This window comes from Heloderma suspectum, chromosome 10 (assembly GCF_057233095.1).
Source record: "Heloderma suspectum isolate Gila_16-S chromosome 10, 16-S_ref, whole genome shotgun sequence".
Lineage (NCBI taxonomy): Eukaryota > Metazoa > Chordata > Lepidosauria > Squamata > Helodermatidae > Heloderma > Heloderma suspectum.
Genome location: NC_139467.1, coordinates 39,439,020 through 39,499,967, shown reverse-complemented (window position 1 = coordinate 39,499,967; position 60,948 = coordinate 39,439,020). Strand labels below are relative to the sequence as shown.

At 46.2% G+C, this 60,948-nt stretch overlaps 1 protein-coding gene across 1 annotated transcript; it reads left to right on the top strand.

The window, feature by feature from the left end:
- The first annotated feature begins 1,391 nt into the window (after nucleotides 1-1,391).
- On the top strand, nucleotides 1,392-29,136 carry C10H1orf94 (chromosome 10 C1orf94 homolog). The gene is made up of 6 exons (XM_084814420.1): nucleotides 1,392-1,654; nucleotides 13,207-13,886; nucleotides 17,328-17,488; nucleotides 18,984-19,058; nucleotides 26,589-26,773; nucleotides 29,061-29,136. Exons 1-6 carry the CDS (start codon nucleotides 1,392-1,394, stop codon nucleotides 29,134-29,136), a joined length of 1,440 nt encoding a protein of 479 aa, XP_084670546.1.
- Nucleotides 29,137-60,948: the final 31,812 nt, after the last annotated feature.

Below are 60,948 nucleotides of genomic sequence, written 5' to 3'. Positions count from 1 at the left end.
CCTGTAGGGCTGGTGGCAGTCCCTGGTCTGGGGTGTCCTGGGCTTCTGGGGCCTCTAGCTCCTCCTCTGAGGAGGACTCCTCCAGTCGGGACAGGACAGGTTGGCAACTTGTGGCCCAGCCAGACATTTTGCCCTACAGCTCCCATCATCCCTCACCATTGGCTATGCTGGCCAGGGCTGATGGAAATGGTAGCTCAAAACATCTGGAAGCCCACATGTTGCCACCCCTGCTCTATGCAATCTTTTCTTCTCGCTCAAACCATTGTGATGGTTTTTTGCCCCCTCCCCAATCACCGTCCCCCAATTCGGGGGGAGGTGTCAGATGCACTGCGCCTTTCCCCCAATTCCCTGAAATGCCTTGGTTCAATGAACCAGGCAACCACTTTGTCTTATAATAGCTTGGTTCACTCTGATTTCTGAAGGTGGGGGTGATAATAAGCCGACTGTCACCTGCCTGTCTGGAGATCAGACAACCTTCTCTTAGAGTAGGTGTGGGCTGGGCAACTTTGCTGGGGCCAGGGGCCAATTAAGGTGCACGAGGAGCACGTACCATGTTAGAAAGCAAAATTATGCTCCTAGGGTAGGAAATTCAGTGATCACTATGGTGGGAAGGTTAGTGGTTACAAGTGTCAGTAGAAAAGTTGGCAACTTTATCTCTAAAGTCACAAGCTGCATATATGTGGTGCCACCTCTCTCTCTTCCTTCAAATCCCTTCCCTTCTGTGAATTTTTTTTGTTTAATGCACAGCCTACTACGTGTCTCTAAACCCCAATATTTGTAAATGCATCTGTGCAAATTCATCCTTTAGATTTCTCTTTTTCTCCCCTTTCCTTCCCTGTATTGGTTCAAATTTAGATTGCAAGCTCCTTAGGGCACAAACGTTCCCCTCTCCGACCCTCTCTCTCTCTTTAAATCTATGTCACATGTATAATAAATGTATTATGAAGAAGATTAAGCAACAATAAGAGATGGACTATTTCTCTGATTGGATGCTGGACAACTAGTTATATCTTAAATAGAAAAAAATAAACCACCAAAAAAGAGAGGGACAATACCTTTGACGGCAGCAACCTCCCAGGTGATGTGCTTCAGATGTACCAGTTGGAGGAAGTTCAGGAAGTTGTTTGGTCTCCCTTCTGCTGCTGCTGGATCTTTGGGATGGACTTCAACTCCATCCAGTTGTTATCCTTCATATCAGTTGCCATGCCACAAGGGTTCTATGGTTACTTGGCTACCGGGGTTTGTTGCCATCCATTCCATTCTGTGCCACCTTAAAAACAAAACAAACACCGCACACTCACAAACACACACACCAAGGAAAGGTGTGTGGACATATCTTCTATTTTATTTTAATTTTAATTCCCCTCCCATTCTTTAGTAAGCAAGGTACAATGCTGACAAGTAGGAGCAGTCTTCAGTGTTCAGCAGTCAGTCCCAAAGGCCCCTTTCCCCTGGGCCCTTTCCCAAGACACATCTGGATCCACCACAACACTCCCCAGGACAGTCTGGATAAAGCTTGCCATGAGATCTGGAAAAGGGTTCAAGGCCTCCCTGAGGAACTCCAACCAAGGTCCTCATCACCACTTTTCCAACTTAGCTGTCACCCAGTCACATCTTCAGAGGCCCTCAGAGAAGACAGCAGCTCTCAAAAGGAGTGAGTGGTGTTTTTTCCTCCATTCCTTACATTTCCCTACAAAAAGAGAGTGAGTCTCTTTCCAAACTGATGGCCCCATAGAAGGTGTATGTAGCTGGTTGGACTTGGACTCTCGGATGAGATCAGTGATTGATCTGAAATAAAGGAGGAGTGTTTAATCCTTTTGTTTTAAAGTATAATGCTTTAAACAGCCTAGGCTGTACATGCTCCAAAGATGCTCAAGCTCATTCTGTGCGCCCCTGCCCCACTGCGGCTGTTGTGGGCAGCTGAGGACAGCCTCTTCAGATTTTGCTCAGGCGTTAGCTTTGTGCCTGGACTTGTAAGCATTCAATCAGTGAACCTAATTTGAATCCCTGAGATAGGTAAAGTAAATAATAAAGTGGAAAGGAACTCTGAGCACCTGCAGAGTTCCTATTATTATTATTATTATTATTATTATTATTATTATTATTATTATTATTGAACTTTAGGCTGCCTTTAAGGAAACTTTAGGCTGCCTTTAAGGAAACAACCCTCTCATGGCAGCTTACACATTTTAAAAACAAGTACAATAATAAAGTGACAATAATCAATCAAATTAATACATGCCAGTAATAATGTTAAACTTACAGCCCAGAAAAGACTAAGATAATTGCAGCCAAAAAACAATCAACATAAAACCCAACTCAAGAAAAAGCCAAAGAAAACAAATGGGTCTCTGTAACCATAGGGCACCCTGGGACCAGAGAGCAGTAATACATCTTGGTCAAAAGGAAGGCTCCCACCCATCTCTCATGTACTTTTTTAGAGATTTAAGTACTCCTTGCACTGCATCTGCCAGCATCAAACAAGCAAGGGCACGTGGAGAAGTATGGTTAGGGGCTGCTCCCCAAGTTTACAACTGTGTTCTTCCAAAGGTCCAAAATAGTCAAACCCCACGGGGCTTCCAAAAGTGGCGTGGGTGTGGGAGACGATATGGATTGTTTTCAACTTTGGGCTTAAATCTCCTTTGGAGCTCAATCTGACTGTGAGAGGGCTCCATTAACACATTCATGGAGAGGGAGCAGAATAAATGAGATATATTTTTCGGTATAAATATTATCTCCCTTTGACATGAACCTTCATCTTGTGATTTTGGAAGCAACCCTACAGTCCTGGAGTAGCTTCTTCTTTAAAATTTTAAAAATCAAGGTATTTATAGGGGGAAATGAAAAGAGGCATTCAGATGGAGAGAAAAGCTCCAAAGGTGATGGCTGGAAACAGCTGTTCTTCAGAAATGCCAGATCAGGCAGGGAGACACAGTGGTGCTGTGGGGCAGACTGTGGGATGCAGGTATGGGGCTCCATGGTCCTCCTGGGTGGGGGCTAGGGATGTATGGAGTTTGTTAAATCGATTGCATCTGTATTTTGTGGATTGCCAGGCGTCTTTCGTTCTGTTGTCCACTCATGGATGGAATCAGATTTGTTTGTTTGTTTTGGGGCTGTACGAGAATTTTGTTCCCATTTGCCAATGCACACTTGCACAAATCCCCCCCCCTCCAGTAATAATCAACAGCCCACCCCGGTCTGCAAGTCCATGGAATCCACGTGATTGGAAAAAGCCAGTCTGCTGTGGATCCCACAGGTTGGATTCATAGAAATCTGAACTCATCTGAATCTGTGGCAGGTTTCTCCAACCTCCCTACCCACAAGCCACACACCCAATGGACAGTGATGGCAGTGGGCCGGCGGAGGAAAGGCATCGCAAGCTGCCTGGAAAGGGAAGTGCTTTGGCGACAGCTGGCCAGCCCAGGCGGCGGCCATGCCCCATTTTAAATTAAAATAATTTCTCAAGCTGAACCAATCAGACACTGCCTTTAGGGGTGCATTAATTTTATTTTATTTATTGCATTTATATCCCGCCTTTTTTCCTCTTGCAAGGAACCCAAGGCAGCTTACATTATCCTCCTCCTCTCCATTTTATCCTCACAACAACAACCATGTGAGGTAGGTTGGGCTGAGAGTGTGTGACTGGCCCAAAGTCACCCAGTGAGTTTCCATGGCCAAGTGGGGACTAGAACCTGGATCTCCCAGCTCCCAGTCTGTCACTCTCACCACTACACTGCATGGCCATTAAGGGCATCAGAGTGGTGAGAAGCCTGCCCCCTTGCTGTTCCAGTGCCCTCATTGGCCTGGTCTGGTTGGTTCAGCTCTCAGACTTGAGGAAATACTTTGCTACCAGGCCATGTTTAAGGTTTTAGTACTAGTGTACAAAGCCCTATACTACCTGGGATGAGGATACCTGAGAGAACACCTTCTCCCTTACAAACCTGCCTAGTCACTGAGGTCATCAGAGGGTATGTTCCTGGTAGTTCAACATGAACCCATGGCCCAGCTGGAGTCCACCAGGAAAAGAGCCTTCAGAGTGGTGGCCCCCTTCCTGTGGAACTACCTGCCTTTGGAGGCATTCCTTTTGGCACCTCCTGAAGACATGGTTATTTCGAGGCCAAATTTAATAACTGTGGGTTATTAAATTTGGCCTTATTGGAATTTGTCTTTTAAAAATGGTTTAACTGTTTTAACCTGGTGTTTTATTATTATTATATCTTGCTGTTCAGTGCTCCAAAATCTTTATGTGGGGCAGTATAAAAATATTTCAAATAAATAAATAACTTTAAATTAAAATGGCACATGGCTTCAGACTCACCCCCCCCCCCATTTCTTTACCATGCACACTGGCAGGCAGAAGCCCAGCCAGAGAAGAGGGGCAAGAGAAGGAGAGTGCCACCACCAGCAGCCAACCAGGTGAACATGGTGCCTCTGGGAAGACATTTTCATAGAATCATAGGGTTGGGAGGGCCCTACAAGACCATTGAGTCCAACCCCCTTCTCAGTGCAGGAAGCCTGATTCCCAGGCGGTCTCCCATCCAAGTACTAACCAGGGCTGACCCTGCTTAGCTTCCTAGATCAGACGAGATCTTGAGAACAATTCTTAGTGGAAAGGAGGAATATAAATGAAAATTAAGCAATACACAAAAGCACAATTGGTAGGGAGGTGTCAAGAGGGAGGATGGCAAAGAGAAAGAGAGAAGGAGCAGTTCCCATTTGGATGGCATTTTCGAGGATGCGCCTGAAGTAGGAAGATTATGCTAAATGTAAACATAGCAATTAATGTGTTGGTTCGTTTGTTTGAACAGTGGGAATCAATCAGGGCTGTATGAGGTTTCTCTGCCCAGATGGATGTGGAGTGGTGGATGCATCCAGTGTAACAAGATGGCTCTCTGCCCACCCCAAGGCACATGGGGATGTCTCCAAAAATAGCGGGGAAAGAATATTTCTGTAGCTGGAAGACAGGGGCAGCGTAACCACAACAGCAACGACAGCAAATGTGGCTTGTTTGTTTTGTGTGGGGTCTTTGAGCAAAGGCAAGACACTGGTTTCTGCCAACATTTTAACGATGACATAATATAAAGGGAGGGAGGGAGAAGATGTACCAGTTACCCCGATGCTGCTTGCATGGCAGCTGATGGGGCGGGGGAATCCTAGAAGCAGGTCCAGTATCAGCGTTTGTTTGGCACCATTGAGTATGAGCAGTTGTCAGTCCAGGTACCCAGGAGAGCATAGCACCAACCCTGCTGCCGAGAGAATAAGCTGGATACAGCTGCCCAGGCCCTCTTGGCACCGGGCAAAGGAAAACCAGCAGCTGGCCAACGCTAGAGGCTGGCGCTTGCTAATTTAACTCCTCTGAACCCCCCTGGGCCCAATGTAGAATTGATCCAGGCACCAGGTCACCAGCCTTTTAGGGCCGGTGGGCACATTTGGGATTTTGAGAGAATGTCACGCACTCTCTCGCAAAATGGCTGCCGGGGGGGCTTGCCCATTCACAAAATGGCCACCATGATAGGCATGGCTGGTCACGAGAAATTCACTTGCTCCTAGGATCTGAGCTCCAGAGAAGAAAAACAGTCTTTTGAACCCCAATAATGATAGGGCTGGAGGGCAGCACTTTGTTTTGCCACATGCCAGCCCCCCCCCCCATGATTTTTTTAAAAAAAATCTTAAGAAATAAAATAAAAATCAGAAGAAGGGAACCTGGTGAGAGCCAAGATTGGTGTCTGTGGGCGCACTGATGACCATTAGGACCATGTTGGAGATCTCAGCTCCTGAGCAATGCTACATCATGGCTTCAGAGACGGGGGGGCGGGATTAAAATGGCAGGTTCCAGCAGCATTGCTTGCCATTTAGACAAGCTTTTCTGCTGCTGTGCCTGCCACTACTATCAAATTTAGGAGGGCCACCCAGGGAGGCCTCTAAAGGCCTGCCAAAACTGGCACCAGCCCTGCCCAGAAGCAGCAGCATTGCCCAGAAAAAACAGTCCCATCTTGGAGACAATATTAACTGGGCTGCCATGCAGTTGCGAGAAGAAGGTTGCAGCCAGTTAAGAAGACAGAGCCATGTCTTTTTCCAAGGGTGCCTCCAATTTAAATCCAGGAAAACTGTGCCCTTGGTAGCAAAAGTTTGGGAATGTTTGGGATTGTTTTTCAGTCCCAGTGAGAAGGGGATAAGGAGTGGGGCTTAAAGAGATTCCTGATGTTAAATTATGGTATCTCTCAGCTTTAGTGTAATGAAAAAGAATGTTGACACAGAAGCGAGCAACAGAATTTTCCTAATTCTCATCCCTTTGCGGTTGCAAAAAACCCCAAGCAATAGAAAATACCCTAGACTGAGGAAGCAAATCTTTGTTGTTTGTTCAAAAGATTCCAGAGCCCTTTCAAATTGGACTTGGAGCAACTTATTTGCATAAGTCAATATGTTAAAATAATTAAAGGCCGTCGGATCAAGTGAAAGGGCATGAGGTATAATCTTGGCCCCAAATGCTACAGCAGATGACAAATTGAACAGACACCTTCCATCCTTGGCAGGCAAGAATGCGCTGAGATCTAAAGTATGTGCATGCGGGGGTGGATGCGGCGGGAGGGGGGGACAAACAAAACCATGCCCTTTAGGGGGATGGTAATGAATCGAAGGTGTCTACAATGGATGCTTCTGCTTCTAAGGTCAGAAGAATGTAAAATGACAAGATCAAAATCCTCTTCGTTTTATGCAATGAGATTTAATCTCATGCCTCAGTGGAGGCTAGCCAGAATTTCCTCCCCCTGCCCCCCGGCACAAGTTTTGGATTATGTCGTGTCCTGTTTTCTCTCCCTCACCAATAACAGTCCCGAAATGATGTGAAATTTCTAAAGTTTTTGCAGTTTCAAAAACAACCCATCAGTCTTGCCTTAGTCACAGTAGGAGGGAACCAAACTAGGCTTGTAGATTGTCTCTCCCTCCCTTCAGAGTTTCTCAGGGCAAAACATCACGTTGCAGGAAATGTGGGGCTTCTGCTAAAAATAGTAGCCCCAAGTTGAGTTGATTTACTTGTTTAGGATATTTGTAGCCCACTTTTCAATTTCAAATAAAACTCCCAAAGTGAGTAACTGTCAGTGTCAATAATAACATTAAACAAAAAATGTACAAAACAAAATTGGGAAAGCAGCAGTTTAAACTGTTACAAAATAGGGATTTCAGGGTTTCTCCCACTTCCAGATTTTTTACATCTCAAATTCTTTCTGTCCTGTTTATGAAAAAAATGTGAATTTTTCCTAGGTTCCTATCACATAATGAAAGGAATGGAATTCTTACCCATTTGTTCTGGCCAAATCTAATAAGTAAAGTTATACTTAGCATAGAGGGGACTGTGTTGCACCTGTTGAAGATGAGGAGGAGCCTATCAGAATCAAGAGATGGCATCCCTAATTCATCACCATGAATGTGGCTGAATGTGCAGGGATTCAAATCCAGACTTTTGAGAGCGAAGCACCCAAAGCCGTCTGCCTAGATGGCTGAATAGCTTAGTTTTGCTTTGTCCCACATTCTGTTGTTGTTGTTGCTGTTGTTTTAATTTCAAGTTCTTTCCCTTCTATTTATGAAGGAATGTGTGAATTTTGGTAAGTTCTTAGATTGTAAAAACCCTTGGACCAAACAAATTCTCACCCATCCCTAGTTGAAAATCTTTAGGAACATAGGATGTCCCCACATACTGGGTCAGACTATTTGTCCCTCCAGCACCCATTATGATCTATGCAAACTGGCAGCAGCTCTCGTGGGACTCAGGGAGGGAGGGGTCTCCCTCATCACCTTCTACCTGATCTTTCTAAGTAGAAATGCCAGGTGTTCTGGGTACATCATTTCTGACTCTGTCATAACTCTAAGTCAGACTAGGCTCGGGTGACTTCATCTGCAAGATAATAATAAAAATAATAGTGATGGGACCAGGCAGGTCTCCCTGGGGAGAGAGTTCCAAAGACAAGGTGCTACCATTAAAAAGGCCTTCAACATGATGGACCCTGCTTCCCCTCCAAATGCATGGGGAACAGTTGGAGAAGGGCATCTGATGAAGATCTTAAGACTTGGGAAAGTTCTCCTTCTGCTGCTGCTCTGGAACAGGTCATACCATTTACAACATGCCCTCTTGACATGTTGCAGGGAAAGGGAAGAGTTGTGTGCCATTATAATTACTATTAACAATCACAATTCTAGCCTGCATTTCCTCCATGAAGGTCAAGTGGAGTTTCTGTACTTTACCATCACACCAACCCTTTGGGGGCTGTTAGGACAAGAGACTTGAGACATGACTTAGGCCATCCAGTAAGGCTGAGCAGCATATGGATCCCAAATATTTCCATCTCAAGTTCAAAATCCTATCCGCTGTACAACACACTGTGGTGAAACACCCCTGACTAGGCCAGGACTAACCATTACAGAAAACACAAGGTTACCACCCAAACTGGCAACCCCATGTCTCTTCCTTCCCTTTTCCCAACTAACATCTAGTATAGAAGACCTGAAACATGTTGGGCTGGTCAGTACATTTGGAATTTTGACAGATTGTGGTTTGTGCACTCACAAAATGTCTGCTGTAGGGGAGGCTTGCCCATTCATAAAATGGCTGCCATGGTGGGCATGAAGCCAGACTGGTGAGACCAAAGGAAAAGGAACTTGCCCAAGAACCTAAGGACAAGGCGGAGATGGGCTCTGAAACACAGAACCCAAATAAAAATGGTGCTGGAGGGCAGCTCTTTGCTTCGCAACATGGCAGTTTCTCAGTTAATTTTTTAAAAATAAAAAAATCTTAAGAAATAAAATAAAACGCAGCCAGGAGGTTTAATATAATAATAATAATAATAATAATAATAATAATAATAGCAAACAGAAAACAAAACAAAAAGTGGGGCACAAAAGAGAGAAAAGAAAAAGAATCATGAAACATATCCATGTATAACAATAATTTACATCATAACATAAAAAGAAAAGGAGGGGAAAAGAAAGATTTCACGGTTCCATTTTCAAATATATGCATTAATATAAGCAGTCCATATATCTAAATAAGCATCCGGATGAGATTGACAGCTGTAGGAGATACATTCAAATGTAGCAAGAGCAGTAAGGTTTTCAGTCTATTGAATGATGATAGCTCATTGAATGATAGCTCCACTTCATCGGTTGCTGCTTGCAGGGGCTGAGACTTTTGTAACAGGGCGACATCCCACGGAATCTTTTATCGTTCTAGCCTCAGTTTCCCTTGAAATGATTCAGGTTTTCCCCAAGCAGAAACCGCCACATTCTGTTTGAACGTCTGTCAGGGAAGCTAGCTTCGCACACTCCCGCCCCTGCTGAAAAAACGTCGCATCCCAGATTCCCTGCAGAGAAGGGACTAACGGTGATTCCGTTTTTAAGTTTGTTATGTAGCGACGGCCTCGTGGAGCAGTGTTCTTTGCTGCAATGCTGATCATGTGGGATGAAGCAAGCAGCTTTTGAAACTGCTTGGAGCAAAGCTGGTGACGATCAACTCTATGAGAAGTTCTGAATCCCAGGGAAAGCCACGAGACTGCTGGAGTCAGCACGGTGCTGGGATTATGGAGGACCAATGTGGGAAGGCCTGTAGTGAAATCCAGAAACCCTATCCCTGGATCGCCCCTAGGTTTAGCCCACTTCACACCCTGCACAGCCCCTTCCCAGAACAGTAGCCGGCCAGCCCCCCCCCCCCGCCGTGCTCCCTGTAATTCAATGACTGAGCATGGGTGGATCTGACTAGAGAGCCTGAGTTTACGGGGCAATACAGAGCAGGGCCATCCAGGGATATTTTCCTGCCTGCGGCAATGGACAAGATGGTACTATCCTATTCCATGTTCAGAAGCCAACTGGATTGGCAGTTCAGTCTTATGTCAGGAGAGCATCCTCTACCATGCCTGAAGGCAGCAGGCTAGCTCAGGGGGCACAGGACAGACTGTGTGAAATACATGGTTCTTGTCTTCCAAGAGAAGAGAATGGCTGGAGGGGGGGGGGGCTCAGGAGGAACAGCCAGGGTGCTGCTCCTGCTGCCCCTTCCCAGCATCTGCTGTCTGAGGCAGTTGCCTCCTTCTGCCTAATGTTAGGGCCAGCCCTGAGGCAGAGTTGGAGACCAGACTGTCCTCCTCAGCTGGGCAGATGGCTACGGAGGGCCATGGGGAAGAGTCTGAGGTGGGTAGGGGGCAGGCATGGGGCCTTGAATTAAAGCAAGAGGAGGCACATTGGGCATCTCCTGGAGTCTTCTAAAACAGCAGCTAAGGGGCCCATCAGAAAACGTTCACAGAGAGCCAGTGTGGTGGGGTGGCTGGAGTGTTGGACCGGAAGTCGGGAGATCCGAGCTCTAGTCCCCACTCAGCCATGGAAGCTCACTGGGTGACTTTGGGCCTGTCACAGACTCTCAGCCCAACCCTCCTCACAGGGTTGTTGTTGTGAAGATAAAATGGAGGAGGGGGAGGATTATGTAACCCACCTTGAGTTCCTTAAGGAGGAAAAAAGGTGTGATAGAAATGTAATCAATCAATCAATCAATCGTAGGAGGGCCGTCTCCATGACTCCCTGCAATTTGAGCTTGGGGTCAGCAACTGATGGCCCCTGGCCGAATCCCATCTCATCCATTCTATCATTTGGCCCCTCAGTCATCAACCCCAGAGCTGAAAGGGGAATATGGATGATCATGATTCAATGTTGACGATCGCATCAGACCATTTGGGGATGTACTTCAAACTTTTGCATCAGCTGCAAGATATGGGGGGCGGCAGGGGGAATCACTGACCAATCTGTTTGTCTCAGGAAACAGGCAAGTTTCAAGGAGGTTTTGAATGAAAGGGAATTGAAGATCTGTTCAAATTACAAAATAATAAAGGCTGTTCTAATGACACGCTGATGCCATAATTAGAGATAATTAAGTAATATGCAGTTTACTAAGAAATCTGGCATGATATTTATATGTATAGATAAGTACATACGAAGTGCATGTTTATAACGCCAGCTGTTCCATCCTCAGAGCTTGCGACAAAGTAAGTAAACATTTTTTTTAAAAAAAGCAAACGGCATTTATGCTGTTAATGGCAATCGGTAATGAGCGATCAAGCTGGATCGGCATTCCAGAGAAAGTTGTTGTTTGCGTTTCCAGATGGTGCCGTTCTACAAACTCTTGCCGTGGCTCTCGGGGTTTCACAAAGAGATTATAAGCAAAGAGCACTCAGTTTTTAAGATCATCGTCAGCGGCCCTTCTCCGTGAGCCCCTGCCAAAGGAAGTGAGGCGGGTGGCTACTAGGAGGAGGGCTTTTTCTGTTGTGGCACCCCGGCTCTGGAATGAGCTCCCTAGTGAGGTTCGCCTGGCGCCTACATTGTACTCCTTTCGGCGCCAGGTGAAGACCTTTTTATTTTCCCAGGCATTTTAGCTTTCTAAATTTTTATCTTTGCTGTTTTAAATCTGTATTTTAAACTCCTGCACTGCTGCTAGGTGTTATTGTGGTTGTATTGTTATATTGTGGTTTTAATGTTCTATATATTTTAAATTGTTTTATTGTGTGTTGTTTGGTTTTAATTTTTGTGAACCGCCCAGAGAGCTTTGGCTATTGGGCGGCATAGAAATGAAATAAATAAATAAATAAATAAATAAATAAATAAATAAAATAGTTGGACCTCTTTTGTGGCACACCGCCTGACTCCCTTGCTTGAATCATTCTTTGGTCTCCATTCTGCAATGCCCCTTCATTCTGACTGCAAACTCATTCCCCATCGCCCTTCATTTTGTATATAACCAAATAAGGTTGGAGCCCTTCAGTACTAGCATACATTGGGGTGTGGTGAAGAGAAAATGGCAGACCTCTTGAGCCCAGCAGGAAATGATGCTTCTGAGCATGCTCGCCTGTCTGGGTAGTGATCTGTAGTGCTGCCAGGTATCCTGCCCCCCTCCAATTAGGGGTGGGGAGACTGGCAGGGAGGGGTCTGTTGTCTAGGTTTGTCAAGAATTCCTGGAGAGTTAGTCACAAAACCCCTCAAGGATTTTCCAGGGTTTGCAAAGAGCGATGGATGGCAAACCCCAAAGAATTCTTGAGGCACGCTGCTGCTGCTGCTGGTAGTGGTGGTAGGGTTATGTGTTTACTCCTTCTTTCTACACCCATATTCCTTTAGTTTATGGAAAATCAGGAGCATTAAGAGTTCTACAAAAGCCCTGTTTGGGCCAGCAGCTCTTCACTGGCAGGCTTCCCGCTTAGCAGCACTTCCTGGAATGCCCATGCGACCACATGAGGCCCACAAATGACTCAAAACAAAGTAACAGAAATATTAGGCAGAGCATTAGGAGGGTTTTTTTTTAAGCTACGGTGCTGCTCTTTCTTATATTATAGGAAGCTGAATCAGACCACTGAATCAGACCACTGAATCAGAATCAGAATCAGAATTCAGAATCAGAATCAGTGATTCTGAATCAGAATCAGAATCACTGAATCAGACCACTGAATCAGACCACTGAATCAGAATCAGAATCAGAATTCAGAATCAGAATCAGTGATTCTGAATCAGAATCAGAATCACTGAATCAGACCACTGAATCAGACCACTGAATCAGAATCAGAATTCAGAATCAGAATCAGTGATTCTGAATCAGAATCAGAATCACTGAATCAGACCACTGAATCAGACCACTGAATCAGAATCAGAATCAGAATCAGTGATTCTGAATCAGAATCAGAATCACTGAATCAGACCACTGAATCAGACCACTGAATCAGAATCAGAATTCAGAATCAGAATCAGAATCAGAATCAGTGATTCTGAATCAGAATCAGAATCACTGAATCAGACCACTGAATCAGACCACTGAATCAGAATCAGAATCAGAATCAGTGATTCTGAATCAGAATCAGAATCACTGAATCAGACCACTGCTGCATCAGTATCGTCGATCTTGACTGGCTGCAGCATTCCAGGTTTTCATACAAGGGTCTTTCTCATCTCAACCTGGAGATGCTGGGGACTGGAACTGGGACCTTTTGCATGAAAAGCATGTGCTGTACCACTGAGCTTCAGTCCTTCCCCTTATCTGATTTGTACAATTTGTTTCATTTTATGTTGGTATTCGACATGGTTTGAATTGGATTTGCTGTCTGCCTTGAGGGTCTGCATTGCTGGAAATGCTGGATAAAAAAAAGCCTGAATACATGCATACATACAATTTAACTGTTCTTTTTCATGTAGATCTTTGGAACCCAGCATGGGCAAAGATGAAATATCACTGCTGGTTGAGCAAGAATATTTGAGCCTCACCCAAGAGAATGCAACTGAGCTAGAGATGCAAAGATCCGAAGAGGACAAGGTGCCCCCAGCTGCTCCATATAAAGTCCCAACTAACAACAATCTCACTGTGACCTCCGATGGAGACCAGACGTTAGATGAGAGGGATGCGATGGAAAACGTCTACAGAGCACTCACTGGAAACAAAAGGGAGGTGAAACTTAGGTCTATCTGTGATGTCCAGCTGTCCACCAAGTCCACTGTCACAGGCATCTTGCTCCCTGCAAAATTAATCTACAAGAATGCCAAGAGTACAGAAAGCGGAAACAGTAACACTATGGCTTCCAACACTCAGATCGCCAAACTCTTAGCACAGTTCCCACTCAAACGCATTGAGGTCGCCAAAGCTCTGGACAACAAGATGGTAGCTGAAGAAACCAAGTTGATCAAGGACCTGCTGCAAAACAATGTGTTTGGACCTTCATCCCACAAAGACAACATCATGAGGCCGCCCCCCATAATGACAGTGACAGAAAGTCAAGGGTCTGGGCAAAAGAAGCAACTCCCCGTATTTGCCAAAATCTGCTCAAAAACTGAACCTGAAGTGGTTGCTGATGGGATCTGTCAAAATCATGGTAAGGGTGGTGGGCTAACCAGAGATATTGATTTGAGAATGTTGAAAGAAAGGAATCCAAAGGGTGTGAGGAAAGAGAAGTGTTCCTCCCTCTCTCATAATACAAGGAGAAATAATCATTTAATGCAACTTTCCCCAACCTAGGACCCTCCAGATATCTTGGACTGCAACTCCCCTAATCCCCCCAGCCAGCATAGCATAATCCCCCATAGCTGGCTGGGGGATTATTGGAGCTGTAGTCCAACACATTTGGAGGGTCCTAGGTTGGGGAAGGTTTAATGAAACAGATCAACAGAGGTTCAGGACAGACAAAAAGGAGTCCTTCTTTACACGGAGTCATTTACAGAATTTGCCTCCACAAGATATAGTGGTGGGCACTAGCTGAGAGATGGCTTTAAAAGGGGATTAGGAAAAATTCACGGAGAAGGAGATGAGTTCTATCAAGGGCTACTAGTGATGGCAATGTGGAGCCCCCAAGCTCAGAGGCAGAATGCCACAGAATAGCATTTGCCCTACTTGTGGGCTTCCTGGAGGCACCTGGCTGGCTACTGTGGGAAACAAGAAGTTGGATGAGATTGACTTTTGGTCTGATCTATCTGGGCTCTTCTAATGTTGTTCTGCCAGGTGCTGGTTAAAAAACCACAACCAGGGTAGGGATGTTAGAGAATTCCACCACGGACTCCAGTGAGGCCGGATTCTAAAGACTCCCCCCAGAGTCTGTGGTGGAGTGGAGCAATCCCCCCCTCGAAATTGTCCTGGGATGGACCCTACCCGGTGTTGGTCATCCGGTCCGTCTGGCATCCGCTGCCCCTGGTCTGCGGCCGTGAATGGCTGCCCCGGTCTGCAGCTGCCATTTGTATCTCTGTGTTAGCCGTGATAGGCTACATAACTATATATGTAGCCTATCACGGCTAACGCAGGGATGCAAATGGCGGCTGCTATGCCATTTGCGTCCCTGCGTTAGCTGTGATATTTATGCAGCCTATCATGAAAAGAGCAGGGACGCAAATGGCGTCATGGCCGCCATTTGCTTCCCTGCTCTTTGCCGTGATAGGCTACGTTAATATATACGTAGCCTATCACGGCTAATGTAGGGATGCAAATAGCGGCCACTATGGTGGCTGCCATTTGCAGCTGCAGCCCGGCAGTGGACGGAAGTCCGGCTGCGGGCGGGCCCGGCCGGTGGCTCCACAGACTCACCGTGGAGCGGAGCCGGCCAGGGAGGATTCCAGGGGGAGGGACGGATCACCCCCTGGATGCCCTGGATGGAATGGGGTAAATAATTCGTACACCCCTAAACCAAAGGCATCAAGTGAGAAAAGTCCTGGGATGAAGGGCAGGTCCTCTTTCCCTCAGCATCCCAGGCAGGTATCAGTTTATATTGCAATCAAATGTCATAGGAAGAATTACGGGCCCTAGGAAGAACCAGTTGCACATCCTTGGTCAGCACTTGGTTTAATGGGAGGGTCAGTTTGAGCAGGTGGGTTTCAACTGTAGGCAGGAAAGGCAGAGCCAGAGTTGAGTAATATGGACAGGGTCAGAGACTAGGGATTACAACAGCCATCCCTGTTGGCTGGGAATGATGGGAGTTGCAGTCCAGCACATCTGGAGGGCATCAGGTTAGGGAAGGCTGGATCAGAGGAGTCCCTCTCTTCCATTCCTTGTATTGTTCCTTTGGTAAAGTGTATGCTTTGCTGCAAAGGCTTCCAGGGTCAGTCCCCAGCATCTCCAGATAAGGCTGGGAAAGAGCCATGTCTGAAACCCTGGAGAGCCACTTCCAGTCAGTATAGACCAGAGGTGGGGAACCTCAAGCCCCAGGGCCTAGTCTGGCCCTCCTGGGCCAAATTTAGACCTCTAAGGTTCTCCTAAAGCTTCGTTGACCCTATTCCAAGCTCTACTTCTTGGTTTATTTCCTATCCAGCCTCGCAATGCACTTTGATCCTGACCATCTGTGACCTAGTCTGGACTCATGCTGTGCTTGGCCAGTACACCCCTGCAGACTCCAAACTGGAATAGACAGTGTGAACGGCCAGGACCAAAAGGGCAGGCTGTTTTCTGCTTGGCTGGAGAGGATTTACTTTTTGCTTTGCCTCTAAGCCTATCCATCAGGCTCCACCCTGAAGCACCGAGCAGATCCAGGCTGTTCTGCTGATCTTCCAGGCACTGACATGTTCCCCCAGCAAGCTCTACCCCTGCTGTAGACATACACCAGGCCAGGGTAGGACAATGGGCTGTCTGTGGCTGGAGCCATCCCATTCCACTTATTCAGAGATAAGTCTGGGCTCAGGGTGTGTGAATCTGTCAGTCTAGCTTTCTCCTGCATTTTAATTTTTTTTTAATCTCAAGTTCTTTCTCTCCCATATATGAAGAACTTTGTGAATGTTGGTAAATTCTTATCCACAAAATAACTGAAATGAAATTCTCACCCAGCGGGGCCTACCAAATTCAAGAGGGGCTGCTGTTCCCAGCATGGAGAGGGCCACGTTGTACCTGCCTGCCATGAAGCTGTTAAAGATGAGGAGCCTGTCAGAAAAAAGGCACACCTAAGTCAGCACTAACATGATCGAATACACAAAGATTCAAATGCAGGCTTTCAGGGGCAAAGCATTCAGAGCCCTGGGCCTGGGTGGACGAATCCGTCCGTTTCAGTTTCTCCCACTTTCCAACTTTTAAAATCTCAGATTTGTTTTGACCTGAGAATGGAGAACATTGTGAGTTCTGGTAACTTCTTATCAAAATCTGAGTCAAAATTCTTGCCCATTCAGGGCATCCCTTGTTCCTAGGCTAGCCCCCTGGAAACCTAGTGTGTGTGTGTGGGAGAGGGAGAGGGAGGCCATGGTTTGCATGATCTCAGCTGGGGGGAAAAACCACAGTGGCTTATTTCCCTGCCACACATGCTGATCATGAGGCAGGGCAGTTTAGAATAGTTACCCTCAGCACCATGGCTTGTTTTGTCATGCGAACCCAGCCAAGGTGGCTTGTTGCCATGGGGAACAAGCCACCCAGAACCCAGGCTGTTGTAGGGTTCTGGATGGCTTGTTACCCATGGCAACAAGCCACCCTGGCTGGGTTTGCATGACAAGACAAGCCACACTGCTGAGGGTAATTATGCTAATCCCCCTGCCACATGACTGGCACATGCAGGGCTAATTAGTCCTGCTGCGATTGTGCAAACCAGGTCAGTGTTTTGTACTCATTAGAGGGTCTGGGCTTAAACCAGGAAGAGCGGTTCAACACTGTGCTTCCTTACTGGCTGCTTTTGGGACACTCGCTGTCTCTTGCTCTAAACTACCTCACAAGATTCCTGTCCTGTGTGGATAAAGGGTGGTGGGTAGAGGCTGCCGTGAGTATTTTGGAGAAAGGACAGGATTAAAACAATGATGTAAGTGTATGTAAGAACTCTGATGTCCTTGTGTATAACCATGCCTTGTATTTTTCACAGCCACGTCAGCGGCCGTTGATAAGAACAACCTTAAATACAGTGGGAATGTGTTCACCCCACGATTTCCCACGACCTCAACAACCACCTCATTAAAACAGCCGATGTGGCTGAGCCTGAACTACCCTCCGCCTCCTGTTTTTCCAAACCACTCGAGCTTCCCTCAGTATCAGGTAATGATGACATGAGCCCTTCTCGATGAGGTGCGGAAAGATCTCTGAAACGGATCTATGAACAGAGCACCCTCAGGCTGGGAGAAATGGAGAAGATGCTGCTGTGCTCAGTGGGGGCTGGTTGAAGAGCTCCTTTCGAGTTCTGGCTGGTTCTGACTGAAGCCCAGAATGGATTCACAGCCCCACCGAAATGGGAGCCACCAGCCTCCACTGGCCTAGGATGCTACACACCTGTAAAATACAGGGCAGATGTCCAGGGTGCAGCAGTTTGGGAACCCTAGCAATTTCAGCAACAACAATCATAACCATTTCTATTACTACATGTACAAGCAATGGCTTTCTACATACTTACTGATGCCCCCCCCCACACATTTAAAAGTCAACATGACTTGAGAAACAGAAGTCTCCCATGTTTGTTTAATATTCCACATACTTACTTATTTAGAAATATTTCTAAGCCACCTTTAAGGGTGGCACCCTCTGAAGGCAGCATACAAGATAAAAAGACAGGACAGATAAAACAAACAAACAAACAAATATGCATTCCACAGAAGTTCCATAAAAACAGTGATTACCAATAAGAAATAAACGAATCCCAATATTACTAATAAAAAACCTCAGCTCAAGACAGAAGGGGAAGGCCAGCGAAAACAGGTGAGTCTTCAGAACTTTCCAGCAGACCTACAAAGAAGAGGCCTGATGAATCTCCAATGGAAGCTGATTCCGAAGGTGCAAAAATAATAAACACACACACACACACACACCCTTTAATACATTTAATTTTAGATCAATTGGACTTGATTAATCAGCAAGTAAAATTTCAGCTGGTAGAACTGCAAGTAAATGGCACACTGTTAATCTTTTGAGGCTGGTGTGGTTCTAGTGTGATTGGGTGCAATCCTATGCATATTTAGATAGAAAAATGTCCTAGAATTCCCAGGATTCCTCAGCCAGCATGGCTGGCTGGGGAATGCTGGGAGTTATAGGACCTTTTTTCTGTCTATACATGCATAGGATTGTGCCCTTAATGTCATAGGGAATGAAAAAGAAATGATTAAAGATGCCTTTTCTCTCTAACAAGTAGTAGCTTCTGTTTATTAAGTTGTGTCATCTTATTCCTACTTCAGTGTCTTTGCAAAGCAGTGTGTTTATTTCTTTAGTGATCCTTTTGAATCTTCATGTTGCCTCTGTTTTTAATTTTCATTTTAAAATAAAATAAAATTCCATGGGGGTGGGAGGGGGAGGAAAGCACCTGTCTTGAGGGATTTGGTAGTGTGCAAATTTGTTTAAATAGGTTTGATTAGTAAATTAAAAGGAAAAGAATGATTTGTCCCTCAACATAAGATATGATAGTGAGGTTTTCAGAACAGCAGGTAGGGTCTGAACACAGATCACCATCTGGATGAAGTTCAGTGAATAGGTCTAAAATGTATTCATTAATAATAAAAGTTCCAGGTCCACAGTAGTCAATTCCTGCCTTCTGTATTTTTCATAGAGTTTGTATCAGCAAAGAGCACGGATCCCATACCAGCAGACGTTACACCCTCAGCTGGGATGCTATTCCAGACAGGTATGGCATCAGTTCCCAGCATCACCTGCAGCATGAATTGGTGGAAAGAAGAGTCAGTTTGGGTTGAGAAATCTGGCTTTGGCTCGGCTCTTAGTGGCTTTGAGCAAGTTCCTCTCTCTCAGCCTCCATTTCCCATCTGTAAAGCCAGAATTAACGTTCAGACAGCAACCCAAGAGGGACATTGTGGAGAAAAAGCCAAAAACAGAGATCGGAAAGCAAGGTTTGAAAGTGCTATAGTAGTAGCCATTGCATCTGCAGTTGCCAACTGGAAGCTCGTAGGACAGTTTGGGCCGAAAGCAATTCTGGAGGAAACCAGAGGGACCTGCAACAAAAGTTTGCAGTGTATCCTCAGCTCCTAACTTAAGTTAGCCCTAACTGTTCAGGGTTCTTGCCACCTTAACTGTTCAGGGTTCTCGCCACCCCAACTGTTCAGGGTTCTCGCCACCCCAACTGTTCAGGGTTCTCGCCACCCCAACTGTTCAGGGTTCTCGCCACCCCAACTGTTCAGGCTTCTCGCCACCTTAAGTGTTCAGGGTTCTCGCCACCCAGGCGCGCAGCCCAACCCCACCCCTCTTAGTTTTCTATTTTTCTTTTCCAGCTGACACCCAACATCGCATTGCTACTGAGCATGCTCAGACCTCACTGGGCAGGGTTTTTTTAGGGGGAGGGGTTGCCCCCTTTGTTGTTGTTTTGAAACTTTTGCAAACTTCTAGGTTCCCTCTGACCCCACCCCCATGAATGTTAATGCTTCCCCCTTGTTCTCATTTGCCCCAGGGCCGGCCTTACCATTAGGTAGGGTGGACACTTGTGAATTACCAAAAAACAGGAAATGCATCACCAAAGGAGAGGACACTGTTTTCCATCACATTTGCAGATGCATTTGCAGAGGCAAATTTAGAAATAATTGCTATCCTTTACGTAGAAAGGATAGTCCATCTCACTATAGTGTGGAAGACTGTGCCAGGGGACTGGTGTGCCTACCTGTTCAGTCTGCTGTCTGGTTGCTGTTGATGGGCAATGTCAAGGCCCAGCTCTTTCTTCAGATGGTTCTGTATCAGTAAATTGGACTTGGACTGGGCAGCTCTTCAAATAGAGCCCTGTCCTTTGTAAAAGAAGACACATGGCATCCCTACTAGGGATGGCAGGGGAGTCTGAAAAGGGGGTGGAGTCCCCTGGGCTCCCCCTGTCTGGCCTCTCAGACCCCGCTCACTGAGCTCTGGGGTGCTGATGGACCTGGCTGCCAAGCACCGCGGAGCTCAGCAAGCGGCTGGGAGCACCACAACAACCTAGCGCTCTCAACCTGGCCTCCTTGAGGGGATGCCAGAGTGAGAGCTCCGGGGGCTGGCTGCATTGGGACCCGCCCTACCTCCACTGGCTGTCAAAGGCTTCCTTAACAGCCACTGTGGGGAGGAAGGGTCTTGGCAGCACCCCAGCGCTCACACCCTGCCTTCCTCAAGAGGAGGCCAGGGCGAGAGTGCTGGGGGCTGGCCATGCCGAGGACTCGGCAGTCAAGCCCTTGTGTGCATAAAGCCCAAGGGCTTGAGTGCTGGAGTCCTTGGTGCAGAGAAGAGGAGCAGCTTGCTCGGTTTGGCCACTGGGCAGAGTGAGTAGGGAGGCTTGATGAGCAGGTCCAGGCCACGTGAGCTTGTTGAGCTCCCCCCACCCCAGATGGAGGTGGGTCTGTCCATCCCTAATCCCTACCACTAGGCCTTGTGAAGCACTTGCTTCAGGCAACTGATTTGGGGTGTCAGCAAATATTTATTTATTTAATTATTATTATGTGTTTACTACCAGAGAGAGACACTTCTCTCTCTCTCTCTCTCTCTCCCTCCTTGTCTCAGCTACTAAAATAATTCAGCCACCCTTGCTCACTATGCACTTTGACTTGGCTAGGAGGCAGTGGACCATATTTCCTCTCCTGCCTCAGGCATCCAAAAATGTCTTTGGCCAGCTGTGCAGTGGCCCCATTTTGGTTTCAAATCAGCCAGCACTCACCACTTGAGTTTGCTATTAGAAGGAGTGATTAAAGGAATCCCTAGATGCATTAACACAGATTCTCAGAGTTAGGACGGTAGAGGTTCCGTGCATCTCCATGACCTGTGATGATTTGTAGCCACTGTCCCCTCTGTCTCTGATCCAGCTACTGTAAACTGTAGGTCTGATGGGTAGAAAGATACCACTCCTCTTCCTATACGGTGCCTTGCAGGTTGCTCACACAGAACACATGGCCAGAAGCCATAATGACAGAATTACAAGTGGGGATCTGCAACAAAGTGTTGCAGTGTATCCCCAGATCATGACACAAGTGCTTCTGTTAAGGACTCCAGCCAGCTTGGAACACGAGACTTGTAGTGCTGTTTGGGGTTGCCCAAAAGAGAAGGCTTCAAGATAAAGAAAAAGGACATATTTTTCCTTGCTCACTCCCCTGAAAACTTCCACTGCTATGTTATATAATACGAAAGCGCTTGGATGCACGGCTGGCTACCTGCCCTGACTCCTGAATCCAAGCACTTTACTGCTATCTAGTGTGCATCTGTGTGGGTGTATGGAGTGGAGTGGAGTAAGGTGAGGGGAATGGTCTGAATTAGGGCTGTGCAGGGACCCCCCAATCTGACTCAGAAGCTGCTTTGTGGCTTCGGAGGCAGGCCTGATTCGGCTCAGGCTGATTCAAGGGGGCTGACCTGACTTGGCCCTGTACCCCAGCTCCTCACCTGGGCTGCTGCCTCCACCGCCACCTCCTCCTCCACCATGGCTGCTGTCACCGCCAGCTCCAGAGCCCTGGACTCATGCTGGCTCTTTTTTGGTGCCATTTTTAAAATGGCAGTTCCTTGCAACAAGATCCGGCACACGTCCAGGGCTCAGAAGTTGGCGGTGGCAGGCGGTGGCGATGACAGCAGTGGCAGCAGTGATAGTGGCGGCGGAGGTGGCGACAGAGGCAGTGGCAACGGAGACGACAGAAATGGCGACTCCTATGAGTCACCTTGGGTAAGGAACTGGAGGCGCTGGCACGGCTGGGCCAGGGCGCCGAAGCTCCGAAGCGCACCGAGTGCTTTGAAGAGCCCCCAACCTGAAGCTCTGGGTCACTTCATGCCCCCTCCGCTTTGCCTCGGAAGGAGCCTGAAATGGCCCGAAGTGGCCCGCTTTGACTCGGGGTTTGGGCCTCAGGCCAAAGCAGTGCACAGCCCTAGTCTGACCTCATAGCATGCATTGCTTGTCTCAAATCCCCCTTTACACTGTTACATGCTGAAGCAGGCTGGTTCCCTCCCCCATCAATTTTCCTTTCTTTTTCCAACTCAGAACCTCAAACTCAACAACCTCCAACATTGCACAGGTACTGGGAGCTCACAGGTCCTTCTGGTTGTTGTTTTTTTAATCATTTTTAAAATATCTTTTAAAGTACACGTTTATTTTATTTCTGCATACCCAGGGATTGAAGTCCCCTGACTATGCAGAAATTAGGGATGTGTGAATCTGGAAAAATTGAGGTCACTGAAGTTCTCTGAATTCCATTCTGAAGCTCATTCAGACTTGAATCCACATCAGATTGCAAGCTCGTTTTCATTTTTTCTTTTGCCTGAAAATCAGTGCATATTTTCATGCGTACTTTTCCAAATGTACACATCAATTGTGCACATCTTTGAAATGCATGCATTCTACTCCCATGGATGAAAGCATATTTGTGCAAATTTTTCAGAAGTATGAATTTTTTCATCCACGCTTTTCAGATGTAGGCATGCTGTCGAACATGTTTCTTTTTTGTCCACAAATCACATTGCAAGCTTGGAAATATACAGACTTCGACTGCAGACTTCATCCAAGTTCTTCTTCGGTTGGAAAGTACGAACTGGGTAAATTGAGAGCCAGTGTGGTGTAGTGGCTAGAGTGTTGGACTGGGAGCCAGGAGATCTGGGTTCTAGTCCCCACTCAGCCATGGAAGCTCACTGGGTGACTTTGGGCCAGCCACAGATGGTCAGCCCAACCTACCTCACAGGGGTGTTGTTGTGTGGATAAAATGGAGGGGAGAAGGATAATGTAAGCCGCTTTGGGTTCCTTGCAAGAGGAAAAAAGGCAGGATATAAATGCAAGAAAGAAAGAAAAAAAGAAAGAAAAAAAGAAAGAAAGAAAGAGTGATGAACAATGAATTGAAACAAATTTCTCATACAACCTTAGCAAAAACCTCAACCTTCTTTTTGAGTTGCCCTCTTTCACTTCCAAACTGATCAGCACAGGACCAGCCAACATTGGTATTATAGGGAACAGTAGCATAAATTATAAATTTGATGAGCTTAAGGAAAACACCCACATCTTCTTCTGGTTTTTTGCATCATCTTAGACAGATGGGCTTTCGAAGAGTGCCCATATAGCCTCCTGAACTGAAACAAGAGCGTCTATTTTAAGTTCCTTCAAGAAGGATGGGGAATTCAATGGATGGACCACGATAAGATGAACTGTGGCAGTAAAAGGCATAGGACAGGAGTTGGCACTGCTTTGCTATCCCCAAGAAAGACATGGTGTGGCCTTGGTCTCCCAACTGTCAATGCTGGAGATTAGTTTGGCCCAAATGAAAGCTCAAGAATGGAGGCTTCTAAATTATTGGGAGTGCGGGGGGAAATAAAATATATTAATAAGGCAAGGAAATAAAGCATGGCCAGCTTGGGAAGATGGATTTTGTTCGCAAGAAAGGGGATGCATTTTATAAGATGTGTGGAATATTGTGCCACACATAGGGTGAAAGAGCAGGGATTGCAAAATGTTTTGCAAAACTTAAGAGCCAGATAGATTTTTGAGGAGCTAACCTGGAGGGAGAGCCCTATATGGGTGTCACTGAGATGAGTCAGAATACAACTCATCTGAATTTCTCCCTGGATTTTGGAGCTCCAAATTATCTCTGTGTGTTTTTTTCTGAGATGGAAACAATATGTTGGGAATTCTCCATTGTGCCATTTTTTAATTTTGTACAGTGCATGGTGGAATGGAAGAAGGAAAATCCCAGGAGATGAGACATCCTGTTGTTGCTGGTGCATTTTGTCCTCTTCCCCTCCCCCAGGCAGTGCATGGGACTGTTTGTGGTAGGGATGTACGAAAGTCACTTACCTTTTCTAAGGGTGACATTCGCGGTGGGGGGAGGCACTCCGTACCTCCCCCCGAAATCCTACCCCAACTGGCTCCACTCTGTGGAGACTCTGCGGAGCTGCCGGCCGGGTGCATCCTCACAGCAGGTCTGCGGACGCAAATGGCAGCCGGCATAGTGGCCACCATTTGCGTCCTTTGCTGAGCCATGATAGGCTACATAAATATTTACGTAGCTTAACAAGGCTCAGTGAAGGGACGCAAATGCCATAGCAGCCGCCATTTGCGTCCCTGCTTTTGCCGTGATAGGCTACTTAAATATTTACGTAGCCTATCACGGCAAAAGCAGGGATGCAAATGGCGGCCGCTGTGCCATTTGCATCCCTGCTCTGAGCCATGATAGGCTACATAGATACTTACGTGGTCTATCACGGCTTGCCAGGGAAGCAAATGGTGGCCGGTGTAGCGGCTGCCATTTGCGGCTGCAGCCCGGCAGTGGCTGGAGCTGCCGGAGCTGCCACTGCTGCCAGAGCCACCGGAGCTGCCGCCACCGCCGGTGGAGCCGCAGCTAGATAGGCTCTGTTTAGTGGGGCTTTTGCGGGGTGGTGGGGCGGATTGCTCCATTCTGCCATGGATTCCGAGGGGGGGGGCAAATTCACTGGAATGCGGCCTCCCTGGGATCTGTGGCGGAATTCTCTAACATCCCTAGTTTGTGGGGTGGGGATCCTGTGGCCCTCCAGATGTTGCTGGACCTCAATTCCCATCAGCCCCAGCCAGCATGATCAATGTTCAGGGGTGATGGAAGTTGTAGTCCAGTAACATCTGAAGGGCCACAGGCTGCCCATGCCTGGAGTAGAGGAATATATGGGAATGAACAATTGAGATCTAAGGGCCAAACTAGATGAGATACCATTTTCATGCCATGAGCAATTGTGTGAACAAGTTGTTTTTAAAAATAAGTAACAGGTGATAAAGAGCAGACCACATGACCCATATTGCTCTATCTTCCAACCCCTCCCCATCCCTCCCCACCCCAGCATCTGTTACCTGAGGTGGCAGCCTCACTTGCCTAACGGTAGGGCCAGCCCTGAGTGGGAGGGTGCTATTGTACTCATGTCCTGCGCTGGACTTCCCAGAGGCATCTGGCTGGCCACTGCGCTAACAGAATACTGCACTAAGCCTTTGGTCTGATTGAGCAGGGCTCTTTTTGGGCATTTGGGTTAAAAAATAGGCCATTTTGAACTTCCCCAAAGTTCTTTTGCCCTAAGCAGCTTCATCGCTTTCATGCATAGATAAACCATGGAATTTGCTACCACAAGACATAATGATGGCCACCAATTTGGATAGCTTTAAAAGGTGATTAGTAGGGATGTGAGAACACATCTAAGGCCTTAGGCCTCAATCAAGCTATTAGTAGTTGTAGAGTGGCTTAGATTTATAATGCTCTCTGCCTTTGGTCAGAGGGCTGCTGTTTTCCCTTAACCGGCCTCCTGACGTTGCCCGATATGTCAAAAGGGTGAGAAGTAGCTCCAAGAACATTCCTCGCTCATGAGGAGAATGCCTTATCACTGATGAGCCTGAGAAGCAAAGTTTGTTTACCCCAAAGCTGCAGGTGGCTGTGCTTGAGAACCAAGTGCTGTTAGTTTATGCTGGGAATGAACGCGAGGGGCGCGTGCTGCTGAAACGCTGCTTATTGCTAACCTGCAGAATATAAGACCAATTGTACCCAGTGGCTCGGGGTTCAGAGAAGCTGTCTGATCCAACCATTGGGTACGCCTGTGTGCTGTAAGTTACTCAATAAAGTCTCCTTGTAAGCAAACTTTTGAGTGTGATGTATCACGATCTTGGCACTTCTAACCTAAGAGTTCAATGCCCACGGCCGGGGCAATACAACATCCCAGCTCGGGTTCTCTGGGCACCCGCCGAGCTCCCCCCCTACTCGCTGGCCCTATGGTCTGCACTCGAGCCCCCCTCCATGCTTGGCAAGCAGCCCACAACCTACCTGGGCCTGTTCGTCTCTGTTCCAATCGCCATGTTTTTAAAAAAAACATGGCGATCAGCAGCACTTGCTCATAGACTTATACGCAAAAAGCACTGTGAATCGTCCATATACTCTAGTTTTGCAGCACTATTTTGCCTATAAGTCTATGTGTCCTGGTGGTCTGAAAGATTTGCAGACTGAAACGGGCGCCCACGCCATCCCTAGTGGTTAGATAAATTTATGGAGGATAAAGCTATCAATGGCTACTAGTCCTAATGACTATGTACTACCTCCGGTATCAGAGGCAGTATCACTATGTGCACCAGTTACTGGGGAACATGGGCGGGAGGATGCTGTTGCACTTTCTGTGGGCAGCTGGCTGGCCATTGTGAACATAATACTGGTCTAGATGGACCCTTGGTCTGTCCCAGCATGGGTCTTCTTATGTTCTTATTCCTTTTTTTCTCCCTTTTCCGTAGGTAACTCCTTACAACCCTCAGCAAATTTTCCGTTCGCCTTACACATCTGTGCTCAGCTATATCCCCCTGGTTCAGCCTGGCTACTCTTACCAGCAGAGGAACCCGACTAAGCCATCTAGCAGTGTACGAGATCCTCCAGCAATGGCAGGTGATGGGCCTCAGTATCCATTTTCTCCTTCCTATGGGTAAGTGTGCTTGGTCTTGCCAGTGTCCAGGTGCAGGTTAGGCATTGGTGGAAGCCAGTTTCTATTGGGATGCTTTTGTTTTCTGCATTTCAGGATTTACCCATTTTTGGGTGGGGTGGGAAAGTCCTAAAATAGGGAGAAGGGGGATTGGTGCAAATAATTCATGCCATTTCAGGGGGAGGGAGCTTACAATTAAGAAGGTGAGATTCTTCCCTTCAAAAACATTTGGGGAGAAGGAAGAGGGCTTACAATGGAGGCAGGAAGGGTTTTTACTTTGGTTTGGATGGCCTTGGTAGGGGTAACTTTTAACAGTTTCATCTCTCCCAGAAGCTTCAGTGGCATGGCAGCAACAGAACAGAGTTCTGGCAGCTGTTGTCACCATAGTTTCCCTCCCAGAATTCCTCTGGGAAGGACAGTCGGAAATGAAAAGATGGACGGAATTGCAGATGCTGGAACAGTCATCCCCCGTTCATCCCTCCAAATAGGCTGGTGAACTGGGAGCGGCTGTTCTGTCCTAAACAGGGTGGATGGGTTAGTGAGGAACCCGTATGGAATGATTTGACTTTTCTGGATGAGAGGATGAGTGCCTAAAGCAGGAGTGGGCAACTTTTTTTCTGTTGGGGGCTGCATTCCCTCATGGGTAATCTGTTGTGGGGGGCACATGGTGGTGGTAGGAAGGGCCGAAGGCAGCAGTGGGCTGAGCCAGAGGCAAAAGTGGGTGGTCACTGCCACTGCCAAGTGGGATGTCAGGGAAGAGACAGATTGCTCTTGCCAGAGGTCTGAACTGTTCACACGCACAGGGCTGTTGAAATTAGACTGAGACCTGCCCATCCCTGTCCTAAAGGGCTATAATATTTTACATTTCCATAATTCTGAGCCCAGACATTTTTATGGCTAAATATTTAGTGCAGCCCTACTGTTACATAGGTCTCTCTAATCAGTTTACTAAGGCTACCATATTCTTTCTCAAATGGGGCTTCTGTCTCTTTACGAACTCTATGGAAGGGTTGTTGGTACAATTTTGTTTCCCCATCCCCGCAAACTTTGGTGGGAGACACCACGCCTATGTCAGGTTTGGGGAGCCTGTGTCCCACTAGATGTTGCTGGACTCCCAGCTGGCCCCAGCCCCAGCTAGTTTGACCAATGGTCAGGGATGATTTATTTATTTAGTTATTGCATTTATATCCCTCCTTTTTCCTCCAAGTAACCCAAAGCAGTGTACGTAATCCTCCTCCTCTCCTTTTTATCCTCGCAACAACAACCCTGTGAGGTGGGTTGGGCTGAGAGTCTGTGACTGGCCCACAGTCACCCAGTGAGCTTCCATGGCTGAGTGGGGACTAGAACCCGGATCTCCCGACTCCCAGTCCAGCACTCTAGCCACTACACCACACTGGCTCTTGATGGGCGTTCTAGTCTGACAGCATCTGCATGGTCAGTAGTTCCCCATCATTGATGGATGGCATGTCTGGATTTCCTAGATTTGTTAAAGGAATGGAACCTTTCCTAACAAAGTTGTGCTCTCACATCCCAAAATATTTCCCTGTTTGGGACTTTTACTCCTTCAATTTTTTTTTGTCATGTGCCATCCCAAAGTTTCATTTCTCTTAAAAGCTAAAATCATCTCTGTTAATACTCCCTTTCTTTCCCCTACGTCTGGGACTCCTTTCTAACCTAACTTCTCCCTAGGGATATCAGAGAAATCTGCAAGAGATTCAAATGAGATCAGATTTCTGTGAATTCGACCCACGGATTCTGCAGCGGACAGGCATTTTTGAGTTGTGTAGATTCCATGGATTTGTGGACCATTAAAAAAAAAAACTTCCTGGAATTGTATGCAAATTTAGTCATAGAAAAATGCAATAAATTTAAAAGGACTGACCAAAAATGCACATTTTCACCAATAGGCTAAAATGTGAAAATGCATATTTTGGGAAGATTTATGCATTTTTGGAAGTGGACATTTGCACAAATACACATTTGTGCAACTGGACACTTTCCAACGCAAATGCAAGTTTGGGAAATTGAGATAACCCCAATTCCATCAACAATGAGTGGATGATGGAATGAAAGAGACCTGACGATCTGTGAAATACGGATGGAAAGGATTGAGCAAAACCCATACATCCCTACTTCTACCCTTGATTATGGGTGGTCTGGCCCACACTGACAACAACTCTTAGAGGGGCAGGCAGCTGCACACAAGCCCTTCCTCTGCATAGACTGTCCCTGTCATAATAATTTTGCTAGTTGTTCAATAATACTGAGTTCAATCTCTTCATTTTCTCAGGTTCACATCCACCACTGCTGGGCCTGTAAGGACCAACCCTTATTTTTCTTCCAATGGAGGCAGCAACAGTTTTTAAGATCTCCTGGCACTTTTTGGCTACTTATTTGGAGATATGAACCCTTTGGGAACACTGTGAAATGATCTTTGAACACTTTGCTCTGAAGTTCAGGAATTCAAGTCTGAATAACATGGTGTAATTTCAGGGTGAAGAGAACAGCGAGTTGGTGGTTCATCCAAAACCACAGAACTTTGTTTAGCAGGATTGGAATGAATGAAATGCTTGGGTCCTTTCTGAAAACATTTTTTTTTTTTAACAAGAGAAAGAGTGAGAGAGACATAATATAAAAACAAGTTTTATTTATGATGAATACCTGTGCTGCTTAAATTTGAATTTTGCTGTAATAAAGATGGTTGATAGGGAAGGATCCCTGTTGGAATATTTTGGAGGTGACAACTCTTGTCAGGTATTGAAAAGTGAAATTAACGCAGCGGCTGGTTGTCAGGATTCCCCTTATGACCCAGACCCCCTGAGGAACTCCTTAAGGATCTCTTGCCTCCTTAAGAGTCCCACCCTCCTTCCCTTTCCAATAATGTGGGGTTTAGGCTGTAGGCATGGGGTGATTGACACTCTGGACACAAGGTTTAATTTTAACCACAACAGTTTACTAGTAAATTAAAGCAAGCCAATCACAACTAAAGGTATTTACGCAATAGACCTGAGTGATACAAAAGGCATTAAGACAAAATAAAAGTTGCAAAACACAACTTCCTTAACCCTAGCTGTCTCCAGGCTGCTTCTTTCTGCTCCCTTTTCAGGCTCTGGTCTCCCTCACTCTGCTCTTACTGGCCTTCTTGCTCTCCTCCCTCCTCCCTCAAAACCAAAAGTACAGCTTCAAACCTGAAGAACTCAAACTTAACTGGGGAAATGAAACTGAAACCTGACCTGGGAAATGAACATACTCCTCTCAGGGATACCCCCTCGCAACAGAAAACTACAGGCCTCTGAGCCTGACCTTTTTCCTTGCCTCTGTAGGCCTCAAACCTTCAAAATGGTGAAATACCATGTCCATGGCAAATGATACATCATATTTTTGATACCAATCCTTCATTTTTGAGGATGGGGGACAAATAGGGCTGAGTAAAGAAATGCAAACATAGGGGACAAGGTGGTGGTGGAAATGCTTCTGTAGTTCATTGTTTTCTCTTTGGTATGGCATTCTGCCTTTCTGTCAGAAGGCGTCAAATGCACAGCAGATCTTGAATTTGTGACTAGAGATGGGCAAATCTGCCATTTTCACTTTCTTCCACATTATTATTTTAAATCTCAAGTTCTTTCTCTCCTGAATATGAATAACTTTGTGAATTTGGCTACACAGATCAAAAACACACTGAAACAAAATTCCTAGCTGTTTGCACCAACCAAATTCAATAGGTACTGGAGCTGTGAGCAAATGGCCTCTTGAAATTTTCCATCTTGTTTGTGGGCAGAGAAATTTGCGAGACAATTTCATTGAATTTCTCCTGGCAGAGGAGAAATTCTCAACCGTTTCTCCCAGGTAGGGCTCCCCATTGGCAGGGCTTGTAGCACAGCTTCTTTCTTTTTTGGTAAGAATTTTTTTTTGGGGGGGCTGTGCTGCAACAGCATCAACTGTCTTGGTATGCTAGCCCCCAGTTTGCATCCACCACAATGCAGTTGGGGGCAGTGTTGTGTCCAGCTCCAGGGATGAGGTGGACTTCGTGTTCTGCCAAAATCTGTCCTCCAATTTCCTGGCAAGTTTTCTTCCTCCAGGAAAGAGGCTTCCATTGTTCTGCCTCATTCAGGATCTTTTATAATTTATGTTTGTGGTGTTTTTGAGTTTACCTAATCTCAGCTAGCCTCCTGGGCTGTCTGCATGTCCTTATCTCAAAAGCCCCATGGGAGGAATTACCTCATGGTGCCTTCAACTGGGCTTTAATTGATGTGTGGGAAACTGAGGAGGCCACAGGTGGCCAGAGAGATGATTGTACAATGAAAAAGAGGAGACTTATGCTCACTCCTTGGCCACCTCTTAAGTAAGGTAAACCCAAGAAACCCAAGCCCAACCCATGAGAATTCCTCCAAAATTTCTTCACCACTGAGTTTCTTTTCGAAAGCAATTTCTCTTCTACTAAATTGAATGAGAATGGTTAAAAAAAATGTGGGAGAAATTTTCAGCAGAGCACTAATAGGTACAGCTATTCCCAGCATGGAGAGAACCATGATGTACCTGCTGGCCCTGTCGCAGTTAAAGATGAGGAAACTATCAGAAGAAAGAGGTGGCAACCTTAATTCAGCGCTAACATGGTTGAATACATGGGGATTCAAACCCGGACTCTTAAGAGCAAAGCTCTTGAAGTCCTGAGCTTAGATGGACAATTCTTCTTAAAACCAAACTGAAACAAAATTCTCCCCCATCCCCATTGCTGACCAAAGAGATATCAGGCTGGGGTTGAGCCTGTGAGTGATGACCTCTGGTCAAATGGGGGAATTTCAGAGATCCCACCCAAGAAAGCCTTCATGCACTCATAGACCAGAGCAGGTCAGGTGATATTCCCAGACCTCTAAATAAGGTGCCAGGGGTGAAACAACTAGGAGACCCATGCCTGCTGCCTATAGACAGCCACAACTAATGTACACATTGATGAACATCTGGCAAACTTCTACAGCAGGGGTTAGGAACTTGCAGCTCTGGAGATGTTATTGGACTTCCTTGAAACCCACTGGATTAACTTAATAATAGTGATGTTTCTACAGAGTGGTGTGGTGATTGTGAAGGAACTTCATTGACTTTTGCTTCCCAGCACCGAGGAAACTCCATGCTGCTGCTAACCATGTTTCTCCAGGATTCTTTATACAATTAATGTAATGAGATAAAACAATCATCAAGTCAAATTACATTTCTCTTTCTCCCTTCTTCTAGTTTGCAAAGGGCTGATGACAAACTAGGAACCCGATTCGTTATTGAATTACTTTTACCACAAAGGAGTTCATTAAGATAGAGTATCCAGTAAAAACTATCATCTGTCAACCTGAAGGACAGACTGAAAACCACTTAGCAGAAAAAGTGCTGCTTATTTCCACGGTCTCTTCTGTGATCACATGATTTGCTGGACCACAGTCAGGGGGTGTGGAACATAAGATGCTGTTTTATACCAAGGTAGACCATCTAGTTCAGTATTTGTCAACATATGGATGGGTGAATCTACCTAATTCCAGTCTGTATCAGTTTTGGATGGATTTACCCATCATTCCATTCCATTCTTTTTCCAATTAATCTGCAATTAAAAAACTCTCAAAAATTGTACTTATGTACATAATTAACTGTGTGCTTTCTTTCAAAATACATATTTACTTTTTTATTTTCTTTCCAATATGTGTTTAAATGTAAAATTATAACACATCTTATGGCACCTTAAAGACTAACAAATCTCTTATGGCAGGAGTGGGCAACTTATTGCCCACTAGATGTTTTGACCTACAGCTCCCATCATCACTCACCATTGGCTAAGCTGGCTAGGGCTGATGGGAGTTGTAGGCCAAAACATCTGGAGGGCCACAATTTGCACATCCCTTTGCTAGAGCCATATTGGAATGTCTGCAGACCTTTCCTCCTGCATTCCATCTCAAGAGTGTGATCATGATAACACCATGACTTCAACAAGTCAACTTTTCTCTTTCTCCTTCTCCCCCCACCCACCACACTCAGCCTGCTTTCAGTAACATCTTGCCTGATGAAGAGATCTGGAGGCCTCAATAGCTCGCAGTTCTCTTTTTGTGTGTGATGATATTTTGGTTAGCCTAATAAAGGTATTACATTAACATTTATTATTGCATTTATACCCCGCCTTTTTTCCTCTTGCAAGGAACCCAAGGCGGCTTACATTCTCCTCCTCCTCTCCATTTTATCCTCACAACAACAACCCTGTGAGGTAGGTTGGGCTGAGAGTGTGTGACTGGCCCAAAGTCACCCAGTGAGCTTCCATGGCCGAGTGGGGACTAGAACCCGGATCTCCCAGCTTCCAGTCCAACACGTTTGACACTACACCGGCTCACATGGATTTTGGAATTTTGCTTACAAGCAACCTTTGCTTTTAGTTTTAAAATGGTTTGTCAGAGCATTTCTCATGCCTATGATTTTTGTACTGAATTTTGCCTGGGTGCTTCAGGGAAACATTAAAAACCAATATTCAGTACTCTTATGGCATTTAGAAGACCGGCAAAAACCTGCCTTTGAAACTGTATGTAAGTTATTGAGCCATTATATAGTTTTATTAAGGGATGCTTCCAAAATGCTCCACCTCCAAATTTCTCCCAGGAGTTTGGAGCTCTGAATGACCCAGTCTGAAGTGGAACCAATGCAACAGGTACGTAAGAAGCTGCCTTATACCAACGCAGGCCATTGCTTCATCCAGCTCAGTATTGTCTATAGTGACAGCAGCTCGCCAGGGTTGCAGGAAGGGGAGATGTCGGGGGTACAACCCGGATGGTTCTGTGTGCAAAGCAGGTGCTCTGCCACTGAGTTATGGCCCTTAAGAATTGTCCATTGCCCTTTTTTATATATATTTCTACATTTTGTACAAAGAGCTGTCATTAGCCCAATCCAACAGTGTCCTGGAAATATACATAGAGAGGGTGAGAGAACAGTGGTACTGCCTAAAGTAGTACTGCCTAAAGTGGTACTGGGCCCAAACCCCTCCACTTTCCCTGAGCCCAACAACCAGAGACCCTCCCAATCCTGGTGCCCCTGGTCCCAAGACTCCTGAGTCCAGACCCCCAGAGTCTGCAGCCCCCTGGGCCCAGTTCCAGATGGTAGATCAAGCTGTATTGTTAAATCTCTGGGTAATTTGCAATAGATTAGCAAGGGTTTCTGATTCTCTTGTTTTTATCAATAGCAGTGACAATCTCCCCTACCCACCTTTAATTAAGCTCCTAAAATGAAGGAAGCCAGTGGAGTGGATTTTTTGTGTGTGAGACAACTATTAACTTAGCTCTGGTAATGAAAACTATCAGGCTCTGATTCCTTAATTCAAAGAAGTACATGATCTGGAGGAGGAGGAGGAGGAGGAGGAAGGAGAAGAAGGAGAAGAAGGAGAAGAAGGAGAAGAAGGAGAAGAAGGAGAAGAAGAGCTGTGTGGAACATTTCTCCCACATTTTTTTGACCATTCTCATTCAATATGATAGAAAAGAAATTGCCTTTGAAAAGAAATTCAAAGGAGAAGAAAATTTCAGAGAAATTCTCATGGACTGGGTTCATCAGTCTCGAGTTCTTCTTATTTAGGAGGAGGTTTATGCCAATTAGCTTAAGTAGAATGAAATTCTGCTAAGGATCCAATTCTATCCATGAGTGGACAATGGAACAAAAGATGTGTGACAATCTGCAAAACACAGATGGAAGTGATTTAACAAAATCCAAACTTCCCTAATGGCAGCTACTAGGAACAGCAGCAGCTGTCACCTGGAAGAAGAGGCCAGGTGAGTGAATGGTGACAGCTCCTTCTAGCCACCATAACCACACAACCCAAGTGAACCTTTGCCTCTGGGTGGGGGCTGTGGCTCCAAGATATGGATGGGGGGGAGGATTCATTTAGTTCACATTTTAATGCTTGCATTTTAAGGCAAACTTACCTACCTGTACACTTTCAAACCAATACATCAACTGAAACTGTTATCCTTTGATGTTTGCATTTCTCTGAATTTGGTAGTGGAGTTCTCCAATAAAAAAGGCATACAAAATGCCTATATTAAGGGAATGTGCACTCAAAATTGCATATATCAATGAAAATAACTTTCAGAAATTCATTATGCTAGGAGAATTGCTTGCAAAAATGTGAATAGTCAGCAAATGGTGTACCAAAATGCGTGTATTGCAAGATATGTGCACTAGAATGAGTATGAATTCCCATGTGAAATTTTTAATGAAAATTCTCAGAGTTTGGGACAAACCAAATTTAAGATTGAAAGAATGAGAAACCGAGAGAAACCGAGACTGACACGTTCGTCCATCCCCAAGCATTATTGTTCACTTGCAAGGCTGGGTGACAGGTTGAAAGGTGCTGCCACTGCCATCCATCCATCTAGGGATGTCAGTAGGGATGTCAGAGAATTCCGCCATGGATCTCGGTGAGGCTGAATGCCAGTGCATTCGGCCCCCTGAACTCCATGGCAGAACAGCCTGCCCCCCTGCCCCCCCCCACACTTACTTGTGGCGGATCTTCCGGGCGGCGACAGCTGTGGTGGCGGCGGCTCCAGGTGGCTGCCGCCGCCATAATTTCCAGGCTTGTAAAAAAAAAAAAAGACGTGATAGGCTACGTAAAGATTTACATAGCCTATCATGGCTAGGTTTAAAAAAACACACACGACGTGATAGGCTACGTAAATCTTTACGTACGCTAAAACGGTGAATCAAAAAGGGACGCAAATAGCGCCCGCTACGCTATTTGCGTTCCCCTTTATTTTTGCTGTCATAGTCTATGTAAATATTTACGTAGATTAAGATGGCAAAAATAAGGAACGCAAATGGCGGTGGCTCTAGCCACCGCCATTTGCGTACGCGGTTGTTGTTGTTTTTACCCAGACCCCTCTGCGGCCGGAAATCCGGCTGCGGACGGCTCTGGCCTGGCTGGGCCTGGCTGGCTGCTCTGCGCAGCTGCCGTGGAGCACAGCCGGCTGCGGAGGATTCCGGGGGGGAGAATTGGATCACCTCCCCCCCATCGAGGATTCCGGGGGGAGGCACGGAACGCCTCCCCCCCCTCCATCAACATAATCCGTGAAAGGTAAGTGACTTTTGTACGTCCCTAGATGTCAGAGAATTCCTCCACAGATCTCGGTTAGGCCGAATGCCAGTGCATTCGGCCCCCCGAAATCTGTGGCGGAACGGCCTGCCACCCCCCCACCCTCCCATGGATCCCCCCTGGGACGAGACTTACCTGGGGTGGATGTTCCGGATGGCAGCGGCTCCAGTGGTGGCAGCGGCTGGTCTTCCGACCGGCTGCCGCCGCCGCCATTTGCAGTCTATTTTTTTTTTTTTACAGAGACGTGATAGGCTATGTAAAGACTTACATAGCCTATCACGTCTCTGAAACACACACACACACATACACAAAGTGTACGCAAATGGCGGCAGCTACGGCGGCCACCATTTATGTTCCTTATTTTTGGCCATCTCAACCTACATAAATATTTACATAGGCTAAAATGGCAAATCAAAAAGGAACGCAAATAGCACCCACTACGCTATTTGCGTTCCCCCTTATTTTCGCCGTAATAGTCTACGTAAATATTTACGTAGACTAAGACAGCCAAAAATAAGGAACGCAAATGGCGGCCGCCATAGTCGCCGCCATTTGCGTATGCTTTTTTTTGTTTTTTTAACCCAGACATGATAGGCTACATAAGTCTTTATGTAGCCTATCATGGTTGAAAACAGGGATGCAAGCCGGGCAGAACTCCGGGGGGAGGGACGGAGTGCCTCCCCCCCCCGTTGAGGATTCTGGGGGGAGGGATGGAGTGCCTCCCCCTCACCACAAAGCAGATCCGCAAAATGGTAAGTAACTTTCATACATCCCTCCATCCATCTGGAGGAGGGGGAGGAAGAGGAGGAGGTGCAGAGCTGAGAGTGGAGAGGGATCAGTGCTGCTGGCCAGAAAGAGAAGGCAGGAGGCACTGGCCAACTCTGGATGTGGGAGAAATCCTCAATGGAACTGAATGGGTTCAGATTTTCATGAATCGAACCCATGGTTCCACAGTGGACCGGCTTTTCCCCCGTTGGGTGGATTACATGGACTTGCAGACTATTTTTGAAATTTCCCAAATTTTGTGCAAATTCCATTGTAGAAAAATATGCAGACTAAATAGCCCCTGGCCAAAATGAGCATTTCCTCTGTAGGCTAAAGCATGAAAATGTGCATTTGGGGGGAATTTGTGCATTTCCACATGTATGAATTTACACAACTGTGCATTTTTTTGCTCACATAGAAATTTGTGGAACATCAGAAGCACCCCCCCCCCCGATTCCATCAATGGACTGACAAGATGAAAGGCACCAGACAATCTGCGAAACACAGATGGAGTGGATTTTATACAACCCGTACATCCCTAGTGGCCACTGCTGTGCAGCAGGTCAAGGCATAATTATGCGAGAAGCTTTCCAAGGCTCCCTTTGGAAATTACCTGAATTCTTCTGAAAAGTCAATATATGTATCTTTTAAATAAAACATTCCCTCTCCTCACAGACAATTCAAGGCCATGGAGAAATTACCCATATCTCAGTCCGTCGTACACATGCGAAATGAGCTGATGCTCCACGAGAACCTAGGGAGGTTGTTAAAAGATGCTGGAGGGGCAGACTCTGAGGATGGGGGAAGTCAGCAACTCTGGAGGATCCACAGTAGGTGGCTTTCCCTTCCCCATTTCTTAATTTCCACTTATTGAATTTGACAGAGCAACATGGTTGAATAGGGGCAGCATTCAACAGGGGAAACTGGTAGGCCAGGGAAGGTGGGAATTCTTCCTCCACTCACATTTTAATTCAAGCAGGAGAAGGCATCCAGGGTTTGTAAAGTTTCCCTCTCCTTTATAGCAAGCCCTCAAAGTCCTTTTCTAAGCCTGGCTTGGTGGAACTTCACTGTTATCTCCAATAGTGATGGGTTCTCCCATGGCTTTGACTCCATTTGATACTAGTTTCAATAGCATTCCAGAGAGCTCCCAATATTTTGAGATTCTCCCATTGTCATAAGATCTAGAACTTTGCATTCTTTTCTTCTTTTTACTACTGTTAAGGAGTCAGAACAGAAAAAAAGTTATTACTGATGACTTGAAGGTTAAATTAATTCTGGGAAACAATGACCTTGAAAAAGTTAAGCAGAAACATTAGATATGGCACCCTCATTGTAGTTTGGTCATTTGTATTAAACAACAACCATCTTGCCCATCCCAGCATGTAAGCATCCAGTTTTCACTTTTGAAAGTGTCCGTTTCTTACACTCATGACTTTTGCAAATGCAACATTTAATCCCCTAGGGACAAGCTAACTGTGCTAGGAATTATTTAGCCATGTTCCTATATGATATATTCCACTTAGGCTAATACATGGTTGAGAAAGAAGGAGGGAGAGGGTTGGGGGCTTGATTGAACTGCTATTAATCAACCAACCAGCTTATTATTTTTGTGATCGTCATGAGATGCCGTCTCTGAAACCTGAACTGTTCATCAAATTACTGGGACACCAAGAAAAACAGATAGCTTTAATAAGCCATTTCTGCCTATCTGTTATATTTCTTTACATAAAGCGAAGAGGATGTAATTTAAAAAGAGGTTTCAGACTGCATAAAAATTGTATTTTTGAGAGAAATGAAAATGGATGCATTTTAGAGATGCCGTCTCTTAATAGCTGGAGCCTGACTTCCAGCTACCAACCTCCCTGTTACTTTTGAATCTCATTTATTACTATACAACCTTGCTTAAACAAGCAAGATCCAAGACCTCTTTTCTCAATGGGAAGCAAGAATGTGGCAAGGACAGCATTTGCTTAAGGAAGCAGATTTCACATTTTCTACCTCCTGGGCCCCCTTCCTAACCTACTTTTTTGCTGAGGAATGACTGAGCCTCCACCATGGTTCCCCTGCATGTAGCGAAGGTTTTTGGGACATCGTCTATGCTTTGCTCTCAGTTCATGCATGTCACATTACATTAGACATGGGAAACCTTGGCTTATGGGATAAAAATGACCCACAGGGAGTTTCCCATCTGGCCCACTAGCTTCCTCTGCAGGTTTACATGAACCAAGAGTGTGCACCCAAGAATGCACACACAACACAGCTGCACATTACGCTAAGAAGGTCTGGAGTGGTGAACATAAGAATGTTAGAAGAGCCCTGCTGGATCAGACCAAACGCCTGTCTGGCCCAGTATTCTGTTCCCACAGTGGCCAACCAGCTGCCCAAAGTAGGACATGAGTGAATGCAATAGCATCTGCCTGCTCTTGTTCCCCAGTAACAGACATACAGGGGCATCCTGTTTCTGACACTGCAGTAGGGATGGCGGAGAATTTCTCCCCGAAACTTCGGGGGGCCGAGCGCCAACGTGTTCAGTCCCCCGAACAAGTTTTGGGGAGAAATCCTCCACCCCCCGCCCCCCCCAGGACGGGACTTACCTTCGCCGAATGTCCCTCCTGGCGGCGGGTCCGGCCGGCGGTTCGGCAGGTGTTCGTGCGGGGCAGGTGCGGCAGCCAGTCTTTCGACCGGCCGCCGCCATTCCAATAAAAGAAAAAAAAAGCCCCCGTGATAGGCTACGTGACGATTAATGTAGCCTATCACGGCTAGATTTGCAAAGTCAGCCGTGATAGGCTACGTAAATCATCACGTAGCCTATCAAGGGTGACTTTAAAAAAAAAAAATGCGTACGGATAATGGCGGCCCCCATAGGGAGCCACCATTCCCATTCCTTATTTGGTCGCTGTAGTCTACGTAAAGATTTACGTAGACTACAGCGACCAAATAAGGAACGTGAATGGCGGCTCCCTATGGGGGCCGCCATTAGCGTACGCGCTTTTTTTTTTTAAAGTCACCCGTGATAGGCTATGTGACGATTAACGTAGCCTATCACGGCTGACTTTGCAGATCTAGCCATGATAGGCTACGTTAATCGTCACGTAGCCTATCACGGGGGCGTTTTTTTTTAAAAAAAAAAACTTTCGAGTTCGCAGCCGGGCGAGGCGGGAAGCCTCCTCCCCGGCCTGAATTTCAGCCGGGCGAGGTGGGAAGCCTCCCCCCCGGCCTGAATTTCGGCCGGGTGAGCCGGGAAGCCTCCCCCCCGGCCTGAATTTCAGCCGGGGCGAGGCAGGAAGCCTCCCCCCTGGCCTGAACTTCGTGGGGGGAGCAGCGAAGCGTCTCCCCCCCACCGTGAAGAAGCTTCGACGAAAGGTAAGTGACTTTCGTCCACCCCTACACTGCAGGTAGCCCCTAGCCATCAGGACTAGCAGCCATTGGTAGCCTTCTCCTCCAGGAATTTGTCTGATTCCTTTTTAAACTATCCAAGCTGTTCTCTATCACTACATTGTGTGGTAGTGAAATCCATAGTTTAATTGGATGTTGTGTGAAACCGTCCTTCCTTTTATCTGTCCTGAATCTCCTACCATTCAGCTTCATGGGATGACCCCTTTGGGTTCTAGTGTTACGAGAGAGGGAGAAGAATGCTTCCCTATAGCCTTTCTCACCCTGCACAATTCTGTAAATCTCTCTCATGTCTTTCTTCAATTTCCTTTTTTTTCTAAGCTAAATAGTCACAGACCTGATAACTTTTCCTCATTGGGGAGTTACTCCAGCCTATTGAACATTTTGGTTGCCCTTTTCTGCACCTTTTCCAGCTCTACAATATCTTTTTTGAGGTGCGATGGCCAATATTGTATTCAAAATGTGGTCGTACCATGGATTTGTATAAGGCAGTATGATAATGATATATTGGCAGTTTGATTTTCAGTTCCTTTTCTAATTATGCCCAACACAGAACTTACCTTTTTCACAGCAGCCGCACGTTGGGTCGACATTTTCATTGTGTAGTCCACCGCAACTCCAATCTCTTTCTTTGTCAATTACCGCTTGCTCAGATCCCATCAGCTTATACCAAAAGGTTGGGATTTTTTGCCTCAGCACATCACTTTACACTTGTTCGGATGTAACCACATTTACTACTTTAATACCCATTCTCCCAGATTGGAGAGATCCTTTTGTAGCTCTTCACAATCCATTTTTGTTTTAACCACACTAAATAATTTTGTGTCATCAGCAAACTTGGCCACCTCGCTCCTCATTCCCAATTCCCAATTATTTATGAAGGAATTGAAAAACACTGGCCCTAATGCAGGTCCTTCTATGAACCCACTGTTCACACCCCTCCATTGTGAGACTTGGCCATCTGTTCCTTCTCTCTGCTTTCTGTTCTTTAACCATTACTGATCCATAAGAAGACCTCTCTCCTTATCCTGTGAGTGCTAAGTTTGCTCAGGAAACTTTGGTGAGCGACTATGTCAAAAGTCTTTTGGAAGTCCAATTAAACTATGGCTACTGGATGTCTGTGAGCTTGCTCAGGTTTTAAGACCTCCAGAGATGGCCTTTCTCTTGGTACCACTGCATTTGGTGATGTCACAAGAGAGGCCTTGTGGAACTCCCTGCTGAAGGAATCCAGGTTGGCTCCCTCCCTGGTGTCCTTCTGGGTTTTTGGTATATTCGTTTTATTATTGTTTTAACCAAATTTTCATTTTAATTGTTTTAGTTCCTGTGAGTGTTAGCCACCTTGAACACAATTCTCTTGATGGAAAAGCAGGGTATAAGTCAAAGAAATAAATACCTGATGACCCCTGTCTGCATGTTCATTGACAATCCCAAAGAACTTGAAGTGATTAGTGAGACAGGACATATCTTTGCAGAAGCCATGTTGATTGTCAGCAGGACTTCTCCTTCTATATCCTTGATGATTTTATCATTAATAATGCTTTCTTCCACATTAACTGGAACAGACATGAAGCTAACCAGCCTGTAATTTCCCAGATCCCCTCTGGATTCCTTTTAGAAAATTGTTGCTTGTCACTCTCCAATGGTCTGGTACAAATATTTGATATTTGTATAAGACTTTGTACCAAAGTCTTACATATTTTTGTTATAAGATCAGAAATTTCACATGTGAGTTCTATAAAAACTCTAGGATCAATGTGATCTGGACCTGGTGGTTTATTAGCTTTCACTTTGTCAATAAGGTCTATAACTTAATCTCTTGTCACCACTATTTGACTCAGTTCTTCTGACTCCCTTCCTGAAAATATTAATTTAGGCATGGGTAGCTGTCCTACATCTTCTGCAGAGAAGACAGGTGAAAAGAATTCATTCATCTTTTCTTCAGTCTCCTTATCCTCCTTTAGTACTCCTTTAACTCAATTGCCATTCAACACTCCAACTGCCTCCCTAGCTGGTTTCTTGCTTCTGATATATTTAAAGCATTCTTTATTGTTGGCCTTGATTTCATTGCCTTTGTGCTCCTCCACATATCCTTTTGCATCTCTTATTGTCTGCTTGTATTTTCTTTCTGTGTGTTTGTGTTCCCTTGTTGTTCTCCTTATTCTGGTAAGACTTCCAGTTTCTGAAATAAGCTTTCTTTGGGTGGGCAGAAGCCATCTTTCAATAAATCCCAGGTAAGCTTCAAAGGAACTGCAGAGAGCGTTTGGAAGTTCTTGGCAGTGTTGGGTGGGGGAGATGCCCACAGGGCTGGAACAGAGGTCCATCAATTGGTTGAGCTATATTGGTTGGGCCAGTGCTATCAAGTGCAACAGCAGTGGGTCTGTCCCAGTGAGGAAAGGCTTGCAGGACCAAGAAGGGAAGCAGAAACTAATTAGAACAGGACAGAGGAAGAGAAATGGGCCACAGCTAGAAGAAAAAGGAAATTAGGGCTGGCAGTTACCTACATGATCGCACACAGCCATGCAACCCATCTTTGTGGTTGGGCTTGCTCAAAACAACAACAGTCATTTCAATGTCATTTCACTCTCATCAAAACTGGTTGCTTCAATCAGTCAATTTGTCAGTGAAATAGCAAAATAAATACAATTGTCTTGCAAAAATCAAAATACGCCTGAACTGAAAACAGACCCCAAACTGTAGAAGGCATGCCACTTTGATCTCTGATCAGGCAGGGATTAACAGTGCAATCCTGTGCTTTTCTAATTAGATGTAAGCCATCTGGAGTTCAATGGGATTCAACAAACATGCTGAAGAACCAGCAAAATGAATCAGCAAGGCAAAGTTGTGGGGGAAGCCGTTTCATAAAACCATTTCTCCCCAAATTACAGTCGATTTCACAATTTTTAAAAATCACATCCCTGTTTCTTGCCAACTCTACTTTACAGACACATATTTCATACACTTTGGGGGCATCTTGCTAGTCAACTTGATAAGTTGGAAAAACTCATTTACTTGTGGGTTGATAAATCAGAAGCCAGATTTCATTTCTTTAATTCTTTCTGACTCTTAGCAGTACTTTCCAGATTAACCTCTTCACACTCAATCATGCCATGATAGACACAGGGAATGAGCGTATTGTACTTTTAGCAGGCCTCAGGGACTGGAACCTTGTATATGCTGAAGAGGTATTTATCAATCTCCGTGTGTAATTACTCTTCTTGGGGAGGAGTGTGGGGAAGGGGCTGTCAATGGAATTGAGTGGCTAAATCCATCTTTGTGATTGAAGCATAGGAGAAAAGCTGTCATTAGGGAATGCCCCTGGTTGGAGGAAAGTGAAAGATGCTTGGAAACGGCAACCAACATCTTGATATGAAAATCTAATTCCATCTGCATAGTTGCTCCCCCTCCCCCCAGCTCTTTCTTTTTATGAACATGCCCGTGAGTTAATTTTCCTGGGATGCTTATGCAAAGAGGCTGATCAGAAATTAAGTGTCTCCTTGAATTGGTGCTCAACCCTCTCCTCCTGAGTACAGATTGTGACTCCCAGGAGGCTGAGGCATCCAGCAGAGACAAGTAAATGGCAAATCTGCAGTGATTTTCAACTGACTGTATTTGAAACAGGGAGTCAAAGTGGCATTTGTTTAAGTTTAGGTCAGGTTGGCACCACCGATTTGATTTCAGACATAGTTCAAACCCCATCCTATAATAAATAATCTCACCAGTTCCTAAAAGTGCAATCCCATGCATGCTTAGATGGAAAAAAAGTCCTACAACTCCCAGCATGCATAGGATCATGCCCTAAATCAGATTGTGACCATCTAGTAATGCCCCCTCAAAATGGCAAAACAGAAACATGCAGTGAAAAATCAGCTTTATACTGGCATAACGTAAATTAAAATTGGCATTTTGGATCTTGAAAATCCACATCTCAGATTTGTCAGTGGAAATGTCATAATTTGCATTAAACAAACAAAAACAACCTTTGACATTTTAAATTTGAATTTTGGTGGCGAACTGGAAATTTGGCAACATATTCTGTACTTTTTTCTTGAGTGCCTGTTGACAAAATTTCACAATGGAGCGGCTTCTTCAGGAACCAGACCCAGAACAAAAAAGCCAAGTGGTGATCCTGCCCTCCCACATGAATAAAAAACTACAGGACATGTGCAGCTGCAATCCTATACACCTAACTGAGAGTAAGTGCCACTGAACTCAATGGCGCTTACTTCCAAATAGATACACACAGGACTGAATGTAAATAACCTGGAAGTGATTGTCTTTTAATGCAATCAGGTACATGGAGCAACCACCTCATTCTTGCAAACTCTGGTAGGGTTGGCTCTGTCAGAAACCATTGTGAGATCATTCTCTCTGGACATGCCTTCAGTGGCTGGGAATGAGTTAGGCTTCTCTTCATCACAGATCTTGATTACGTTTCCAGGCTTCTCTTCTTCACGGGTCTTGGTTACGTTTCCAGTCTTCTCTTCATCATGGATCTTGGCTACATTTCCAGTCTTCTCTTCATCACGGATCTTGGTTACGTTTCCAGGCTTCTCTTCATCACAGATCTTGGTTAGGTTTTCATTTGCTGCTTACTGTCAAGACTTAGGGTTATTGAAGAAATCCGCAACAGAATCAAATGAGTTTGGATTTTTGTGAATCCAACCCATGGATTCTGTAGCAGACCAACTTTTCCCAAGGTGCATGGACTCTGCAGACTTGTGGATAGTTTTTTTTAAAAAACTTTCCAGAATATTATGTAAATTAATTGTAGAAAAAGAGATAAAATAAAAATGTCCAGCCAAAAATATGTGTTTCCTCCATAGGCTAAAGCATTAAAATACACATGGGGTGGGGGGCATTCATGTGTTTTCACAAGTGTGAATTTGCACAAATGCAAATTTGCAGAAATTCGGGAAATTGGAAAAAATCTGATTCTGTCAAGAGTGGATGATGGAATGAAAGGCACCTGACAATCTACAAAACGCAGACAGAACAGAGTTTACAAAATCCATACATTCCTATCAAGACCCTAGGGCAGCTTTCCCCCACCTGGGGCCCTCCAGATGTATTGGACTTCAACTCTCATCAATCCCAGCAGGCATGGAAATTGGTTGTGCTGGCACGGAATGATGGGAGTTGTAGTCCAACACACCTGGAGGATGCCAGGTAGGGGAAGGCTAGTCTAGAAGCATAGCACCTGGACCCAACCCTTGCTTTGGAGGACTCTACTCACCACTGGCCCAGTTGCCCATCGTAGGTATTCCCTCCTCACAATCAAGCAGAGAAGCTGCTTCTCCCCCTTTTCAACTCACTCATAGTTAGCAGGTATATGTGGGGAGGTGGCCCAGTGAGAAATGACTGTGGACCACTTACTAGGGATGCATGAGAAATTCATTTCAGTTCCTTTTTGATCAGGATTTTACCCAGTTTGCACTTTCGGGACCAATGTTGGACTCAGACACAATCCGCTGTTGAAGTTCGTACATCTGAGTTTGCAATGTGATTTGTGGACCCTCCAAAATGCATTCAACACACGTACATTTGGAAAAAGTGCCTGAAAAATGAGTAATTTTGAAAAATGTGCACAGATGCACTTTTATCAATGGGAGAAGAATGCATACATTTAAAAGATGCGCACAATTGATGCGTGCATTTGGAAAAATACAGACGGATTTTCATGCAAAAAGAAATAAACAAGACTTGCAATCTGATATGGACTTGAGTTGGAATGAGCATCAAAATGGAATTTGGAGAACTTCGGTGTGCTCAAGTTTTGCTGATTTGCACATCTCTGTCAGTAACTCTTGTGTACTTATTTGCAGTATTTGTTGACAGCATACAGACCCAGGGTGGCCTCTCTTTGAAAGAGGAAAAGTGAAGGAGCTTTAAAGCTAAACCATACACCCAGAGGAATATATTTACATGGGAGCTGGCTTGAGGAAGGAAGAAAAAAAAAAGTTTCCTGATCAGAGCCCCCACTCCTTACTTGATTAGGAATGGTTGCAATTTGATATCCATCTCTCCATCAACGCCTCCCAGCCATCCATCAATGTCACACACAGATAGGAGTCCAAACGCAATCATTCTGACCCATCAGCTTTCTCCTCGGCTGGAAGAGATGAATGCCAATGATTTGCTGTCAAGGTCTTCACAATCTGTGTGACTGGAGAGAAGAGGCATGGGCTGATAAGCAAGGAAGAAAGAGCCAGCTCTGGGAAGCAGGAAGACAGGCCTCTGGCCATTTTGGACATTTATATATTCCTTTGCTGCTGGCAACTTCAACAAATCTTTTATAACAAGGAAGGAAGCAGGGGACGGAAAAGGCTGGAGACAGGAGGTAGGGTGGGGGAATCTGCAAAGGAAACCACTAGGAAAAATAACAAAACAAGACACCATGAATTTGGGCTTCAAGGTATACAATTTCCATCAACCTCTTCTAGGAATCATATCCACATTTCAAGACAGCTGTCTGAAGTATGTATATCAAGCTCCATTTATCTTGAAAAGGGAGTTGAAACTTTTACATTGCCTCCAGCCTCTTGGCAGGCTTGCCAACTTTTAAAATTTATTTAGGGCACAATCCTATGCAGATAGGTGGCTGCCCCCAAACTCAGAGGTGACCGCCTATCCAATACAGGGCAGGAAAAGCACAGAGGGGATCGTTTCCTCCGTGCGTCTCCTGCCCTGCATTGCATTAGTGGCGAGATAGCTGATTTCGACTGACTAGCCATGGGAGGGCAGAGGCTGCCGGACAGCACATAGGATGTGTTGCACTGGCATTTCCACCCTCCCCGCCCCGGAATGCCCCCTGGAACGCTGCATTTTGGCCACTCCACACTCCTCTTGTGGGTGCAGAGCACCAGGTTGTCCCACGCTGCCTTGCAGGCAGCGCTAAAGGGGAGGAGCTTGGTTCTCTGGGAACTGACCTTGGGGCACAGGCTCCGAGGTTGGTTCCCAGAAAACCAAATATCCTATGGCCATCTAGCCACTGACTAGTGGCCACAGGATTGCTCCCTTATTTATATAAATATTTATTTAAAAGCTGGCCTGCTCCTGTGCCTTTAAAAACTGCCTGATACATGGGAGTTGAGTAGGTGAAGCCACCTAATTTCTGCATGTCTGGTTGCTGCAAAAAGCACAGAATTGGGGCCAATAAAAAGGAGGAGGAGGAGATGGATGTGGCAACTTACTGAAGAGCAATTTGGATTTCGACATTTAAGCTGATAACACTGTGGGTTTGCATTGAAGCAACACCAGATCACTGTTGGGGGACTGGGTGAAGGGATTCCAGTGGCTCGCGTTGAGTGGTTGATGGGTCATTAATGAATTGGACGGGTTGGAGATCATTCAGAGTGTTTTGTATGGAGTTACCTTGTGTATTCTGAGAAATAAAGAAAAACAAGATTAAACTGCAGAAGAGAAAGTATAGATGGCTTGTTCCCAACATCATTAAAAAAGAAAATAAAAAGAAATTCCAGGATAATTGCTCTGTTAATTCATTAAACACACACACACACACACACACACACCCCTACCTTTCTTCCCATGAGAAAACTTCTCACTAGACGTCCTGAGCTGCATTCACCTGCACAAGGTAGGGATGTATGAAAGTCACTTACCTTTTCGAAGGGTGACATTCATGGGGGGGGGAGGCGCTCCTTCCCTCCCCCTGAAATTCTGGCCGGGGGGGGAGGCGCTCCATCCCTCCCCCCCGAAATTCTGGCTGGCCAGCTCCGCTCCGCAGGAATTCTGCGGAGCTGCTGGCTGGCCCCGCCAGTGGCCGGACATCTGGCTGCTGGCTAGCAGGGACGCAAATGGTGGCGGCTGTAGCCGCCGCCGTTTGCGTCCCTGCAGTCAGCTGTGATAGGCTACGTAAATGTTTACGTAGCCTATCACGGCTGATTTTTTTAAAAAACAAAAAACGCGCACACGGAAATGGCGGCACCCATGGGCGCTGCCATTTGCATTCCTTATTTTGGCATGCCTTAGTCTACGTAAACATTTACGTAGACTAAGGCGGCAAAAATAAGGGAACGCAAATAGCATAGCATCTACGCTATTTGCGTTCCCCTTATTTTCGCCATCTTAGTCTACGTAAATGTTTACATAGACTAAGGCGTGCCAAAATAAGGAACGCAAATGGAACGCATTTGCATACACGTGTGTTTTTTTTTTATCAGCCGTGATAGGCTATGTAAACATTTACGTAGCCTATCACGTTTTTTTTTTTGTTTGTTTTTTTTAACTGGAAATGGCGGCGGCGGCAGCCAGTTGGAAGACCGGTCACCGCAGCCGCCGCTGCCAAACCGCCGCCCAACCGCCGCCGGAGCCGCCACCGCAGCCAGGAAGATCCGCCCAAGGTAAGTCCCGTCCGGGGGGGGGGGGCAGACCGTTCCGCCACCGATTTCGGGGGGCCAAATGCGCTGGCATTTGGCCTCCCCGAGATCTGTGGTGGAATTCTCTGACTTTCCTAGCACAAGGTGATCCACTTGCAGAAGTTTGCTCAGGAAGGTCAGCCTTATTTTTGCACTGTTCACACTATCATTATGTTTGGATGTTCATTCATTATTTTTTTTTAAGAGAAGGTGAGGATCATTTTTAGCAAAGTCATGCAAGAGTATTTGACTGTTTCCTTCCCTCCATGATGGAGAGAGGAGAGGTGAAGTAGAACCTATCCTAGTAACATTCACATCAAGCAAAATTTTTAGGACAGGGGTGTGGATGTTGTTTGACCACAACTCCCATCATCCCTGATCATTTTCCATGCTGGGGCTCATGGGAGTTGGAATGTAACAACATCTGCCTGACCACCGGTGGAGTGAATGGAGCCCCCCCCCGATTTTTTAATCCCCTTGTGCGGGAGCAATGACATTTCAGGAAGCAAGCGGTGGTGGGGGTGTGGGCAGTTTAATCCTCCCCTCCCAGTATGTGCTGGTCCCAATCCAAATCAGGGCCATGTGAGAAAACAAAAGAAGCACCTCAGCTACATGCCATGCAATGAACATAACATGTAGTTTGAAGCTGAGTCAACATGTACAGGATTTCACTGTATCAGCATCTTTAAAAATCTGGGCACATGGAAAGAACTTCCCCTGGTGTCAAAGAAGCAGTCAGGTTGGTGTCTGCGGAGCCTCAGGGCACCATGACTGAAGATGCCTTATCACCAGTCGTCTCAACACAGTAGACAGAGGGAACTGAAAAAGGAACTATCCAAGGTGCTGACCCGACCCCCCAAATAGGTTCAGCACCTTGGTTTTGTTCCTTTATAGTTCTGATGAGTTCTGGTTGAAACCCAGGGTAGATTCACCACCCCAGTGACATTGCAGCCACCAGTTGCCACTGTAAATAATCAGGGAGGTTTGTGTGGGAGGAGGCCATCCTTTAGGTCACACCTGGTCCCAAGCCATGTAGGGCTTTATAGTAGGGATGTATGAAAGTCACTTACCTTTTCTATGGGGTGATTCGTGGTGGGGGGGAGGTGCTTTGCACCTCCCCCCAAAATCCTGATCCAGCTGGTTCCGCTCCACAGAGATTCCACGGAGCCGCCAGCCGGGGCTGCCCAGAGCTGGACATCCGGCTGCTAGGCAGCTTTCCAGAAAAAACAACAACTGCATACGCAAATAGTGGCAGCTATGGCGGCCGCCATTTGCGTTCCCTTTTTTTCTCCGTTTTAGCCTACGTAAATATTTACATAAGCTATTATGGCAAAAAAAAAAAGGGAACACAAATAGCGCCCACTACGCTATTTGCGTTCCCCCTTTTTCGCTGTAATAGCTTACATAAATATTTACGTAGGCTAAAACAGTGAAAAAAAGGGAACACAAATGGCAGTCGACGTAGCCGCCGCCATTTGCGTACGCTGGTTTTTTTTTTGCTTGCCGTGATAGGCTACCTAAGTATTTACGTAGCCTTATCATGGCAAAGGCAGCTATGCAAATGGTGTGGTGGCTGCCATTTGAATCTGCAGCAGCTCTCCAAAAGTCCAGCTGCCGCTGCCGGAGCTGGAGCCGCTGCCGCTGCTGGAGCCGCTGCCAGAGCTGCTGCTGCCAGAACATCTGGCCCAGGTAAGCTTTTGTCCTGGGGGGATTCTGCGGGGGTGGGGGTGGTGGGAAACCATTCTGCCACGAGTTTTGGGGGGCTGAATGCCAGTGCATTCGGCCTCACTGAAATCCATGGCAGAATTCTCTACCATCTCTACTTTATAGGTCAAGACTGGAGCCTGAAAATGGACTAGCAGCCAATGTAGGTATTTTAAGACTGCTGAGACATTTTCCATGCACCCAGTTCCAGTCAGAAACCTGGCAGTTGTGTTTTGTACTCAGAACCTAAGACAGGAGTAGGCAACCTGGTGCCCTCCACATGCTTTGGACTACAACTCCAGTCAGCCCCAGCCAATGTGGCCAATGATCAGGGATTATGGAAGTAGTAATCCAGAACATCTGGAGGGCTGGAGGTTGACTTCATCTGGAGGTTGACTTCAGATGACATTTTGCTGCCTGGAGCATCCCCTTCCATTCCACATGCAGAAAATGACTAGATTGGAAGGTGAATAAAGCTCAGCTGAGGGAGTCCTGGGGAAAATGCCCACTAGAGGGCATCTTCTCTGCCAGTGGGCCTTGGTGGGCTTACCTAGCAGTGGCCACAGTGTTCTGAGAGGTGCTGAGTGGCAGGGTCAAGAAGACACCCTTTAAATTTCCCATAATGGTATGTTGCTAGGTTGGGGGCATTGTGGGAAATGACACGTGTGGCTAGGTTCAGCTGCCTGGCACTGCTCAGAATACCAAGCCAGAAAAAAGAATTAAGGTGGAGGAGCAGGGCAGTCATCAACAGTGGGTCTTGGTAGGGTGCGGGGACCACTTTTGACCCTCACATGAGCTGGCTGAACACATTCATCAGGTATATAGTTAAGTAGCTGTGGAATGCATATCCACACTAGTTTGAGGATGTATGCATATGACTGACTCTCACAATGATCAATCTGCTTATATTACAAAGCATTGCACATGGGGAAAACCCTGCATCAAGTCATAAGAACATAAGGACATCAGAAGAGCCATGCTGGATCAGACCAAGGGTCCATCTAGTCCAGCACTCTGTTCACACAGTGGCCAACCAGCTGCTCATGGGAAACCCACAAGCAGGACATGAGTGCAACAGTACCCTCTCACCCATGTTCCCCAGCAACTGGTGTACATATGCATACTGCCTCTGATACTGGTAGCATAGACCCCTCAAGACTAGTAGCCATTGATAACCTTCTCCTCCAGGAATTTGTATAACCCCCTTTTAAAGCCATCCAAATTGTGGCCAACACTATGTCTTGTGGTAGCGAATTCCATAAAATAGCTATGTGCAGTGTGAAGGAGTCCTTCCTTTTCTCTGTCCTGAATCTCCCACCGATCTGCTTTGTGGGATGACCCCTTTGGTTTCTAGTATTATGAGAGAGGGAGAATTTCCCCCTCCTATACACATTCTCCACACCAGGCATAATTTGGTATAGCTCTATCTCCCCTTACTCGCCTTACTTACCAGCACCGGCAATGGGACCAGTGACCTCCACCATATCTGAGGGCAGCAGGCTAATTTAGGAGTGCAGGCAGGCAGGCTGGAAGGGTGAATCCGTTGGTTTCTCTTTCTCCCACAACCATTTTTATTTATATATTTAAAGACCTCGAGTTCTTTCTTTGTGAATTTTAATAATTTCTTATCAAAAAGGAACTGCAATGAAATTCTCACCCATCTGCACAAGTCCAGTTTAAAAGGTACCAGAGATGGAAGCATGAGTGATGTTTGAGCCCGTCGAATTTCTCCATTTTCACCTTGATGTTCGTCTCGCCTTTTTCTCATTCTCACTCACAAACATGAGCACCTTTGTTTTTGAACAGGAAAAGTGTGCAGTTTTGAACGCACAAAAATGCACACTTTCCCCCATATGCTAAAGCTTGATAATGTGGGTTTTAGGAGGAGATGCACATTTTTGGGAGTGCCCGCTTGTGCAAGTGCACACATTACAATCCGATAGGGATGGACGAAAGTCCCTTACTTGATCCCGACGCTTGCTTCGCAGTGGGGGGGAGGTGCTCCGTCCCTCCCCCCGAAATTCTGGCCGGGGGGTTGGCGCCCCGTCCCTCCGGCCGCGAAACCTCTTCTCCTGCCGGGACGCAAATGGTGGCGGCTATAGCCACCGCTGTTTGCGTCCCTGCAGTCAGCCTTGATAGGCTACGTAAATGTTTATGTAGCCTATAACGGCTGACTTTTTTAAAAAAAACCCTGTACGCAAATGGCGGTGCCCATGGGCGCCGCCATTTGTGTTCCTTATTTTGGCGCATGTAGTGTACGTAAACATTTACGTAGACTACAGCGAAAATAAGGGCAATGCTATTTATACGTGCTTTTTTTTTCAAAGTCAGCCGTGATAGGCTACATAAACATTTACACAGCCTATCACAGTGTTTTTTTTTAAATCTAGCCGTGATAGGCTATGTAAATCTTTACGTAGCCTATCACGTTTGTTTGTTTGTTTTACTTGGAAATGGCGGTGGCGGCAGCTGGTTGGAAGACCGGCCGCCGCAGCACCGCGGCCAGGGACATTCGAGCAAGGTAAGTCCCATCCCGGGGGGGGGCGGGGCGGGGGGCAGACTGTTTCTCCACCAATTTTGGGGGGCCGAATGCGCTGGCATTCGGCCTCCCCGAGATTCGTGGAGAAATTATCTGACATCCCTAGAATCCGAAGGCAAGCTTGGGATATTGAGAAAATTTTCTGAGAATTACCTTCCTGCTTGTGTTTGTGTTCGGGGTTGTGAACAGAACATGTTTGCATGATTTGCAAACAGGAATAAAATTCTCATACATCCCTAACAGATACAGCTATTCCCAGCATGGAAAGGATCATGTTGTACCTGCCTGCCATGTAGTTGTTAAAGATGGGGAGCCTGTAAATCTTTTTTTTTTTTTTTTTTTTAAGAGGTGGCAATTCTACATCAGCACCAGAAATGCTGTTGAACACACAGAGATTCAAACCAAGGCTTTTAAGAGCTAAGCACTCAAAATGCTGGGCCTGGATGGATGAATTTCTCAATTTTGGTTTCAACATGATTTTTTTTTAGAAGATCTGATGGGGGTTTTTTTGGTCTGAAATATGAAGAACTTTGCCAGTTTTGGTAAATTTGTATCAAAACAGAAATTCAATGACATTTTCATCTATCCCTAAGGCAGACACAGCTTTATTTATTATTTATTATTCTTTTATTTATTTCATTTCTATCCCACCTTTCTTCCATTGTGGAACTCAAGGTGGCTACATGTGGTTCCCAGGTGGTCTCCCCTCCAAGCACTGACCAGACCCAAACCTGCTCAGCTTCAGCATGGTGGCTGCCTCATGTGCCTTCAGACTATGCCTGTGGACCTCCAAACACCTTTGTCCTCCAAACACCTGTCTGCCACTCCACACCCCTGCAACGGATAGTAACACAAACTTAATGCAGAGAAGGGGGATTGTGTGGTCCTTTAGATGTTATGGGACTACAGCTCCCATCAACCCTCACTGTTGGCTGTGCTGGCTTGGGTTGGTGGGAGTTGCAGTCCACCATGATTGGCAGGCCATGTGTTCCCCACTGCTGGCCAGCCTTGACTGTAGTTTCCAAACTGCTTTCAAGGTCAGCCCAATGTGTAATGCATCAGACAATTATCCTACTGAGATGTTACGAAAGCAACAATAACTGTAGCCAGACTACCCCTGTCTGTAGCACATGCATCTGCAATCTAAACTAACCCAGTCAAATGTCAGCACTTCTAGCCCCCATTGATTTCAGTGGGATAGTCCCAGGCAGTGGTGCAGTGGAGGCAGGGCTCGCAGGGATGCAGCCCCGACACTTTTTCATTAGCAGGGACTCTGATGTCATCTGCCACCCCCCTCAGAATTCCCTGTTCCCTCTGAGCTTAGCTGCAATCCTCACTGCAGCTGTGGGGGGAATGAATTTTCCAAGCAACAATATATTGTTCCATGTTGGAATGCGAAGTATTTGGGATGACTTGGTCCGGAATGGGCAACTAAGACCTCTTCGCTTTACTAGAGACGTGCTCCTGGTGGAGATGGAAACTCCTAGAACTGGTCTGTTGATATGGATCAACACAGCTGCCTGAAATTTTTGGACTGCCCTTGGAGATGGTCACAATGAGCTCCTGCATTTCCAAACTTACCACTACACCACTGTGTGTGTGTGTGTGTGTGTGTGTGTGTATGTAGTTCAATCCAGCTGGGTGTGTGGACATTTCTGTGTGGGGGAGGGGATATAATGAAGGCACCTAGGGAAGGCTAATGGGTAATGTTGGGGCACTAAGAGAGTGTGAAAGGGGGCTACTTAAATGAGAAGGGATCTGTCCATGAGGGTGGAGCTGAGAGGGTGAAACTTCCATACAGTATCATATTTTGAAAACCTAAAATGTCTGTGTTTGAGTGAGTGAGTGAGTGAAAAAGATTTTAACACCCCTACATTTTTTTTTTCAGACGTCCAATTGAGAAACCCCTGCCGTACTCTCAGCTGCACTGTTTTTGGATCCCAGTTGAAGGCTGTATATCTGTCAAGGTTGGAAATCTTAGAAGGGGGCATGGCTGTGACTATCACAAAGGGACCCTGCACTTCTGAATTTGCCACTACACTACAGGTCCCAGGTGCAACCCCTAAACCCACTTCCTTGAGAGCAAGTCTGGTAGAACTTAATAAGCACACCAAGGAAAGTGCTGCACCCCCCTTATTGGCACAAAACAGAGATGAAAGCTCTTCACTTCAGATGGATTATGTCCTATGATTTAGCAATATACTCTTTTTAAAGCAGGCATTAAGCATTTATGAAAACAGAGTACCATTCAAGACGGTACTCTGGGCTTAGGGGATGAATGGAAGAGGAACCAAAATAAACAGTGATGAGTTTTAGCTCCCTATTTTCATTCTGTAATGGTACCGCAGGAATTTCTCATATCTTTCCTGGGGGGTGGGGGTGGGATTTTAATCTTTGCTCCCCTTGATTTGCCCCACTACCTAGCTTTCTCATGCCGTGTTGGCAGGCCCTGCATTGTTGACATCTGTTTTCCCCTCTAAATATATAACACACTTCATGTTAATCCTAATGTGCTCATTCCTCTAGTCCATAACATATGTTAGGTGATTACAGAGCACAGCTGAGGACCACACTTCTGCAAATGAAAGGAGTGACAGATAACCTGGCACATGAATATTATACTTACTAATAAGAGTAATTTGGTGGCTCCTGAATGGGTAGGCACAGCAGTGATGAGTAGGCGTCTGTCAGTTACTTATTGAAAGATGCAAGAGCTCTCATTAAAGCACCAGATGGCGTTACACTGTTGACTCACGTAGAATGAGATGGAGGTGTGAATGTCAGCAACACAGTGGCAGGGCTCAGCCCGGGAGTCACTGGCCAGAGCCAGTTACCAGAAAAAGGTGAGCCCCATGGTCTTTGCAGGCAGGATGAGACTCTCGGCAACCAAGCCAGGAGCCTGACTTGAGACTATGACCAGGTGAACCCTGTTCCAGCTCTTCAGGTTGAAAGGCTAGAATATCCAGTCAGAAAAATAGCTGGGCAGATATCAGGAAGGAATCCAAGAACTGGGAAGTCTGAAGAGTTAGAAAAAGAAAATAAGGATGGGGGATAAATTCATTTAGGGTGCAAACCTATGGCCACTAGTCAGAGGCTAGATGGCCATAGGATAGCTCAGTTCCCTGAGAACCAACTTCACCCCCTCCCGCACTGCTTCGTAGGCAGCATGGAACGGCCCTGTGCTCTGTGCTTAGAAGAGGAGTGGGGAGGAAAACAGGGCATTCCTGGGGGTGCACTGGGCGGGGGAATTGGAAATGTTGGTACAACACATCTAATGTGTCATCTGGCCGCCACTTTCACTGCTCCGACTCCCTGTGGCTAGACAGCCAAAGTCAGCTGTCTAGCCACAAATGCAGGGTGACTGAAGCATGGAGGGGACGATCCCCTCTGCACTTCTCCTGCCCTGCATTGGATAGGCGGTGGAGTTTGGAGGTGGCTGCCTATCCCAATAGGATTACTCCCTTAGTTTGCATTTTAATGCAAATGTGCCTAATTTTGCACTTTTGAAACAATACTTTAACTGGAGTCATCCTTCAAAATTTGTGTTTCTCCAAATTTTGCAGTGATGGCTCTCCAATTAAAAAAAAAGAAAAGTGTACGTTAGGGGGGAAATGCACGGAAAAATGAGTATAATAGTGGAACTAATGCTAAAAATGCAAAACTGCTTGCAAAAATGCATGAATTAGGAGAAACACACACAAAACACGAAATTAAGGTTGGAAAAATGAGGAACTGAGAGAAATTGAAATTAACGGCTTCATCCTCCTTGTGGACCTAAGCAGCAGCCCTGTGGCCTGAGAAGATGAAACAATGAATGCAAAGCCTTCCTAAGAAATTCATGTATGGTCCCAGAATCCTGGGAACCAAGAACAGGCAGGGATGAATGACCCAACATTGTAAGTGAAGAAGACACTTCTAGAGATAAGCTGATCTTCCCTTTCCTTGATGGTTCTGGAAATTCTCTCTCTGCACCTTGTTCCACTCCTTCTGAACTGAGGATTTACTAGAGGGGTCTTCACATGAACCCCTCTGCATATCCAATGAACATGCAGAGGTGTTCACAGGACCATGCTGGCTCACTGCCAGAATTGCTTTCCACATCGCTTCTCCCTTCTTGGTGAATGCCTGTTGGATGTTTGTGTGAGGAGCTCACTGCACCTACACATCAATGTGTGGAGAGTCCCTATGGGTGAGAAGGCATCAGGTTGAGCAAGGTTTCTTCTCAAGTGGAGGAGCTCACCTACACACATAAGAACACAAGAAGAGCCCTGGCTGCGTCAGACCAAAGGCCTGTCAAGCCCAGCATTCTCTTCACACAAAGGCCAACCAGCTGCCTGGGAGGGGGAGGCAGCATGCAGTTCTGGTGGTGGGCAGGGCGATCCCCTGTGGCCCTGCACACCTCCCCATGCAGTCCTTGAACATACAGACGGGTTTGTGTAAGGACTTCTTAGGAGAATTTCTAAAATTCATTCATGAACTGAAGGCTGTACAGTGTGCTACAGCCATCAGTTTCTTGAGCTCATTTGCATATTTGCCCTCTACCATGTCAATACATTTGTGTGCATTGATAGAACACTGCCAACCCCCTTCCCCCTCCCAATTATGACATCTTCATATGTACAATTGTATCAACATTCTTTTTCTGCAGCGTTTCATTGATGCACACATGTGCTTCTTTGTGGTGAACTAACCAACACAAAGAACTGGATATAACTGTATCAATGCTTTCTGGGCTTTGCAGTCCAGCAACATCTGGAGGGCCATGCATTCCCCATGCCTGCTCCAGATGAACCTTCACTGTGTTCTCTTCCCATGTACCTTTCCTGTCCAAGGTCAAGATCTGGGAAACATGGAAATGGACACACACCAGCTCTGTATATTCAGTGCTGGCCATGCACTGTGCTGGGCTGGTTGTCTCTCAGATAGGGTGGCTAGATGCAAATGAGGACAGGTCTCCTGCAATATTAACAGCCATGTAGACAAGTACATTTCAGCTGAATTTCCCTCTCCTACAAAACTACTAAACATCTAGGAGCCCTGCCCAATTTTGCATCTGACCATCCTACCTCATACACAGCCCAGAAGCAGAGTCAAGCAGGAATCCAAGGGTCTGCAACACAAAAAGCCACTCACAGGGCAAGGTCCAGAAAGCACAGCACAAGAACTGATAAATGATGTTATTCCAGCCACAGGTAGGCTAAAAAGTGAAGGCTTATATAGCCAGAGCTTTCTGAGCCCCACCCAGGGCTCAGCTGCAGTTCATTACAGGCCATCCAGCAAAAGTCCTACTTTGGAGGAAAGCCTTGCTCCTGAGGAGTCCTCCTTTGTAATCAAGCACTCCTTCTCAAAGAAACTCCATTGGCCTGTGCCTTGGGGCGACAGTCTTGGGGGGTAGGTGGTTGTCTAGTCTCTGCCTCAGAAGTAGAACTCCCCTCCTCCTGCAGTGATGGACTAGCAGTGACACTTTCTGACCAGGAAAGTAATGTCTGGACTGCTCCCATGCCTTTAATAGTATCTTGATCTGTAGAAATCACCAGGCAAGGTGTTATAGAGATGAGCTGCAAGATCAAGCTGCTGTTAGAGGCATAGGAGCAGAGGACTGTAAACATGTTGGCAACTCTAGCATAGGAGCAGAAAGCTGGTTTACACTTTCTGTTGGAACATGCAAAATCCTGTCCTCAGTAAATATTTAAACTCATCTAACTGTTTCCAAACTCATCTAACTGACACGGCTCCAAGTTCTAAGAAGTTGGGGACCCTAGGAACTGCTGTTCTATCATGAAGTAGCTAGTTGTTTTGTTTGTTCATTCTATGAAGGAGTCTTTTAGAAGCTTCATAAACTACAATTGCCAGGGGTAGGGGGTAGGTTGGCATAAGAGTTAAAAATAGTTTCAGATTGCTGTAGTATAGACATTCCCATACACCCAGAATAAAATGGCCACCTGCATCTGCTCTCAGAAGTCTATTTCAGCATCTGTAATCATCATTGTCTTGTTTTCCCCCTTCTCTCCTCCAATCTTTCAAGTATGATAACCAACCATATATTTTTGCAATTACTTTTTTTATCACTTCTATCACTTTGCATCCCCCAGACAGACCCCAATATGAACTGGGGCAATCAATTTGCTCAGAAATGGGTTGTTCCTTTTTACTGATAAATGTTTAAACAAAGGGCTAAATTATTAACAGAAGAATGCAGAGTTCTTTTTCACATTGTCTAGGAGGATGTCATCAGAAGACATCCTCCCAGAAGGAAAGGGATCTCTACATGCCATGTTTGGTACTTTATATTTTCTAACAAGGAAAGGTTCCCCTCACCCACCAAGGGAGCAGTCCTATGGGGAAAGTCAGCCACCTCCAAAGTCGGAGGTGGCCAACTCTCCAATGAAAGGTGAGTTGGGATCACCTTTCCCAAAGGTGGATGGGATCTTCTTCATGCCCCAGCCACCCTGCATTTGCAGCTAGATGGCTGATTTCAGCTGTCTGACCAGGGCGCCTTGGAGTGTGTGTGTGTGGGGGAAGGCTAGACGGTGCATAAGAAGCATCATACCAGCGCTTCCGCAGTCCCCTTCCGCCCCCAAGGAATAACCCCTTTTTGGCTGCTCTGCATGCTCTTCTGAGTTTGGAGCCAGGGATGAACTGTGCCTCCTACAAGGCAGCAGGGGATGGAGAGGGGAGTTGGATTTCTAGGAACTGAGCTCGGTTCCCATAACTGAAAAATCTTATGGCTGTCCAGACATTGTCTAGCAGCCATAGGGTTGCACCTAGGGATGGCACGAGCCTCCGGTTGAGGCTCGAAGCCCAGTGAGAAGTTGGCGGTTCAGCTCCCCGGACACCACTTTGCAGACCTGAGCTCTTGCCCGACTCGTGGCGTACTGAGTCGGGCAAGAGCTTGGGCACCCTCTCCCTCAGCAAGGAGAGGGGAAGAAGGCAGCACCTCTCCTCCTTCCCCCCCTTGCTACAGCAGTGTAAGGAGAGCCAGCATGGTGTAGTGGCGAGAGTGCTGGACTAGGAGCTGGGAGATCCGGGTTCTAGTCCCCACTCGGCCATGGAAACTCACTGGGTGACTTGGGGCCAGTCACACACTCTCAGCCCAACCCACCGCACAGGGTTGTTGTTGTGAGGATAAAATGGAGAGGAGGAGGATCATGTAAGCCGCCTTGGGTTCCTTGCAAGAGAAAAAAGGCGGGATATAAATGCAATAAATAAATAATAAATAAATAAAGTTTTCCTGGCCTTACAGAAAATGACCAGCTTGTCCCTTGCCACCACTGCTGTAGCAGGTGTGGACAGAGGGAAGAAGGAGGCACCTATCCTCTTCTCCCCCCCGCCTGCCCGAGGCCAGGGTGAGAGGCTGGGGCTGGCTGGCTGCCCAGGCCCTCCTTCCCCATACCAGCCCTTGACAGCTGGCATGACAAAGAAGGGCAACAGCAGCACCCCAGCGCTCTCACCCTGGCCTCCCCTAGACAAGGCCAGGGAAAGAGGCTGGGAGCTGTCTGCCTAGGCTTTTTTCCTGTGCCAGCCCTTGACAGCTGGTGTGAGGTAGAGAGCAGCTTGCACTACTGGCAGGCAGACGCGGCAAGTAAGAAAGCTCGCCGAGAAGGCCTGGGCTGTGTGAGCTGGGGGGGGCAGTTCATCGAGCTCCCCCCACCCCGGACGGAGATGGGCTTGTCCATCCCTAACTGCAGCCTATCTAAGTTTCTAGTATGTGCTACTCAGTTAGTCAGAACAGTGGAACTCCCCCCACCTTTCTCTCTAAAAACTACCTGAAAAGTCAACAATAAATGTATAACAAGAAAAGTTTGTGTCAATACTGGCTCCAGGTCTTAGGGTTGTGTCAATACCAGCTCCAGGCCTTAGGGGCCCTTGGGCCAAATGCAGTGTGGCCACTTATCCATCAACAAAAAAGGATAAAAGAAGACACTGATTTGCATACAATTTGCATATGCTGATTTAAATGTATAGATGCAGATTTAGAGAGAATTACTATCATTTTTCTGGGGAACACAGTCAGGAGAGTGCCAGTCGCTTGTGTTCTGCTTCTTGTCTTCCCATAAGCATCTGGTTTGCTGCTTTGGGAACCAAATGGTGGACTAGGTAGGCTTTTGATCTGATCCAACAGGGCTCTTCTTATGTCCTTATTAATTTAAAGGGAAATGCAATACATCTCACCCTATTGTGGAAGAATGTGGCCAGGTATGTTGTGTGCACGTGCAGTCTACTGCTGAGGTGCTAAGTGTTGATGGGGAACTTCCAGGCCCATGCAGTTCTCCCTTCTTAGGCTTCTTTATCTTACTGGTGT

Bases quoted from the DNA above. Each gene is read 5' to 3' on its own strand.
- C10H1orf94 (XM_084814420.1), top strand. From the start codon at position 1,392: ATGCTGACAAGTAGGAGCAGTCTTCAGTGTTCAGCAGTCAGTCCCAAA. The intron at 17,489-18,983 runs GTAATGATGACA...TATTTTTCATAG, and splicing joins CGAGCTTCCCTCAGTATCAG to AGTTTGTATCAGCAAAGAGC. The intron at 26,774-29,060 runs GTAAGTGTGCTT...TCATTTTCTCAG, and splicing joins CCATTTTCTCCTTCCTATGG to GTTCACATCCACCACTGCTG.